The following is a 65,861-nucleotide window of genomic DNA, read 5'->3' as shown; positions in this document are numbered from 1 at the left end:
TGTTACCAACTTATTAGTTTATATAAATTTTTTATATACATACACACATAAGTTAATATTTTGAAATCCTTAAAGTTATATTTTTAATAGAATTAAATTTATCTCTCACCATTTTCTATAGTGAAATCCTTAAAATTTTATTTTCAATATAAGTTACCAAATTTTTTATTATTGTAAGTAGAAAAATTTCAATTGAATTAATGACGTTTTCAAAGGCATAAATGATCCAAAACTTTAATAGATACAATAATACATTTTACAATTAAAAAGAAATGAATTTGAGAAACAATAAATTCGCTATAACTACTAGACCAAATGGACAATTTTTTAAGAACATTGTTAGACTAACTCAAATATTTGAAGGAGCAAGGGCCATTTTTGGGGTCTAATTATTAAAATATTAAATATTTCTATATACTATAATGATATTTTCAAAAATTTTCGAGGGGCCATGGCCCCCCACCCTAACATGTAGCTCCACCCCTGCATCTAAATTAGAAAACGATTTTGAGGTGGTGATCGAGCTCATTGAACTAAGATGTAACATTAACTGAGATATTCTAGTCTTAATCCACACCATAAAAGGTACCATATGGAGTTTCACATTTTCAAAATATCTAATGAGCAGGGAATCAAATAGTCTAGACAAAGGGTGACACATCATTTCAAAATTTTTTTATGTATATAATTTAGAAAAGGGTGCTGTTAACGGGTGCTGTACAGCACCCGTTAATGTGATAAAATTTAAAATAAACTATTCACGTTTTTTTAGGGATGTGGAAAAAACTGAATATATATTAAATGTATGTCAGTTTAGATAGAGAAAGTCAAATCATTTTGTGATAAACTATAGTTGAAAAGTAAAACTTTGCCAATTTCTTATGCAATGGGATTTGTGATAGATCATAAATGAACCACAGCAGGGTGCTGGTTGGCACCTGTTAACAAAGTCCTTTAGAAGAATAAGTCCAAAAAATATAAATCAAGGTAATTCAATATTCTATTAAACCTCTTATCAAAATTATAAAAAATAAAAAAAAAATCTATTAAACCATATTTTTATATTTTTTTTCTTTAAAAATAGAAAATTTTAAACCATGTATAAACATGAAAAGTACATATAACAATGATAAATTTATTCGAATAAGCCAATAAATTTTGAACAAGTGTTTTTTTTTTTCATTCAAAATGTATAATTTAGTTGTGTAAATTATTATTATTATTTTTAGTATACATTAAAACTCTCATTAACAAAACCCAAAAAATATTGATCCTATTGTCCAAATTTATTTTTTATTTTTTTCTTTCAAAATGTATAATTTAGTTGTGTAAATTATTATTATTATTTTTAGTATACATTAAAACTCTCATTAACAAAACCCAAATAATATTGATTGAAAAGTAAAACTTTGCCAATTTCTTATGCAATGGAATTTGTGATAGATCATAAATGAACCACAGCTGGGTGCTAGCTGGCACCTGTTAACAAAGTCCTTTAGAAGAATAAGTCCAAAAAATATAAATCAAGGTAATTCAATATTCTATTAAACCTCCTATCAAAATTTTTTTTTAAAAAAAATCTATTAAACCATATTTTTATATTTTTTTCTTTAAAAAAAGAAAATTTTAAACCACGTATAAACATGAAAAGTACATATAACAATGATAAATTTATTCGAATAAGCCAATAAATTTTGAACAAGTGTTTTTTTTTTCTTTCAAAATGTATAATTTAGTTGTGTAAATTATTATTATTATTTTTAGTATACATTAAAACTCTCATTAACAAAACCCAAAAAATATTGATCCTATTGTCCAAATTTATTTTTTATTTTTTTTCTTTCAAAATGTATAATTTAGTTGTGTAAATTATTATTATTATTTTTAGTATACATTAAAACTCTCATTAACAAAACCCAAATAATATTGATCCTATTGTCCAAATTTAAAGGTCAATTATCAATTTATCATTAACTTATTGACTTTCCAATATATCCCTACAATTATCTTGTTCAGGTCAAAATTATTGAAAGTTTGTAAGGATAATTTTAAAAAATTCTACTATATTTTTTGAGAGACAAAATATTAAATATTAAGTAATTTCACTTAGAAGGATTTTTTAAACTGAACAAACAAAAAAGGTAGAGAGAGAGAGAGAGAGAGAGAGAGAGAATATAACCTATCTGCATGGTCTGTTGGACTGACCATTGATGCATAAATGTTAACGCAAACGGAATGATTTGATTCGCCTAATGGGCAATAACGCCTAATATTAGTTACTTGAGCAACTCAAAATGATGACTACTATAACTATCATTACTCATCGTTCTATGAAACAATAAACAATTAAGTTCGATAACTAACATCATGGTTTGATTTCTCTTCGTGATCGGAAATTTCATTTTTCAATAAATGCTTGTTTAATATTGAGAATATGATTTATATACCACTTAGATGATTGGCCTTTGGCCCTATTAGTATTAATTTGATAGATAATGTAATTTATAATCCAAGAGTATTTGGTGTGGACTTATAAAGTGGATGATTACGAGTATTGAATAAAATATTGTTCAATTTTCCACATTTGATTTTATTTATTATGTGATTTTTGTATGCTTTATTCATTAAATGAAACTTTCCAGAAGATTTATATCCTACCAGTTTGGCAGTGATGACATAAGGTGACAGTTTACATGTCGCTAGATTAAACTATAAGGAATATTATTTTATAGGAATTTTGTAAACATAGCCCATATCCTTTGACATTAAGGTTGATTTGACTATTGAACTTTTGGTTATAAGTTAGAAAATTAACCTCTGGATATTATAGGTCAATATAAAATCAAACATTTTGTTAATATTTCTTGTTAAAGTCAAGCAAATCTATTAATTAAGTGATGTACACATCATATCTATTGGACTATCAATAATTTTGAAATGTTATTATTACCATGTATACATCATGTGATTAAATCCATTAGAATTTAGCTTAAACAAACAGAAAAAAAAAAAATTATATATATATATATATATATATATATTTGTCATATCCAATATCTAGAAGTTAATTATTCAAATTGAAGGTACAAAAACTAATTTGACACTTGTATGAAAGTTCAAAGATAATAGTTATAAAAACCTATTTTTAATTTTGACAGGTTAAGATTTTACATTAAAAAAATTTATAGAAAAACTTATAATTTCTAGCATAACAAAGAAAGAAAATTGCAATAGACCAATGACCATTAGCCAATTGTCATTGGTCTATTATGAATAATCTTAGGAAGCTATGAATAATTTGAAAATTATTCATATTTTCTAATTTTCCAATCCCATGTTTTATAATTATTCATAACTTCCTAAGATTATGAAAATTGTATGGGTAACTTCCTAAGATTATTCATAATTTCAAAAAATTTCATATTTAACTTGGAAAAGCTAGATCAAGGTACCAATATAAATGAAAATAGATTCTCAGAAAAAATATATAACTGAAAATAAAACATGGGATTGGAAAATTTGAAATTATGAATAATCTTAGAAAGTTACCCATACAATTTTAATATTTAGCCTTATATATACATCTAAAGAGAAGGAATATGTGTTGCTTCAAAAAAAGAAGAGAAGGAATGTGAAAATTTTGGATTAAATACATAGGCTAAGATTAAAATAGAGGTAAATTTGTAAGAGAAGAATCGCATTAAAGACCTCAACTGAATAGATTAATGGAATGAGTGAAAATTCACCTGGTAAGATCTTGCAAGGATGAACTAACCTACTTCTTAAACTTTGAACCAAATAATAGGATTAGTCTGTTCATAGAAATTAGTGTATATATATATATATATATATATATATATATATATATATTGTGAGTGAAATTAGTATCCAATTTCTTATAAAGAGTGAAAGCTCCTAACAATGCATCATCCCCCTAAGTCAGCTATAGGGATATGCTCCTAAGGGGCCCACCTAATGCTGTAGAGCAATGACTTGTATTATTACATTAAATGCAAAATGGGGGCATTTGCTAAGAGTAATTAATATTGACATAATGAGATAAGTGACTTTTCTCAAGCATTTTTTAAGGGGGGGGGGGGGGGGGGTGGGGTTTGCTCGATTATAGAGCTCTGGCATCCTCCACCAAGGTCTGGAGCTTTGCCCCTCTAGGTGTTAAGCCCTTTGCATCATGTGGTCCTTGTTTGAGAGTACTTTACACAAATACTAATAAGTGGATGGAGAATGTTGCACGATAGGGTGTTGTGGGGTTGCTACGTAGACATGATTTCATATTTAACCCAATTGGGTTAAACCTTTAACTCGAAAGCTTGTTTAGAAACCCATTACGCTTGGGCCTTAAAGGGTTCCTCTTCTTAAATCAAGCTAATTAGAAGCAAGTAATCATACATAATATATTAAAGTCGAAACACAATTAGAATCCAAATAATCTTTTAATTGTAGTCTAATTTTATGTCAAGTATCTATTTTAATTTTGATGCCAAGTTACTAATTTGTAATACTTAAACTTAAATCATCAACACTATTAAATGTTTACGCAATATACATGAGTTATAACCTAGTTAGCATATAAAATTAAAGCCATTAACGGTGGACAGATGGAGCAACATAGAGAGAAATTTAAAAACAAGAAAAATTTAAAACTAATTAGTACATCCAAAATGGACCAATCCTTAGAGTGGTCCAAGGACCAACAATTTAAAATTTTCCATAAGTAATTGCCAACTTGTAGATAGTTAATTGAATGATCAACTAGTACCTACTTTATTCATAGAAATTTCGTTATTGAAATTCTATTAATAGATAAACATTACACATTGAATGATCAACAAGAAGTAGACAAATACTGCGTGCGAGAACAAACTAGAGGGAAAGGAAGAGAATGACATTCAAAATGAGCGAAAACACCCGCGCTACGTAACATAACCAATTAACTATATCCTATTGCCTATTGGGTGAAAATAAATTCTGGTGGGCCCTCCTTCGCTCGTGTGATCTGATCATTTGAGATCAGTCATCAGTCTTATGATTAAACAATCAATTTCCATAAATAAATAAAATAGGTTGCATCTCAAAATAAAAAATAATGAAGAAAGGAAAAAAAAATCACTTTTATGATCCAGTACACTCAGTCAGAACTATATTACTTACACTTACTGTGGCCCCACATCGTCGGATGATTCAGATCTAACCTCCTACCTTTATTTTTAGAAAAGATCTAACCTCATACCTAATTGTTCTTTGATACTTTTTTTTTTTTTTTGGAAATCCGTAAACTCCATTCCAACTTTTTTTTTTTTTTTTTTTTTGTGGGAAAAACTTTACCTTTAGGGTTTGTTTGGGAACAATATATTTAATTAAAATTGAAAACTTTTTACTAAAAGTACTCTAGATAAAACTACAAGTTAGCTAAAATCATAAATAGTACCAAAAAATACAATAAGACTCATAAATAGTAGCAAAAAGAAGTTAAATAGTAAAAGAAGTTGCCTAATATAAACTATCTCAAACACAATCCTTAATGTATATTCCATAAATATAATTTTCATAATTTTACATTCAATATTAATATTTTAATTAGTATATATCAACATTTAAAATATGAAATAAATCTATTGAAAAAAAGAAAAGAAAGTAAAATAGGTGTCAAGTGATGTGTACGTTTAAGAATCAATTGTCAACAGTTTTGTAACTTAATTGGTAACTTCTTACGAGGAAAATGATTTGAACTATGAATTAGAAACTATTAAAAAAGAAATTCTAAAATTGATTTTGTATTATTTTTATAATATATTTGATCTAAAATTTTAGCTCCCACGTCCACTGCAGGTGGGGTCCCATGGCCCATTTTTTAATTTTCAACACAGATCTTGCGTCAAAAACTAAATTACATTAATTTTTTGTTTATTTTAAGGAAAAGCTAAATTACGTTAATTAAAGCTAACAACTAATGATAATAAAAATAAAATTGATGATAAGAAATGTTATAAAAGCATAATCAGAAAGCGATTCAAGGAAGCTAAAAATAGAACTGAGTGTAGTGTAAACATTCCATCCCCCCTATCTCTTTCTCTTCTGGTGTCCGAGCTTGAAAAGCAAACCAACTTGACTGTTAAAGCCAAACCCAACTTTCATAATCGCTCAAACTCTAATGCACCGCTTTTATTTATTTCTATTTTGTATGTAACTATATATATGTCTCACATGACTGCAATAACCGGCAACAAAACGACGAGGTGGTCGGAAAGCGACAACTTTTGAGTTTGAATAATAATAAAAAAAAAATGCCGCAAAATGGTCTGGCCGGAGAAGCCCAGGCTTTGGGCGAGTCCGGTGGCCGGACGGTGGTGGTGGGGGTGAAGCTAGACTCACCTAGCAGAGAACTGCTGACATGGGCTCTGGTCAAGGTGGCTCAGCCTGGTGACCTTGTTGTTGCTCTTCACGTTCTTGGACATGATGGTAATGGAAAAAAAAAACATGAACAGAAGTCTATGATATAAAGTTTTGTACTTGGTTTTTGTTTTTTGATTATTTTTTAATTTTATTTCTGTGTTTTGATGGGGTTTGTTGTTTTTGTTGTGAAATGGATAAATATGTGTAGAAATTGTGGATCGAGATGGGAAGTCATCTCTGCTTTCGCTTGTCAAAGCATTTGACTCTGTTTTTGACGTCTATGAAGGTTTCTGCAACCTCAAACAGGTTCGGTTTCCTGCAAAATTTAAGCTTAAGTTGCAAAATTATTTCTGGGTTTTGTGCTATTTATTCATGGAATTTTCTAGTATATAATTGCTTTCCTTTTGGTTGGTTTGAAAGCAGAAAACTAAGTTAAACAGAGTAAAACTTGAGTTGCATGTGTATTTCTTTTTGTTATTTGTATCAAGAATCAAAATTTGTACTTTCAGCGTTTTTGTTTTAGCTAACAAAATTTTGAAGAGTAGAGGATTTGGTTGAAATGTTGCAGGTGGATCTCAAGCTTAAGATTTGCAGAGGTACATCAATTAAAAAAATTTTAGTTCGGGAAGCACAATCTTATTCTGCTGCTACTGTTATTGTCGGAACTGCTCGTAACCACCATAAATTGCGGCCATCGACATCGCTGGCTAAGTACTGTGCTAAAAAATTGCCCAAGGATTGTTGGGTTCTTGCTGTTAATAATGGGAAAGTTGTGTTCAAGAGAGAAGGGTCTCCAACAAGTGCAAGCTACTCCAAAGGTTTTGGATTTTTTTATAATTGATTTGTTGTTTTTTGGAATGAATTATAGTACAGTTTTCTTATTTTATGTACTTAATACAGGAACTGAAGATCATCATCGAAATGGGTTGCTTAGAATGATTCAGGGGACACTGAAGAAGAACACGAAAGTACCGAACGAAGGCAATGCCAGTGTGAGTTTAAAGGAGAGATTTGATAATGGTACCTACCAAGAATTGGAGGAGGGCTTAGCTAAAGCTGCTCTGGATAGTAGAGAGAGTGCTATGACGGAGAAATGCTCAATTTGTGAGTCGAACTCTGATTTGCCAGATAATTGTGGTGAGCAATCTGCAGAAGACTCTTCCAATGATGGCGTTGAAGACAAGTCTTTGGCTATAGTGCCAGTACAGAAGGAAGAAGCAGCGTCTAGTTCAATTTCTGTTTTGAAAAAAGAATTACCAGAATCAAAACCCGGCTGGCCATTACTTCGTCGTTCTATTCTGCCAGATAAAAAAGAATCTGAGAGGTCTTTGGTGCGGCAGATCTCTGTGGTTCAATGGGCATTGCGGTTGCCTAGTAGAAAGTATTTGTATATTACTAATTCAGATCACAAACAAAATAGTTGTGATCAGTGTGAAGATCAGTCCTCAACTTTAGATAGTGAGAGTGGCGCTATTGTTCCAGTGGATACCAAGACATCGACTGCTCCACCTTCACCTGAACGCAATTCCAGCAGCCCACCAAAAGAATTGGAGGGTCTTCATGAGAAACACTCATCAAGTTGCAGATTGTTCAAGTACCGAGAACTCCTTTCAGCAACATCGAATTTTTCGCCAGGTTTGTTCTGATCCACGTTTTATATTCGAATTAACTTACTTATAGTCCATTGTATGTAAATGTGGTTTTACTTTAACAAGTATTTTGCTCTGTAATTCCAGAAAACTTGATTGGGAAAGGAGGCAGCAGTCAAGTTTATAGAGGCTTCCTTCCTGACGGGAGGGAACTCGCTGTGAAGATCTTAAAGCCATCTGAAGATGCTTTGAGGGAGTTTGTCTTGGAAATAGAAATTATTACTACCTTACATCACAAGAACATTATTTCCCTTGTGGGGTTCTGCTTTGAGGATGGCAATCTTCTCTTGGTTTATGATTTCTTATCAAGAGGAAGCCTTGAAGAGAACCTTCATGGTATAAAATTACATATAATTATTGTGAACACTATGAAAAGTGAAGATTGTTATGCTACACAGGCTCCAAGTAGTTTCTAATTAATGTTATGTTTTTCTGGTTCTTGCTAACTTAGGGAATAAGAAAGATCCTCTTGCATTTGGTTGGAGTGAGAGATGTAAAGTGGCTGTGGGTGTAGCTGAGGCCTTGGAATATCTGCACAGTGGCAGTGCTCAACCTGTGATTCACAGAGATGTTAAATCATCAAATATACTATTATCTGATGATTTTGAGCCACAGGTGATGTAAAGCTTATGTCTTAATTTAGTGATTTTTTTTTTCTCCTTGTTGCGCTGTTGATGCTGATGTTATGATACTTGGTTTCTTCAGCTCTCTGATTTTGGACTTGCAGTATGGGCATCAACCTCCTCATCACACATAACCTGCACCGATGTTGCAGGCACCTTTGGGTTTGTAACTTCAACTCCCATAGTTTTAGCATCCATAGCTTATCTGCATGCTCAGCATTCCTTTCAAAGAGAAAATGATGGTTTCATTTTTGAATTGTTTCCTGAATAACGGTGAAATTTATGTTTAACCGTTGAATATTATTACATTTTGCTGCAGTTACTTGGCTCCTGAATACTTCATGTATGGTAAGGTAAATGACAGGATAGACGTCTATGCATTTGGTGTTGTACTTCTTGAGCTTCTTTCAGGAAGAAAGCCTATAAGCAGTGAATATCCAAAAGGCCAAGAAAGCCTAGTCATGTGGGTATGTCTTCTTTTACTCATGGGGCTATCAGTACTGAACTCACCTCTCAATGTTATATCTTAAAGAAGGATTAAATGATTCAAATTTGCTGTCCAGGCCAAGCCAATTCTAAATGATGGAAAGGTGTCCCAATTATTAGATCCAAGCTTAGGCGATAACTATGATCAAGACCAGATAGAGAGGATGATATTAGCTGCCACACTTTGTATTAGGCGTGCCCCACGAGCTCGGCCTCAAATAAGCATTGTAAGTCATCTCTAGTTCTTCTTCATAGCTTCCCTTCGATTATACTTAAGGACTTGCCTACACTGCCCCCATGTCATATTCTAAATGTTATTGGAATTGCTGTTCCCCCCACCAAACACTGTCCTTTTTTTTTTTTTTTTTTTTTCGGTGAGTGAAGATGTTGTTTTCTGGACCCGAATCTCACTTTTTATAACTTGCATATCCCTCATCATGTGGTCCCTCAATTATAATAGCTCAACTCCTGAAGTAGATTCTTTAAGATTATACTCTTGTCTAAATAACATTTTTTCTCCTTTCTATGATTATTTGTCTAAATTTATATCTGTTCTCATTGGCCACAGGTTTTGAAGCTCCTTCAAGGTGATATTGAGGTTACCAAGTGGGCAAGGCTACAAGTTAATGCTTCAGAAGAATCCGACATGCTGGATGGCGAAGCTTGTCCACGTTCTAATCTACAGTCACATCTTAACCTTGCATTGCTTGATGTGGGGGATGATTCACTCTCCATGAGCAGCATTGAGCAGAGTGTGTCACTAGAGGACTACTTGCAAGGCAGGTGGAGCCGCTCATCAAGCTTCGACTAAGCACAGTACTGGCTAATTGCGAGTAAAAATTGGTGTCTCCATTGTGTGATTCTTTTGTACATTCTTTTGTTTTTCCCTGCCATTTCATTGGCTTTTGTGTCTTCACTCGGTTTCATATAGATGGGTTTTGGATGAGAGGTTGTTTGTGGGTGTGCCCTCCTCCTTCCCCAATTAGTTGAGAATCTAGTCCCAATTTGTTGGGGCTAGCTTCTTCTGAGAGAGAAAAGGATGGTTAAAAAAATAAAATAAGAGAACAAGTGTCAGTTTTATTCCCAAAAATCTCAATCAAAATGAGAGTGGAATATGTTGTAATTTTAAGAGATTAATACTATTGTGATCACAACTAAACATTGCTCATATCCAGAACAAGATGGTTAGTAAGAGCTATGCTGCATTTTGTGCTTGATTTATCCATCTTTTGATTACATATTTACATCTGTTTACTAACCATTTGATGCAATAGCATTTGTTATTTGCAACTTTATGACTCACAAAGTGCCCTTCATATGAGGACTATACAAGTCTTTATCATCCTCAACTTGCTACAATTATTGTTGAGCTACGTTCTGTTTGCTTTTTCCCTCCAAACCCACTTTTGTTATAGATTCCTCCCCACTCACCATCAACATCTGCTATTGATTCCTCACATTTTTGACCCCGACGCTCTTGTATCCTCTCGTGGATTTATAAAGTCATCAATGTCTCCAACCCCACGAAAGCTACAAGTGCTACTCTACTCTAGAAATATGTACTATTTTACTTTGTAGTGGTGCTCTAGGCATTAGTAATGGCAAGTCAAACAGGTCTCATGCACCCAAATAATAATCGCCACCGACACTCCATGTTCTGATGTTCATCACCCACACGTACACGCTGACATCACTCTATAGTCTATATCTTGTACCGAAGTGCTTTGTTTCACTGTATGTGTACAACACTTTTCTAGGTATCATGGGGTTTAAAATGACTGCAAGTACTTTTAACTCGTCAAACACTGCCTCATTCCCCTTCTCTCCTTCCAATTTCTGATCTCTACGTACTTTTAACTTGTCAAGGTATCATGGGATCAAAAATCACTACTAGAACTTTTAACAGAGGACTACAGGAATAATATCTGTCAAAATTTTGTGCAGCACATGCTGACACTTCTAAACTAATCTTCATCGAGGAATACCTTGTGTATACACAATTACTATTTTAGCAGGCCAAACAAGTAACAATTATGACAGATATGCTTGACATGACACTCTAATATGTTCCATTCTAACACAATCACTACTTGCTCCTCCTACACGCGTAGCAGAAAATTAGCTTCTACCCAAAGTATTGGCTAAAAATACTTGTTCCACATGCCGGACTTTGAGCAAATATTACATGAACTGAGAATAGCCTCGCACAGGTGTTTGATGCAGGACAAGGTGGAAAAATAAGGAAATAAAGAAGAACAAGATAAATCCTAGGCTTCACCATCTAGAATCGATCTGAAAACCTTAGGCTTCATCGCCTATGGTTGTTTGGAATCACTACCAAGCCTAGAGATATATGAAATCTCTCTAATCAGAAAATTGTTATTCAAATTGCAGTACTTAAAGCTATTCCCTAGCTTCAATTTAATAGGTTAGGGATACATCAAGCCACATTATATTCCATAATTCAAAGTGAAATCTAGAAAAATCTGAAATTCAAATTTCAAAAAGTGAAATCTAGGATTTCAAATAAGGAACAAAAAATCTGAAATATTGTGGTTTTTATTTTTATAAACAAATATTGTGGTTGAATCTGATCAAAATATGGCTATTAATGAGGTTTTCAGCATAGTTTTGAGGAGTATCCCTGTTGGAACCATGTGATGGCATATGCCAGATCGCCAAGATCTCCTTGATTAGAGTTTGGAACCTAAAATGAAGCATAATCTTCTGCAAAGAAACTTCTGCATGGACTAATGCTAGCTGTAACTCTGTATGACTAAGGGTTGCGCTATGGATAATGCTAACTTTGTAGTAGTAGTAGTAGTAGTGCTAAGAGCATTCTCATCAGTTCTCTTATAAAAAATGTCATTTTGACACACCAAAAATCTACTTTATTATTTTAGCACATCATTTTACAACATACCATTTATCAGATGTTCTATACTATAATTCTATACATTAAAATAATATTTACTACACATTAAAATAATATTTATTACAAATTAAAATAATATATTAAAATAATAGAGAGAGACATCTGATAGGAGGAGAGAGAAAAAACAAATTAAATAAGCCAAATAGTGTTTGGCATGACTGTCCGTACTGTCTCATATTTGAGACGGTACTGTAACTATGTCTCAAATTTTTTGAGATTTGGAAGAACTGATGGGGGATAGTTTTTGGTGTTTGGTGTGCCAAATGCCAAATATTTGGCATTTGGCACACCTGATGAGAGTGCTCTAAGAGCATTCCCATCAGTTCTCTCATAAAAAATGTCATTTTGACACACCAAAAATCTACTTTATTATTTTAGCACATCATTTTACAATATACCATTTATCAGATGTTCTATACTATAATTCTATACATTAAAATAATATTTACTACACATTAAAATAATATTTACTACACATTAAAATAATATATTAAAATAATAGAGAGAGACATCTGATAGGAGGAGAGAGAAAAAACAAATTAAATAAGCCAAATAGTGTTTGGCATGGCTATCTGTACTGTCTCATATTTGAGACGGTACTGTAGCTATGTCTTAAATTTTTTGAGATTTGGAAGAGCTGATGGGGGATAGTTTTTGGTGTTTGGTGTGCCAAATGCCAAATATTTGGCATTTGGCACACCTGATGAGAGTGCTCTAGAGCATCCACAGCCGGAATTCTCATCTCATCCTATTTTACCATCCTAAAAAGTCACTTTATCAATTATACAATACAATTTTACAATACTCCCAACATCCCAACTTTTATTTTCCTATTCTACTCGTTAAAATAATATTTCTACACAATAAAATAATATATCCTAAAACCCAAATAAAAACAAAAACCCAAAATCCAAACAACTCTGCAACCACCACCACCGCGAAGAACATACCCAAACGTTTGTTTTCTTGAAACCCCAGAAACCCAAGCCACAAACTCATGGCCATTGAAACCCAGAAACCCATAGAGAAAACAAAATCAAATCAAACCAATAGCAATAACAACCCCCAACTCCGGCAACCACAGCAAACCACAAATTACAATTTCAATTACAATTACAAATACAAAAATAAAGAGATCGAAATCAAGATCAAAATGTACAGAAGGTCAACAATCACCGTCAATCTCCACCATCACAACGTTCCTTCTCAATTTCTTGCCTTTGTTTCTCTGCGAGCTTTTCGAGAGCCGATTCCACAGCATCTTGACCACCAAGAAGCAACCAGGTCACGATTTCTGGGTCGGTCTCGAACCAGGCAGCATCGAACTCCTTCTGGGCGTTTACTCTCAGTATGTCTCGCCACAGGATGCCTCGCGAATCGGTCCACGTGAAGAACTGGGAAGCCCTGAGGATGTCCCTGTAGAGACTCAGTGCCTCGCGCCGAGTGCTTGTGAGTCAGCGACGATTTAGCAGCTCAGCCTCATCGTCGTTAAGGGTAGGTTTTTGTTCCTTCGCCAAGTGATGGTCCAAGAGCTCTTCATGGGTGTCAGATTCGTTGTGCAAGAGCCAACGGATACAGATGACGTCGCAGTGAGCTATGAGGTTGTTCAAAGGAATCATCGATCGATATGGTAGGCGAGAGAGAGAGGGGATGAGAAAGAGAGAAGGAAGAGAGAGAAAAGAAAGAGAAAAAATGAGACAGGAGAGAGAAATTGCCGGGTAAAAAGCATTAAAATTTTTTTTTTTTTTACCATTCAGCTACAGTACCATCTTACATTTGAGATGGTACTGTAGCTAAATCTCAAAAAAAATTTGGCTTTTACCATATGGCCTTCCGGTTGTGGATCAATTTTTGGGCCTGTATGCCAAATGTTCTTTACATTTGGCATATAACAAGCCCGTTGTTGATGCTCAATAATGGTAGTCTCAGTTTTGCAATTTCAGAACGTGATAATCTGACTTTTTCATACCTACAATATGTGTAGAATACACCGATGTCTGACATTTGTGTCAAGAAACTTGAATTTTCTGGTTTTACCATCTACCCTTTTCTTTTTCATAGAAACAATGTGAATATGAATTGCTTTTCAGACAAACAATATGATTGTGAACTAACAAAGATACAGTAATGTTATGGTGTCCTGACTTTAACTATTGCCTCTGACAATTTCTTTTTTTACAAAAGCTAGAAACTGACAGTTTTAATGTTGTAACATCACTTTTGTATTACAAATCTACATATTATTATATCCTTTATTTTTTATGCTTTGTTCATTTCACTTCATAGGATCCTGATCTTCATTAAATACATTTTGAATCACATTCTCCACTTTCTTTAATCTTAACATCAGTTCCTTATTCTCTCTTTTTGTTTCAACATAAGTCCAACTTACTATGATGAAAATAGACTGATTGGTAATGTTTATCTAAGACACAGTAGACTTTTTTTTACTCCACTGACAAATTTAGTGATTCTAGGTGACATTTACCTTGCATGTTGCTTGTCTTCGTTTAAATTATTTCGTTGGGAAAGTGATTTATATATATTTAATTGAATCCCGATTGAATGTCACATTCATACATGATGTTATGTCAATCTACTTATGAGACTACTCTTGCATTAGACATTAGATCATCATGTTCCACTGGAGTAATCTTAACAAGCTTGACCAATTTCGCCATTATGTAATAGCTGATGGAATAAACATTTCTTCCAATTTTATGGCAAACCATATTTTTGCTAATTCATAAAATGAGTTGAGTTCATGATGGTGGAAGTAGATATTAGAATGTTATAGGATTTTTTTTTTAGAAAGAATGTTATAGGACTTTGAGGAGTTAGTAATTTAGTGAGGACAAAAGAAGGAACGTAAAAATAATGTTATTGAGCGTATTTATCCTATCAATCTTATCAAATCTAAAGCATTTTTTTTCTTTCTGAATATTCAAGCACATATTGAAGGCTAATGCATGGTTTCACCAAAGCCAATGAAAGAAAAAAAAAATTGTTATAGGGCCAAAAATTCAAGTTGGAAATCGCAATTTTAAGTTATAAGTTCAGTGTAAAAAAAAGTGAGTACATGTATTTTATATGCAATATTGTGTGTAAAATAAACATCACTCTAAAAATAAATATAGGAATGATATAAGACTGACTTTTTAGAAATAGAAAAAAAAATGAAAATATGATTTATTGATCTTGCAAAAATATGTTAGGACTTAACAAGTCCTCTCTCTCTTTTCCTTAATTAGGATTTATCCATAGTTTTCTTTTTTTGCGACCAAAAATCTCAACTTTTTTAAGTACATGACATCAAACCATATGATCATCTAATCTTTGTCTCAATAGTACTAAAATCATCAAGAGCCATGTAATAATTATTGAATTAAATAAAAAATTAGGCTAAAATACAAAACTCACCCTCTAAGTTTCTTCAAATATTATTTCAATCCTCTAACTTTACTTTTATTCATTTTAATCCTCTAAGTTTTAGATTTATTCAATTAAGGCCTTTCTGTCAACTTTTGTTAAAACATTTTTTTTTTTAATCTTGAAAATACTTTTCAATCATTAATTGAATTTTTTTAATTTAAAATTTTGAAGAAAAATTTAAAATATTAGAAAATTAACCACAACATATAACAAAATTTTATTAAAAAAAAAAACCTTAATTAAATAAACTTAAAAGTTAGAGGGCTGGATTAAACAAAAACAAAATTAGAGGATTAAAATGAATTTGGGTGAAACATAAAAGGAAAGTTTTACATTTTAGCCAAAAAAATTATATATATATATATAGTACTTAAAATCCCTCTTTAAAGCTTCAGCAGGAACAAAAAATTTCTGGATTTTGAGATTTAACGACTTGTCACAAGGGGGTTTGAATTTGGATAAGTAATAGGGTAGTTAGCTTGGAGAATGTGACCCAATCCACAAAAAGCCCATATACTGTGGACTCTTGGAGGCAGGAGGCTCATGGCCTTGTGAGGCCTATTTTTGAGAAAAATCAATAAAGCCCAATTGCTTTCAAACGAAGTGCCAAGGCAGTGTTTGTTAGTAAGAATGATATGACTTCCAAACGTAGATAATAGAGCAATGAGCATGATTTTGTTATTGGTGGTGAATGCTAACTGCACGTGCAAGTTATATTTTGGAGTTATCTCATAAAAATCTCTAAAACCTTAAAAGTACATTTAGACATCATCCTTGTCAAAAATTGTGTCTTTGTGTTTGTAAAAAAATGAAGAACATGAGAGTAAAGTTGCAAGAGAAATATACATAGGTTTTTTTAACATGGAAACACTCTATGTTGGGAGAAGGAGAATACCATGGGTACAAGCTAGTCGAATATTTCACTATTTTTCTGAAAAATAGTTACAATGGAGAAAGAGAGAATGAAACAATGGAGATAATAGAGAAAAGAATAGGTGGGAAGAAGACTTCCACCATAGTGTTAAATTGTGTCTATATGTCCTCTTCATTGAGTGCTTTATTCTTTTATAATTGTTGAAATGAGCATATGTCACTTTCCTAATGGATAAGGTGTCGCCTTACTATTGGAGAAGGACGAAGTAAAGTCTTGACAAAATGAGACCACATGCTTGGTGCTCCTTTGACAAATGCGTTTGGTGCTTGTACTACATGCAATAATGCTTCCTCAATAAGTTGGCCCTCTACCACCGCACACCCTTAGTGCGATGGTTACTTTACAAAAATATAAGTACTTGTGGGGTGTAGGGGGTAAAGACTAGGGTTCAAGTCTCTAGAAAAGAGCTTCACACACATATACACTTAAATTAGGCTAGAGCATAGTTATCAGTATCGTACGATACGAGATACGTATCGTATCATGTGGAAAAAGTTATGTATCGTATCGGCATATCGTAAGTGTTAATAAATTGTACAATATAATGTGTGTATTGTATGAATCGTATCGTATCATAAAATCATACATATCGTATGATACATAGACAGATGTTTTAAAATGAGATTTTTTTTTTTTAAATTTGTACTTTTATTTGAATCTAACAAGTTGTTAGACTTGTTTTTAGCAAAAAATTATTAGTTTACTTAATTTAGCCTACTCAAATAACATATTCACAAGTTTTTTTCCCCTCTTCTACAATTGGACTACACAGTACACACTTACCTTTCACTTTAATATTTTAAAATTTATTTATTTTTATCGCTATTGTTATAAGTCCAAGAAACTAGAATGCCAAAAAAGAAAAATTATAGAAAAATTATTAAAATAAAAAGAACAAGAAGAGATAGTAAATGTTAATGACAAATAACGATGAAGAAAATTTTAATGAAGAAATAAATTTACAAAATTATAAACATGATGATAGCGTTGACGTAGATGGGGTTGATTAGGCAATTTGATGAATATGATGAAAATAAAATTTTTTTTTTGGTCATTTGTAATATATTATCACTTTTAAATTTAAGTAATTTAAATGTGTATGTTATGAATATATGCTAGTTTGATTTATTTAGTTACCTTGTTAAATATTATTACATAAATGATGAATAAATTAGTCATTAGTTAAATATATTCAAAATTTATATGATTATACCCTTATATATGTATATTTATAATTTTTTTTATAAATTTTATTAAGTGTTTGTGTATTTTACGATGTACGATACGATACGATACACGATACAGAAAAATTAAAAATTGATTCATGATATGATTCACATTTTGACAATTATGAACTAGAGTAGAATTTCTATTTTGTGTGTGTATATATATATATATATATATATATATATATAACAAAAACAAAAACAAAACAAAACAAAAGAAAAACAAGTTGACCCTCTACTGTAATATTCCTAAAACCTATAGCATGCGGTTGTAATTTGTTCCTGCAGTTGTAATGGTCTATGATTGATCTTGCTATCACTTTCATACACTATCTTGGACACATAGACCACAACTAATGGTTACATGCTTGCTATACCTTGGACACGTGGTGATGACAGATTGGTTCATTATAAAGCAAATCCAATATGCCCCACTTTTGGGGTTGGTGACCGCACACAATGCAGCCTGATTGTTTACAATGAGGCTTTTGATTTTTGTGTTAGGTTTTTAGCTATATTCTCAGACCAGTGAACAAAACGTTATGTTTGTGTGTTGTAAGTATGTGTGCTTAGAATGCCTAATATTTAAAAACAAGAAAGTTGTCAAGTTCTGTAATTCACTATCTCAAATTTGTGGCTTCAACACTTTTTCGACAATTTCTGATCCATAAAAAATGTTAGTTAGATCAATCGAAGTGTGGCAGACCTAATTCGTGTTCCGACCCATTCTGCCCATTAAATCACTAGGGTTTTGGTTCCTTGAGTCTCTAGCATATAAAGAAAACCCTAGGGAACATTAAAAGGACTTTTGGAGCCTAAGATAGTATGGATCTAAAAGTTTTGTGTGGTCACTTACAAAAGTTTCTACTAATGTTCTAAAGTGTTGTGAAGCATTCATATGCTAGACTAGTTTAGAGGCTATGATATTATAGAAGGTTTTTACAGTAAGTTTATTTATTGAGATTTTAGAATATAAGGACAAAAAGTTTGTACCAGATCTATAGATTTCTCTTTATTATAGTAGAGTGCTTTTTGGTAGGGTTTCCTCTGGTGGATTTTACTTTAGAACAAGTTGTTTTATTGGTTTTCTATAGGTTATCATATTGTGTTATGTCATTTCTACTGCATTTTCTACTAATTTCATATTATTGGAATTGTTTGCCTAATCATGGACATTGCATAATTGGACTTAAAAATTACTTAGCCTAAAATTTGGTTGACCGATTCTTTTCGGGGTCTAAAAGACCCAACATTTTGAGTTGTCATGGACTTAGAAACTCACACCCAGTTTGTGAGCTTCAGAGGTTAGTGAAACTAGAAGTCCCCCAAGTCCTATTTGAAAATGAAACATGATTTGAAGATCGAAAGGTGGTAATGTTGAAGTTCCCCATGGTTACAAAATTTTCTAAATAGTATTTACAAATTGTTGTCACCAATCCTATGAAATAATTTCGATGTTTATTTATTATTTTATAATTCTCTATCATATAAGTTTGCATGCCATTTATAATAAAACTGATAATAGTATTATTATATTTTATAACATATTAATATTAAAAATATTTAGAATAATAATATTGCAAAATACTATGATGTTAGATCCATTCAAGTTTATTTTTAGGATTTGTATTTTCTTCCGTATGATTTGGAGGAGTTTTTTTCTTGTAAAATCTATTTAGTTTATTTTCGATTGTATTTTATAGATAGAGTAAGGATAAAAGTATAGTGGATTTGACACTTGAAAAAAAAGAAAAAAGAAATGGCATACCTCTGATGCAAAATGTCCTTTTCCAATAAATTATTAGTACATATAAATAGGCATAGAAATTAGAAAGGATGGAGAAAAATATTAGAAAAATAAAAAGATAGACATTAATCCAGGCCAGCCCAAATGATTCGAAGCCCTGAGGTGAAATCTTTAAATTTGGCATTTATATTATCATTTAAATAATATTTAACTAACATTTTATATAATAATTTCTTTTTAAAAATTCATTCTTTTTACTTTTTAATATGATTTTCTTTTTTAAGAAAATGCTAAAGTTATAACATATTTTACTATAAACTAATATTGCAATGAATGTGATTAGTGACATGAGGCTTACAAAGGTGTTAGAGATATTATAAAATTTACAATATGAGGATTACAAAAATATATCACTAATCAAAAAATTTTATTAAAAAATGTATTTAATAATTGATTGAAGTCCACCTATCATATTTGTGGGGTCAGAGAATTTGTGACACCAGAGAATTTGTGACCCTGACCCACTCTACATTAAGGCCCAAGGCCTGAGCCGAGGAGAACTATTGCCAAGGACGCATAGTGAAAGTCCAAAAAAGGCCCAAGGGCATGGCCGAGGACGATCTTATGCTCGGCACCCCGTAGAGCCCTTAAAGGAAAGGACGAGCTCAGTGCAAGAGCAGACCAAGTGAAAAAGCTGACAATATTGCAGTAAAGAACTCTGCGTCTGACAAGTCCATACTCTTCACCATGCTATTCAATTTTTACAACCATTCTAGGTAGGGGCTGATAGGACAAGTCTCAACCCCAGAAAGTGGAGCTTACACATGGACACTGGAAGGAGGGTAAATGTTAGTATAAAAGGGAAAAAGAGCCAATGGAAAAGGGGGTCGTCTCCCAGACCAAAAAGTCTAAAAGAAGGAGAATAATAAGCACACTAAGCTCCTCGGACGAGGCCTAAGGACCGGAGCCACTCAGGTCGCACCAGAAGAAGACCTTACTAGACACGCCAGGTCCACCCTCCTGTAAATTTCCATAGAAACCATGACTAACTGCTGTCCGATGACCAAGGCCTAGCCTTTCAAGCCCACGCTCTACAAATTATATTGTTTGGACCTTTAAACGTACGAACCCAATATCATTTTTGGGGTCGTTACAAATTGTGTCTCTACAATTGGCGCTGTCTGTGGGGAAGGCTTGTGCGTTGGCACAAACGGTGGGTCGAACTCCTATCAGCCCAGGGCATGCGAAAGCCCCTCCATTACTTCCAGCAGCCTAGTGTTATTTCCCTAATATAAAGTCCTACTAGGGGCTATGCTTCGAAGCACTAGCGACAAGGGCCGTTCTAGGGGATTCCACCATCGGTTCGACGCCCCATGCCTTGGCTGAGGGGCTGATCCTCGGTACTTAAAAGAAAAATTATGAGTTTTAGACAGAACCAAGGCATTGTATGGTCCTCGAACTCAAGCCTATAGGGAAACCAATTACTTAAAAGAAAGATTATGAGTTTTGGACAGAACCAAGGTATGGTCCTCGGACTCAAGCCTATGGGGAAACCAACTACTTAAAAGAAAGATTATGAGTTTTGGACAGAACCAAGGCATTGTATGGTCCTCGAACTCAAGCCTATGGGGAAACCAACTACTAAAAAGAAAAAAGATTGAGTTTTGGACAGAACTAAGGAATTGTATGGTCCTCGAACTCAAGCCTATGGGGAAACCAACTACTTAAAAGAAAGATTATGAGTTTTGGACAGAACCAATGCATTGTATGGTCCTCGGACTCAAGCCTATGGGGAAACCAACTACTTAAAAGAAAGATTATGAGTTTTGGACAGAACCAGGGCATTGTATGGTCCTCAGACTCAAGCCTATGGGGGAACCAACTACTTAAAATAAAGATTATGAGTTTTGGACAGAACCAAGACATTGTATAGTCCTCGGACTCAAGCCTATGGGGAAACCAACTACTTAAAAGAAAGATTATGAGTTTTGGACAGAACCAAGGCATTGTATAGTCCTCGGACTCAAGCCTATGGGGAAACCAACTACTTAAAAGAAAGATTATGAGTTTTGGACAGAATCAAGGCATTATATGGTCCTTGAACTCAAACTTATGGGGAAACCAACTACTAAAAAGAAAAAAGATTGAGTTTTGGACAGAACTAAGGCATTGTATGGTCCTCGGACTCAAGCCTATGGGGAAGCCAACTACTTAAAAGAAAGATTGTGTTTTGGACAGAACCAAGGCATTGTATGGTCTTCGGACTCAAGCCTATGGGGAAACCAACTGCCAAAAAAAAAAAAAAGAGAGATTTTTATTATTATTGATTAATTATTATTATAACTTCTGGACAGAATCAGGGTATTGTATGGTCCTCGGACTCTGACCCATTGAGAGATTACCCATTAAAAATTGGGTTAAGTCCTGTACCGAATGGAAGTCCCGGTCTATCCTCGGATCTTCAATTTTAAGGAAACTAATGCAAACGAGTGTTTAGGCCCGGTATAGCCATACCTCGGTCCTTGGACCAGATGCCAAAAATGATTAAGGCCATGTGTTACCAAGAACGCGGCCAAGCCCCCTAGTACTTGGCAACCCTCTCGGATGGTTTATTTTGGGGTTACTCATTCTCGGATGACTGCTTCACGCGCAATATAGGGCATTCAGCTGCTATCACGGTTAGTCTCGTATGTTTATTCTACTGTAGGTTGGTATTATTATGCTTGACAGTCTCAATAAGTTTGAAATAATAGCTTTTTGTTACAAGGGTCTCTGCCCTAAGTATTGTTCAAAAAAAAAATATAATACACATATGAAATACATCCATTCACAAAGTAATTACTGCAGAAAGGAAAGAATATGTAGAATAAAACAGAATCATTTTTTATTAAGACAAAAAAATAGTACAGCGTACAACGAGGGGCTTAAATAAGCCTATACCAAAAGCTAACTACAGAAGCAAAAAGAAAAAGATACAAGGAAGAGAAATCCTTCAAAACTCTACTTTGGTAGAAATCGTGCATGACAGGGTGGCCCAGCTGATGGAAGAGAAGAAGAGGTAGAAGAAGTAGAGACACCAGGGTAGCTCCGGTGATGGGAAAGAAGAAGAAGCAGAGGCGGAAAGAGGCACCAGTGAAGGAAGAGAGGAAGAAGCAGGGATGCTTAATCCCGCATCAGCTCTGACTCCTAACACGCAGGTGTCATATTAGCAGCGCTCGAGAGAGAGCAGATGGTACTGACGACGAGAAACCCCACTGCTGTCGCACCAAAAATCTGACGCGACCAGCACCTGCTTCGGATTTTGACTAAAAGAGGTGGAGGCATCGCTCCCACCTTGTAAAAGCAGAGAACTGTCTTGAGTCTCTGTCTCCTCTATCCTGACAGCGCCATCTTGAGTCTCGGAAGGACCTAATGCCTTTGGAGCGGGTGTGGTTCCTTCACCCCCACTCGTGCCTTAAACATATCACTCTCTAAGGTTTAATTGCACTGGCGATGAAAACTTTGAGCACAGTTGAAGGATTAGGAATTTGAAAGGATTGAAGGATCTGTAGGTAAAGGAAGTGACCACCTACTCTGCTTCTTATATGGAGTGCAAGTTGGCGGCATTTAATTTACGCAGATTTCCAAGAAGTGCTCCAGACGAGACAGTTTCTACTTAACTCCCAACACCGTCTACAACCATAGGATTTGGGTGGCCTCGTGAAGGGGACATATTAAAGACGCGCCTCGAACACTGAAACAGCGAGGACGCCGCGTGAGAAAATCTAAAGGAATGTCTCATAATCCGGCGCACCTTCCAAGCAAATGAAGAGACACCGACATTAATGAAGGGCAGAGTTGGGCAAGCCATGATGTAGGCTCAACATCACCAAAACCCTCCTCCCCAACCAAGAGGTCGGGTAGCAAGATTTTGAAGGGCTATTGTGGGGCCAGAGAATTTGTGACCCTGACCCACTCTACATTAGGGCTTAAGACCTGAGCCGAGGAGAACTATTACCGAGGACGCATAGCCAAGGACGATCTTCTACTCGGCACCCCATAGAGCCCCTAAAGGAAAGGACGAGTTCAGTGCAAGAGCCGGCCAAGTGAAAAAGCTGCCAATATTGCAGTAAAGAACTCTGCGTCTGACAGGTCCATGCTCTTCACCATGCTATTCAGTTTTTACAACCACCCCCAACCACTCTAGGTAGAGGCTGATAGGATAAGTCTCAATCCTAGAAAATGGAGCTTACACGTGGACACTAGAAGGAGGGTAAATGTTAGTATAAAAGAGAAAAAGAGCCAATGGAAAAGGGGGTCGTCTCCTAGACCAAAAATTCTAAAAGAAGGAGAATAATAAGCACACTAAGCTCCTCGGACGAGGCCTAAGGATCGAAGCCACTCAAGTCGCACTGAAAGAAGACCTTGCTAGACATGCCAGGTCCACCCTCCTGTAAATTTCCATAGAAACCATGACTAACTGCTGTCTGATGACCAAGACCTAACCTTTCAAGCCCACGCTCTACAAATTATATTGTTTGGACCTTTAAACGTACGAACCCAATATCATTTTTGGGGTCGTTACAAATTGTGTCCCTACAATATTCATTGTCACCTCAAATTATAAAAATTATGTAGTAAAATTTATAGCATTTTTAACATTTTTTTTTATTTAAATTACTTGTAATTAGTGACATGTCTATTTATAAAACTTATTTATTTAATTTTTTCTCACTTCTATTTCTAGCATTACTTATCTCTTTCTAATTTTTTATTTTAAATCTCCCAACCATATATATATATATATATATATATATATATATTTAAATCAAATTTTGCCCCCCAAATTTGGGGCCTTTCCTAGGTAATGGCCTAAGTGGCCAGGCCTATGGTCGGGCTTGACATTATTATTATTATTTTGATGTGGCCCTGACATTAATAATAGTAGTAATTATTCTTTTTAATTCTTCCTTCAATCAAATTTATTAACTCTCCATTAATTACTTTTTAGTATCCAAATTAAGAGCATTCACATCAGCTTTCTAAAAAAAAATGCTATTTTAACATACCAAAAACCCACTTTATCATTTTAGCACATCATTTTACAACATACCATTTATCAGGTATTTTATACTTCAATTCTATATATTAAAATAATATTTCCTACACATTAAAATAATATATTTACCCAAAACACAGCAAATATACAAATGCACAGCCCAGTCGCCACCGGGTCTAACAACCACCGCTACAACCACCACCACAACAACAACCACCGCCACAAACTATAACCACAATCACCGGATCCTCCAACAAATTCCAAATCCAAAAACCTCAACCAAAAAAAAAAAAAAAAACTCAAAATCTTCAACAAAACCCCAACCCAACAGATCAATCAATGACCAAACTCAACCAACCATCGGCAATGAGATCGGCGGCGAGAGCTGTGGAGGACGACGAGCAAAGATCGGTGACTACCCCTGGGTGAGCAGAGCTTCAGATCGGCGAGCAGAGGTTTAGATTAGCGTGCTTCAATCGACGAGCTTTGCTTCAGATAGGAATCGCCTTCTCAAGAAAAAAAAAAAAAGAAGAGAGAGAAAGAGGCGCAGAAACAGAGAGTTAGAGAGAAAAAAAATGAAACTGAGAAAGAAATAGGGAGCAACGGAGAGATGGAGACCGGAGACGGGAGAGAGAGAGAGAGAGAGAGATGTGTTGAGAAGAGAGAGAAAAGTGAATAAAATAAGAAAAAAATTATAGCATTGATGTCCGTACCGTCTCATATTTGAGACGGTACTGTAGCGGTGTGCCAAATTTTTTGGCATTTGGCACACCTCATGAGGGTCTATTTTTGATGTTTGGTGTGCCAAATGCCAACTATTTGGCACACCTGATGATATTGCTCTAAAGGTTTGATTTTTTTTTTGGTCATAAAAGTTTGATTCATATTTTCTAAAAACAACAAAAATCAAAACAACCAAAAGGACTGGACACCAAAAGAAGAAAACAACTTATAAATTCAAAATCTATTAGAGCATCACCAGCACTTTATCTAAAATTTGTATTGTTTAGTGACATGTCTATTTATAAAACTTATTTATTTAATTTTTTCTTACTTCTATTTCTAGCATTACTTATCTCTTTCTAATTTTTTATTTTAAATCTCCCAACCATATATATATATATATATATATATATATTTAAATCAAATTTTGCCCCCCAAATTTAGGGCCTTTCCTAGGTAATGGCCTAAGTGGTCGGCCTGACATTATTATTATTTTTTTGATGTGGCCCTGACATTAATAATAGTAGTAATTATTCTTTTTAATTCTTCCTTCAAACAAATTTATTAACTCTCCATTAATTACTTTTTAGTATCCAAATTAAAGGTTTGATTTTTTTTTTTTTTTTTTTATAAAAGTTTGATTCATATTTTCTAAAAATCAAAACAACCAAAAGGACCGGACACCAAAAGAAGAAAACAACTTATAAATTCAAAATCTATTAGAGAATCACCGGCAGTTTATTTAAATTTTTGTACTGTTTAGTGACATGTCTATTTATAAAACTTATTTATTTAATTTTTTTTTTACTTCTATTTCTAGCATTACTTATCTCTTTCTAATTTTTTATTTTAAATCTCCCAACCATATATATATATATAAATCAAATTTTGCCCCCCAAATTTGGGGCCTTTCCTGGGTAATGGCCTAAGTGGGCCTGACATTATTATTATTATTTTGATGTGGCCCTGACATTAATAATAATAGTAATTATTCTTTTTAATTCTTCCTTCAAACAAATTTATTAACTCTCCATTAATTACTTTTTAGTATCCAAATTAAAGGTTTGATTTTTTTTTTTTTTTTTGGTCATAAAAGTTTGATTCATATTTTCTAAAAACAACAAAAATCAAAACAACCAAAAGGACCGAACACCAAAAGAAGAAAACAACTTATAAATTCAAAATCTATTAGAGCATTACCAGCAGTTTATCTAAATTTTTGTATTGTTTAGATAGTGAACAGTGATATTTAGTTTTTACCTATCTATTTTTTCAAATACATTTTCTAACAAATTCTCTATCATTTTCTTTATCTCATTTAAATATTATTTCTTAGTTAATTCTTTATTTATTATTTATTTTTTTTTTAACAACTACACATTTTTTGATATTTTTTTATTCAATAACTGATTATTATTATAAAGAAAAATATTTGAAATGTAAACAGTAAATACAATTGTATTCTCTACTTGTAAAGAAGTACTATAACAATTTTACTCTTAACATATGGAGATAAAGATGCCGTTGAAGTTAGTTTTTAAGATATTTTTTCTCTAAAATTGGCTTAAAAAAAGCCATTGAAGATGCATCTCAATCCATCTCCCAACATGTGACGTTTACTATGTTAGGCCGGCACCGTTTAACAAGTCATGACACGACACGAGGATCATATGATAATTATCCAGATCAAGCAAGTCAAATAAGCGTGTGACCCTACACGCACCAATGACACCCCTTCTTTTTATAAAGCAACCACTACCACTCACAAGACACGTAACACAACAACACAACTACACAAAAAGAAAGAAAAACGCGGAACGCAACTACATTACCACACAAAAAATATCACAACATCATCAACAACAACAACAACAGCCGCCGCCGCATCCGCATCCGCAGCCAGCAGATCTGACCTTCCGCCACCATGGACCTCCATCGCTTCCTCCAACAACAACAACACCACCACCACCACCACCAACAACAACAACATCCTTCTTCAAGGTACGCTCCTATCGCTTCTCCTCGTCCTCACTTCCCCGAAACCCCTACTTTTTCTCATCATCACCACAACAACAACAACCAAAGCCACCACTTTCCTCAGCCTCATCCACCACCACCACCGCACCCTCGCCCTCTTCCTCCTATATATCACCAACAACCCCTCCGTCCACCACCACCACCACCACCACCCCCACAACAGCAACGCCATCCCTTCACTCCAACCCAATCCCAATCTTTCTCCTTCTCCTCTCCCACAACTCCTCCTTTTTTCTCCCACAACCAGATCGACGATCGCACTCGCTACCGATTACCCGAACCCGACCACTCCCGACCCGAATTCTTCAACCAGCATCCTAGGGTTTTGCCCGATTCCCGACCTTACCAGCACCTGGATCTCGATCGAAACAGCGCGCATCATCATCATCATAATGAGCGCACGTTCGATAAGTTCAGGCTTGAATCTGAGGGTAATTCTAGTTCTAGGTTTGTTAGACCCGAAACCATTGGTTATACCTTTGGTTCCGATCCAAACCATAGAGATAGAGAAAGGAATGAATTGGTTTGGGGCGGCGATCATCGCCGTCTCAATACATCTTCTCGGGATTTAGGGTTTGTGTCTAATCAGAATCAAACTTTAAGGAAAATTGAGTCGAATTCTAGTGGTTATGATCTCCGATTTGGTTCAGTGCGCGAGAATGAGGGATTTAGGGGTGGTAGAATTGATGCAAGTCATGATAGACAAACCTCTAGAGATGGTGTAGGTGATTCTTTGTATGAGATTGGTGATGGTCTTGGTGATGGTGATGGTGATAGGGCTCGGATTGGTTCCGGGAAACGAGAGTATTTTGGTTTGGAATCGGGGAGATATAACAGTGGTAGGGGAAATAGAGAGGGTAGTTCTGAATACAATCGCACTCCGAGGAAACAAATACAGAAGAAGAGTGCTCTTTTGAGAATTCAGGTGGTGAAAACTAACCATAGGAATAGAGAGAGTGAGCGTGAACCGTCACATTATTCTGGTTACTTTGATAAAACCAACTCTGGTTCTTTTAGAGGTAAAGATCAATTTGGGTATTTGAGTCATGGGATGGAAGAAGAAGAAGAAGAAGAAGAAGAAGAAGTAGAACATGAGAGTGAGGGAAGCCCGGTAGAGCTTGATGTTTCATTCAAATCTAATTCGCTGGTAGCCAAGGCAATTGTGACACCTCCTAGTTCAACAGTTGTTTCGGATACGGATTTGACTCCTAAGAGTGAGAAAATTAGGAAAATGTCTGATGGGGATCGTTCGAATTCAAAAAAGAGAAAACTCAATGAGGGTACTGTAAAATTGGATAGTTCAACTCATGTTACTAGTAAGGCATCCCCTTCTGGAAAGGACTTGAAACATTCAGGAGAGAAAGCAATGACTTATAATGTTGGGAATGTTTGTGATGGTAGTTCGCAGCCTAGTTCAAGTCGGGCCAGTTTATCACTAGTAAAGAGTAAAGTGGAAAGGTGTAGTAAGGATACTGTTTCAGATAAAGATGGTACTAATGTTGGTTCTGGCAAAAATACTGCTCCCAAGGTTGTAAAGAGGAAAAAAATAGTGAAGAAAATAGTGAGAAGAGTTGTAAATCCTCAATCTCGTTTGTCAAGTTCAGAGCAAATGAAAAAGTGTGACCAACCTGTGAAATCAGATGGCTCCACTCATGGTCCACCTGCTGCATCGGGGTCTGATAAGGGTGTGACACCTTCAGAAAAGATAATCACTTCTGATGGTATGGCTTCGAGGCAAGATGTTGTTTTGCAGCCTTCTACAGATGAGGTAAACTTGTTGCCTAAAAATGACATAGTATCAAATGAATGTGGAATTAATGTTGATTGTAATAGAGCATGTGTACCTAAGATAAGGAGAAATTGGAAAGGCTCAACTTCTCCTTTTGGTTCTCCAAGTTGTGAAGAAAATAAAATTGGTAAGAGTCCTGTAAATGCTGATAATTCAACTCATATCTTGGATAGCATTTCAAATACTGACAATGATGTAACTAAACCGGTAAAGGAAATTACTTTTTCTGACATTGATATTGTGGAAGATGTCAGCAAGCAGATTTGTCATAATGGAGTCTCTTTATCACATAGAAATGGTGCAGAAAAAGATTCCACTGAGGCCATGCTTTCTTTAGAAAATAATTTTAATTCTGGTTTGTTAAGTTCAGAGGAAATCAAAACTCAAGAGGATATTACTAATACATACTCTTCACACGATGGTACGGATAAAAATTTGGGTTTTGAAAATGGCATGGTCAAATCACAAGAGAATATTACAGTTTGTGATGTTGGCATCATGGATGCCAATAGAAAACAGCCTTGTACAAATCAGTTTACCATATCACTTGAGAATAGTATTGCAGAAGAAATTCCTGGGACACGGGTAGGAAGCAGTGCAATTGTTGGTTTGTCAAGTTCAGAGGAAACCAAAATTCACGGGGGTCTGGTCCATGGACAATGCTCCAAACATGGTAGTGATATTACATGGGATTCTGACAATAGTTTAACTAGTTTGGAAGAGAAAATTACTGTTTTAAATGGCAGGACCATGAATAATACTGGCAAGTACCCATCTCCAGTTAAGGTCATGTCACTTGAGAATTGTGCAATTAAAAGATCTACAAGTGGCGTTTCAGTCAGAGCTAGTGAGGGTAATACACAGAAGATTAAGAAGAGGAGAAAAACAAGGACTCAGTTAGACTTCTCAAATTCAACTGACATACATGTAGAGCCTGTAAATGATTTAGTTAGCACTGCAAATGCTGCGGATTCAAACTTATGTTTATCTGTAAAGGGTCCAAGTCCTGCAGAAGTCACATTTTCTGGGGTTGGAAGTTCAAATGTTGGTTTACTACCTGGTCAAGATGGTATGAGTGGGATCCACGCAAAAAGTTTGACAGATGGGCTTTCTGAGGTTAAGTTTACAAATAATGTTGATGTTAATGGTTATCTGTATGGGACTTCACTTAGATGTGAAAACAAGAGAGAAGTTTCTGCCTCTGATTTGGCGTTTAGGCCAACGGCATATGTGACCAATGAGGGACCCACAGGCACCTCCACATCTCGTGCAGAAGTGCCCTTATCTAATAATGATGATATAACACAACCAGACAAGGAAGTTGCAGTGTCTAGCATAAATAATCTGTGTACAAGTGGTTTGATACCTTGTCCAAATGGGCTCACAGCGTTGCCTAAGGATACTTTGGACAAAGGTTCTTCGAAAGCTGTGAGGGCAAGCAGGGATGTCTTGACAGAAGATGGTTTGAAACTTCTGCATCATGGTGTTGAATCTTGTATAATTGCTGAGGACAAGGCTATTCCAAAGGCAGAGTCCCCTTGTATATCAGGGTTGGGAAGTGAGCCAAAAGAAATGAGTGCACCTATGGCCTGTAATATTAATCAAAATGACATTATGGATATAGAGAGAAGTGGTAATGAAAAAATGGATGCACAGGCCGCAGAAGATCGAGTTCTAACTCATGGTGAGAGTCGGTGCAAAATTAAATCAGAACCTCAGTCTGCAGACTTTGATCAAAGATTTTCCAGTACAGGTAAGGAATATGATTATCCACTTGTAAAGGAGGATCTGCCTTCTGTTTCAAACAAGCCATCTTTATTTGCTGATGGTCGTAGAATTTTTTCTTCCAACACTAGTGATGAAGTTATGGAGTCTATGTCTGGAACACATCCGACTTTGGTTTCTCCAGATACCTTGTCTGAAGTCCAGAACATACACACGTTGAATGGCAGGACATCACTCAGCCAAATTTCCAATGAGAAAGTTTGTGGGGATGACCAAAAACTGGATCAGAAGTCCATTGTAGAAGGTGGTTCCAATTTGTCTACTCATACATCATTTCCCCAGTATATCAAGCCGGTTCCTGTGACTGAAATTAACCACTCAACCATGGGGAAGACAGTACTGTTGCCGTCACAAGATTCCAAAATTACATCTCACAGTCTGAGTGTCAAGACTACTGAATTAATGGGGAGGAAGACACAACTGGGTCATGCCATTCCTAGGACATATCCAGGTCATTCATCTTTTGTTTCGACCAATTCAAAGAACACAGCCTCTTCTACCCAAATTGCAAAGCCCCGAACTTGGCATCGAACTGGTAATTCTTCTGCTCCTTTACCAGGAAATAAGCCTTTCTCACAAAGTGTTCCTCCTCAAAGGCAGTTGGTCAAAAATAATTCGAAGTCTCAGAATACTTCTTACATTCGTAAAGGCAACAGTCTTGTAAGAAAAACTGCCCCAGTTCCTGCTCAACGCCAGGGCTCTCATGGTTTGAGTTCATCTGTTTATCGGGCAAACTCTTCAGGCATAGACGAATTGAAGAAGAGCACAGGGTCTGACATTAGGGTTGATGTTATTGATGCACAGGATCTTTTAAAAACAGGAATGAATACTCCTCTTGAGAAGCCCGGGACACCCCCATTACCCAATGACACCAAATTATTTGCTCAAGCTACTGTCTCTTCTGGGGATAATACACCTTCCCCATTGGCAGAGCGTTCAGTAAGTGATTGCTTTGAAAGTATATCAGATCCCATGAAATTTACAGAAACTAAAAATGCGCCAAAGACTTCTGAAGATGCTTTGAAGATTTCTGAAATTTCTGAAAACTTAATTGGTTCATCAAACAATTTGGAAAGCCAGGCTGAACTAAATGGTGCCAATGTGGCATCTTCTAACATGAAGAGGATAGTATATGTAAAGCGCAAATCAAATCAGCTGGTCGCAACTTCAAACCCTAGTGACCTGTCTGGACACAATGGAAATAAGAATCAAGCTGCTTCTGATGGCTACTACAAGAGGAGAAAAAATCAGCTTATTAGGGCTTCATTGGAAAATCAAAGTAAGCAGTCAGTTGCCATACCTGATGACCTTTTCAACTCAGAGGGGCAACGGGCTACTACCATTGTTTCCAGCAGAAAATACAGTAAGAAACGACTGCATAAGGGTATGTATGAAGAACTTATTCATCTGATGTTGTCTATTTTATCCTTCATAAGGAACAATCTTCCGACCCATAGCAGTTAGTCTGTATGCATTCACACACAAACAACATATTTGAAGTTAATGTTTCTGTGGTAAAGGATCCGTTCATATAAATTATGGCTGTGCTGAATGAGATTATCACGTATATTCTGTAATTTATTTTGTAAATGAGGCTTAGTTTTAAATCCTATATTACAACTCATGTTTTTCTAACTCTATGTTTTCCTACATTCATATTTTCTTCCTCCTCCCTTGGTTATTGCATATAGTTGCTTACAGCAATGTCTGATGAAAAAAAAAAAAAACAAAAAATTTCTTTTCTCCCTAATCCTCTAACTATATGATGCTAGGAGGTAGGATTTTAATTGGTACTAGCCATCTTTTCTAATTGACTGTTAATTCTGGTAATCAACATGCTCTTAATGAAGTGTTGAGCTACTCTTTGGTGAAGTTCATTGTTTTAGATGAAGAGATGAATATGCAGGTTGATACCATAGATTTTCACAATAGAAGTTGTATGACGTCATGTAATTTGATGTCAAGATAGAAATTATTGTAGTTGGAAGTTTATTTTTCATGTCATATACAAAATATCTTATCATAATTTTCTATTATAATGGGCATATTTTTGTTCTGGAATGCCGTGTAGTATTTGGACAATTGTGCAAACGTTTTCCATTTTACATCATCTAATTCCTTCTCTTTTTCGTGGCATTCGGTTTGTTGATATGTTTTTGATAATGTGTTCTGGAATAGCTATGTTTCCAGATTTGATGGGTGAATTATGTTTTTTAACTAAAAATCATAATGTAGATGATTTTATATTCGAAACTATAGTTATGTATGATGATGGTCAGTTGACAAAGTTCACTGTATGTATCTCATGGCCACCATTCCTAAGTGTTTTAAACTTTGAACTTACTATCAATGGAGAAATTTGGAGATATTGGTGTAGTAACGTGGATTAGTTTGTTTTTGCATGATCGGTAATTACTAAGAAGCTAAAGTTCGATTTTTATTTGCAGTTGTAGCAAAGACACGTGAACCTATGAAATCATCTTTGGTATGGACATTACGTGATACACAGTCCTCAAAAACTGATCAGAAGGTCTTGCCTCAGCTCTTTCCATGGAAAAGAGCAACATACTGTAGAAATTTCATGCAAAATACCGCTTCTATTTCCAATAATAGTTCCTTATCTATGATCAGGTACCTTAGCATGTGAATATATGTTAATTAATTCAACAAAAAACAAAAAGTGAACATGCATTATATGTCTTCTTTCAGTAGGAAATTGCTACTGTTGAGAAGAAGGGACACTGTTTATACAAGGTCGAGCAATGGATTTTCACTTCGAAAATTCAAGGTTTTAAGTGTTGGTGGTTCCAGTCTAAAATGGTCAAAGTCCATTGAAAAGCACTCGAAGAAGGCTAATGAGGTTAGTTTGGCTGCAGCCCACAGATACTTGTTTCTTCCCTTCAAAGTTAGCTAAAGTAAAGTAATGGTTGGTTTCAAGAAATAGACCATTTTTATCATTTTCTAAATAATTTATTATCATCTTTTCTTTAGGAAGCTACACTAGCAGTTGCTGCAGTTGAGAAGAAGAAGAGAGAACAGTATCGTGCTGCATGCAGTAGTTCTCGGACAAAGAATAGAAATAATTCTTCCAGTAAGTCCTTTCATAGTATAGAGTTAGATCCACAGGCCATTTGTTAATCCTGTTGTGCTGAATCTGCTGATGCATTCACAGTTCTTGCACTCTATGATATGTCTGTTGTATTGGATATATGATCAGTATGTTGTCTTAGAATGGACACTTCAATAATTATTTCATTTTAGTGTAATAAATTGATATTTATTGTATCCAATGATTTTATAGGAGAGCGTATATTCCGCGTTGGTTCAGTTCGCTACAAGATGGATTCTACGAAACGGACACTACAGAGGATTTCAGGTGGCCCATTCTTGATGTCTTTGCTGAATGATGACCTTTAAGTTTTCTATTTTCTCTCTTTTATTTCATATTGTATAATATGTTATGTTATTTAATCACTAAATTGCGTTTATGAGTTTTCGCTTATGTTTTGTATAGATGAGGGATCAACATGCTCTACTGCTCCGCAATCAGAAAAGGATATCAAGAAATCTTACATTCCTAAGAGATTAGTGATTGGCAATGATGAGTATGTTTCCTTCTGTTTGCCTTAAACTGTAGATTACTGCAGTTAATGCAAGTAAATGTTAACGTTTATAACTGATGTCCTAGGCACCCCCAAAAAAAAAGTGAACTTTAGTGTGTTACTTATTTTGAATGCATTAGTGATTTGGATAAATGTGTTCCAAATTTCCAATGTTGACAGATATGTTCGGATTGGCAATGGTAACCAGCTTATCAGAGATCCAAAGAAACGAGCACGTATATTGGCAAGTGAGAAAGTTAGATGGAGTTTGCATACTGCCAGGCTTCGGTTGGCAAGAAAGCGGAAGTACTGTCAGTTTTTTACAAGATTTGGGAAATGCAATAAAGATGATGGAAAATGTCCCTATATCCATGACCCCTCCAAGATTGCTGTCTGCACAAAGTTTCTGAAAGGTTTATGTTCCAATCCCAACTGCAAATTGACTCATAAGGTTTGTCATGTATTCAGTTAGTGAACTTGATGTTGTAGATCACAATGTATCTGAAAGTGTTTGTTGACTGTGTATATTGATGCATTTCTCATGCACAGGTCATTCCAGAAAGAATGCCGGATTGCTCTTACTTTTTGCAAGGTGATTTTGTACTACATTGTGCTCTTGTTTAAGGTATTGAAAGGACAGTTCTTACATATTTGATATTTCCTGGCAGGTTTATGCACCAATAGAAATTGTCCTTACAGACACGTAAATGTGAACCCAAAGGCCTCTACTTGTGAAGGATTTCTTAGGGGCTATTGTGCTGATGGGGACGAGGTATTACCTTATCATAACTCTTCTATTGTTTTGGTTATATTCAGTGATATGTTCTTTTGGCATTAATGTTTTACAATATGAATGTTGAACTGGTTTCCTTTGCTACTTATACACTGGTAAGTCTGGGTGGGTGAGTGTGCATTTGCAAATGCTTGTTTGTTTTACAGGGTCATGAGTATTCATTTTGACATACCATATGATAACAGCCTTTTCAAACCATAGTTTTTGTTTCTGCCCAAGATCAGGGAGTAAATCTCTTCCATTTAATGATTGGGTAGATTTATGCTGGTCATCATTCTGTATCTGGTCCAACCTGACTGAAGCCAATTGACCTCTTAGGGATGAGCCGTAAATTTTTCTCTCACCTTGCTCAAAGTTTTCCTTTCTGCCCCCACTCCACAGCTGCAGCTTCCCCTCGATTTTTATTCTGGGATGCTTTGTAGTGCTTGAACTTTGAGTCTTGGATTTTTGTTGGATGCTTGATAACTCTCTCTCTCTCTCTCTCACGCACACAATTGCACACTAACTTCAAAAAAGTGAAATGGAATATATCTCTCTGCTCTCACAGTGTCGGAAGAAGCACAGCTATGTCTGCCCCCTTTTTGAAGCGACTGGAACATGTCCTCAAGGGTCCAAATGCAAGCTTCATCACCCAAAGAACCGAAGTAAGGGAAGTAAGGGAAAGAAAAGGAAACGAGTGGGACAGCAGAGGAAGGCTCAAGGGCGTTACTTTGGTTCTACACATGTCAATGTTTCTGAGCCCAGATCAGCAGTGAATGAAAAGCACTCTACACAAAACAATGATGACATTTTCATTGAGGGGAAATATGCTGATTACATTAGCCTTGATTTTAGTGATGAAGAAGTTGGTGAAACTAATGATCCAACAAGTGAGCGAATGTTTTATGATAGTGATTCATCGGATCTACAATTAGATAACCTTGATGAGCTAATAAAACCAGTTCGAATAATGAATAGGAATACAGCTTAATTTTCTTAAGACTGACAGTTGAAGTTGAAACTCATGAGTAGTAATACAACTTAATTTTCACAAGACAGTGACAGCTGAAGTTGAAAAGCATGCTTCGAATGCCATGAAGGAATTGTATATGTAGGAAATGAGGTATAGCATTTTTATTTCTTTTCTTTTTCTTATGAGGGAATAGTCAAGTACTCAAGAGTTCTAGACATCCTCAATTTCTAAAAAAATAGAAAGATGTATTCTGCCTTTGTTTCTTTTTTCTTTTTTAATCTTCTTTTCTAGGAATGTTTTAATTCTTTTTCATTTTTTTTGTATTCTACATTGTACATGAACCCATGAATTAGGAAATTAAATGATTTTCAGAGATCTTATTGAATGGTCACGCTCTTCTATGATTCTAATATTCTATTCTGCCAAAGTTGCTTAATTGACATGCCAGATGATCTAGTGTTTCTGTGAAAGCTGTCATCAATCATATAAAAGTCATGCACTCCTCGGCCAAAACAGGAGAGAGAGATAGGGGAGATGATTTGAAATGATATCCCAAGCTGTCTTCTACGTATTCCCTTCTGATAATTAAAAGCCCTGACTAAGTTGCAAAGGTTTTAACAAGTTACGGTTCAGTTGAAGGTCATTTAACACAAAAACCCAGTGATGTAGTAAAAGGTTAAAAGTCTTATTCAGAGGTCGGGCTACTTCTTAGTAATTCATAATAATTGAGCCGAACAGAAATCGAAAGAAACGTGCTCATGTGCCTCGGATTCGAAGGGACTGCCATTAGTAAAGCTACCAAGTCAAATTATTTAAATTTACATGAATTAATGTACCTTGTACAAAGATTAATGATTATAAAAAATGGTGTAGCATGCCAAAATCTTGTTTTGAAAACATGATTTTAGTTAAAGTTGTAAAATCATGTTTCATAAACATGATTTTACAAACTATGCGTACAGCTGTGTATAACTAAATGCTTGCAACAAAAATTAATCTTGCACAAAAATCAACGGCGAAGATTATTGAGATAAACACATGGAATATACAAGGCCAACAATTAAGTAGTGATTTGATAGCTGCCAAAATTCCTTGGACCTTCACCACAAACTCGCTTCCACTCCAATAAAGACGATAACTTATCCACAAAATATATGGATCCAAACGTATTGGCACTATTACAATTTCTCAAATTTGGAGCAATAACCAAACAAAACTACAAAGAAAAAGTTTGATAGACTTCTACACCAGAAGGTATTATACAACATTCAGACATGGCAGCAATTTCCTCTTACATGGCTTGCACAAAAGTCCCCATGTTGGGTAGGATTGGAGGGAAAAGAGAAATGAGAAAGAGAAGCACATTTACCATTTCAGCTCAACAGCAGCAGCAAGCTGAAGTAGAAGAACCACAAGAAGTGAAGGTACAAGAAGAACAAGAACTACAGCAAGAGAAAACGAAACAACAAGGAACTACACCATTAAGGCCAGTGGAAGCACAAGTGAACGTAAAGAGCAAGAATATGGGCAGAGAGTATGGAGGGCAGTGGCTCAGCAGTGCCACGCGGCATGTTAGGATTTATGCAGCCTACATTGATCCTGAAACCTGTGCATTTGATCAAACCCAGATGGACAAGCTTACGCTTATTCTTGATCCAACAGATGAGTTTGTTTGGAATCCTGAGACTTGCAATAAGGTTTACTCTTACTTCCAGGAGCTTGTGGATCACTACGAGGTAATTATTTCTGGAACACTGTTGAGCAGCCATCAATTTCTTTGTTATAAATCATGCCTCGTAGTTGAAAGTTGCAACTAATAATCATTGCTTAGCTAGAGTTCACATTTACCTGTGCCATATATTTCGAAACCATTAATTCTAACATCATAGTTGAGGCGACTTAAAAATCTTCAGTTAGCAAATCCTTATTAGGAATTGGCGAATTGCGAGACAATGAATTTAGTTGATTGAAATAGAGTATATAACTGGTTGCCCCAAAGGAGATAAGCAAAATCAAACACCGCACTTCCAACACATCAATGATCCTCATGGTTGTCTAGTAAATGGCGGGACATATGGGAAAATTATTGTATACTCCCGGAGTACCATAAATGCGTACTCCCTCCTCTCACATGAATGGTGGGTCCCACTAATTAAATTCATGGTGGGACCCATCATTCATGTGAGAGGAGGGAGTACGCATTTATGGTACTCCTGGAGTACCTAATAATTTTCCGGACATATGGAACCATAATTTCTCATCAATGAGGATCCATCTTTAATGCTTTTGGACAAAATGTGAAGACTTCATATTAGTACACACTACACACTAATAGAGAAGAAAAAGAATTCTACACCATAATACTCTAATATCGTTACCACTATATACATTCCGAACATTCTATCCATCAATAATGAAGGGTTGTGCAACTATTTTCTACAACCCTTCATTATTGATGAATTATACCACTAAAAGACTTAAGTTAACTTGGTAGCGTAAATATAAATGTTCCCTTATTTACCAAGCTTGTAAAATTTGTACGGGTTTGAGGGTTACTCAATGATTCCAACAATTTTTGTGATGCCTAAGCATTGGGTTAGAACCCCCATCAACCCCATCCCCCTATTTACCTAGCATAAGGACAAATAACTAAAGAATTGTAAATTTGTACTTTTTTTTAGGGTCATAATTCTATTATAAAAGAAAAGAAATTCGTTCAAGATTGTACAATCCAACTCAATAGTGTGAATGCAAATTTTGAACATTAAATCTATTAGCAATTACATGTTTAGGCCTATTTTACTTTTAAATCTAATATCGTTACCACTATATACATTCCGAACATTCTATCCATCAATAATGAAGGGTTGTGCAACTATTTTCTACAACCCTTCATTATTGATGAATTATACCACTAAAAGACTTAAGTTAACTTGGTAGCGTAAATATAAATGTTCCCTTATTTACCAAGCTTGTAAAATTTGTACGGGATTGAGGGTTACTCAATGATTCCAACAATTTTTGTGATGCCTAAGCATTGGGTTAGAACCCCCATCAACCCCATCCCCCTATTTACCTAGCATAAGGACAAATAACTAAAGAATTGTAAATTTGTACTTTTTTTTAGGGTCATAATTCTATTATAAAAGAAAAGAAATTCGTTCAAGATTGTACAATCCAACTCAATAGTGTGAATGCAAATTTTGAACATTAAATCTATTAGCAATTACATGTTTAGGCCCATTTTACTTTTATTTTTTAAGAAGGTAGGCCCACTACACTTAATAGAAAATTTCATAGAATGCATATTTTGAACCATAAATTTATAAGCAATTACACATTTAGACCCACTTTACTTTTATTTTTTGAGAAGTTAGGCCCGCTGCACTTAATAGAAATTTACCTAAATTGTGATCACAATCTTTCCTTCCACTTTATAGTACATACTTTTTTTTTTAATGTACCATACTTATCCAATCTTAACAGTTAACATAAGATATTAGCTTATTTAACAATCTATCTATTTTTTCTATTAAACAGTTAAGATACTTGGTCATCTATCCATTTTATAATAACAGACAAAAAGTTAATAACTAAGTCTTTTCTTATGGTATGCCAACATGCACGTTTCAATTTTTGACAAGGTTTGTGACTTTGTTCCACTATATTCTTTTAAGACAATTTTGCCTGGTTGAGACCCTAACATTTCATGTGGAATCAGGGTTCCCCTCTGACTGAATACACGCTTCGTCTGATTGGTTCAGACATTGAACACTACATAAGGAAGCTGCTGTTTGATGGGGAAATCAAATACAACATGAACGCACAGGTTCTCAATTTCAGCATGGGAAAGCCACGAGTTCAATTCAACCACGACGGCCAACCTCAAGATGTACAACCACAATGATTTGATTTTGTCAAAATGGCTGGGAAAGTAACTGGAGCCAGTGTCTTATAGGTTGTGGTGACAAGCTATAAGAAAAGTTAACCTTCTTCACACACCATTACGTAAATTACACCAAGTCCAAGATAATTGTCAATGTAATAAGACAAAATTTATTGAACAGCTCTATTTCATGTAGGGAAGAATAGTTAAAAATTTTGTATAAATTATTAACCTACTTCATACTAATAGAGGTAAAGAGATGAGACCATTATATCAGCAGTTTAAATTATCCTCTACCACTCAGACATACGGATTATTGGCTTACTATAGAATTTCAAATGGACTTTCACGGTTGAAATCTAAAATTGTTAAAACCCGTCTTTGTATTGTTGCTAGTTTATCTCAGCTAGATGACAACCCCTATGAGCTGTTTTGCTTCAGTAAAGAAGAGAATATTTGGCAAAAATTGAGGAGGCTTTAATATTAATGAGATGGAGATGAAATAAAAAGGGAGGGATAATCATAGGAGTGCTAAAAAAAAATAGAGAAAACAAGTGTTCTAGGGGATGGTAATAGAATATGTACAACAAAAAATTACAAAAAAGATTAGATTATATATATAAATAATTGAAATATATTAAAATATATATATAGTTATATACACACATTCACATTCAAACTTGGACCCTGTTAATCAGTCATTTGACATTACGTTACTGTTATTGTAACAGGCTTGAAACAAAATCATTTTCAGGGTAATTTCAAAACATGACAAGATTGATAGACAGGCAGAGATACAAACCTTATGTTTAGATGAGAAGAGAGGAGAGAAGGGAAGGGAAGGTAAGGTGACTAAAATGTAAAAAATAGTACATTTTGGTCACCTTCTCTTCTACTCTCCGCCTTTCATATCACTCCATTCCAAAAATACCCTACATCATAGGCAGCTTCCAAATAGACAACACTGTATCTGCCACAATATTTTCACACTAGGTCTTATACTATACAAAACATGGAGACTTGTTAGCTACAAGTGCCCTCTGTCATGCACTTGCGATCTTGAGAGACTACCATCTGAATCAGAGGAAAATTCCTGGTTTACTTTTGGGGCAAAACACCCAAACAAGGTTTGTCCTTCCAAGGCTGAAATGCTCCTTCATGAGACAAATTCTGACAAAATATGACAATCATCAATGCCACAACATGTGATTTGCAATAACCAGTAGTAATATATATGTTAAGGCACGCACTCCCCACACACACATGCATGCACACAGTTTGCCACAAAGTACGTTCATAGTTGAAACAAACAGATAAGAGTTAGTGATGAAGTGCATTTAGAGCCTGTATTGAAACAAATTTCAGTTTCTGTTTAAAGGAAGTAACAAGTTATTTATTAAAGTGCATATCGAAACAAATTGAAATTTCTGTCCAAAATTAGTCTGACAAACACATACAATTATACAAATTGGATTCTCCATAGAAGGTTTCCTAACCCAAGAGGGGCAATAAGAGCACGTACTGTATGTAACAAATCACAATTTATGTTCAAAAGTAATTATTATTTTTTTTATTAGTTAATTTAAATATCATGGCAGGTGTAGAACATACACCCAACACAATGAGTGCTTTACTTATGGTTAGTTACATTAATTATTTTCCAGCAGCCTACTTTTTCCAGGATAATTTTTTGAGTAAAATGCACAAGCCATCATATATTTTCTAAGACTCTAAAACCACAATTATTCTGGCCTCCATCATCCTTTTGCTGATCCCTATATCACTCCTTGATGGAGTGAATAGTTTTCACTGCACATTTGTGCTACCTCTAACTTTTGGTTTATTCATCCATTCCTTATTTATTCAATTCATGTCTTTCTACTCATCCACAACATTCCATTTCAGCAATTTTCTTTACATGAAAACTATGCATTCTAACTCTCTATCATTCTATGAAAAAATTTTTGTTTAATATATATATATATATATATATATATATGACGAGGAGAAATCAGAAAAAGATCGTATTCATACAGAACTTGAAAAAACCAATCTGTTGGAGATAAGCTGGAGACAGAAGTCTAGAGTTCTTTGGCTAAGGGAGGGGCAAGAAATATAAATAAAAAAATTCCAAAGTATTAATTCTCAGAAACGGTATAATACTATAACCAGTTTGCAGGTGGAGGAAGAGGAAGCTTTTGGCGTGATACAGCATTTTAATAGCAATAAGGCACCGGGGCCAGATGGTTATTCCATGGCTTTTTCCAATCTTTGTGGAGTATCATCAAGTCTGACATAATGGAGGTATTTCAGAATCAGAATTTTCATGCCCGTGGTAAGTTTGAAAAAAGCCTTAACACTACTTTCATCTCCCTTATTCCTAAAATACCTAGCCTCTGTGGATGTGAAGGATTTTTGGCCCATCGGTTTAATAGGTGGAGTGTATAAGATTATTGCCAATGTCATGGCCAACAGATTGAGGGTGGTGCTACAGGAAATTATTTCAGATTTTCAAAATGCTTTTGTGAAAGACAGGCAGATTTTGGACTCAGTACTCATTGCGAATGAATGGATAGTAGAATAAAGTTAGGAGTTCCAGGAGTGTTATGTAAACTGGATGTGGAAAAGGCTATGGTCACGTTCATTGGGATTTTCTCATCTATGTGCTTAGGAGATGTGGGTTTTTAGAGAAATGGAGGGAGTGGATACGATATTGTATTTCTGCAGTGTGATTCTCTATTCTGATCAATGGTAGCCCAAGTGGTCTCTTTGAAAGCATTGCAGTTAGAGATTGTCTTGTGAAGAGAGGTATTAACGTTCAGGTTGTTTGCCCTCTTTGCCTAAGGGGTAAAAGACCATCCGCATCCAGGCCAAAACATCACATTATGTTTTATGATTGTTGTCTAAATTAAACAACATATAACAATAATGGAAACCAAACTGTGGTTAATTTATATCTAGTAAATTTTTTTTGAGAAGTAGCTCATACAGGTCATCCATAAAATTATAAGTTGGCCCATGAAAGAAGGTACTCACCTGCAACCAAAAGAAAAATCCACGTAAAAGATTAAAAACTCTATGGCGATCAGATTGGACTGATTTGATCTTTCTTTTAAAGCCTGCAACATTATAAGACAAATCTCTAAAATTTACATTACAATCAGTAAGAATACAGAAGACAATGTATATGAAAATCAAGTCTACAAATCCTTAAACCCAAGAAGAGCTACGCTTCACCAATACTTAAATTGCAGTTTTAAGTATATAAAAGTGTAATACATAAGATTACGCACAAAAGAAAGGTCCTCACAAAAACAAGGCCAAGAACCAGCACACAAACACTAATGAAGTAAATTCCTGAGTTTTAAATTAGATTCATCTGCTTCTCAAAGCTACAAGGGTAGGATCTTTTTCCTTATAACGCCAATCCAGGCTGCCAATGAGCTCTAGCTCAGCTGGTACGTTCTCCCCTAAGTAGATGGAGGATGAGGTCAGGAGTTCAAGACCCATTGGGTGCGTGTAACTTATCAATCAAAAAAAAATCCAGGCCCCACAAAATGAAAAACCAATTTAGCTGTTGTAATAATGATTACCACCATCATCATGGTTGATATTCTGAAATGCATTACCATCAACAAGTCAAGATTATTGTGGGTACCTTGGATGTACTGATTTTTAGCCTTTGGTTTTCACATAGCATCCTCGGAGTCCCACATCAAAGAGAATTATAAGCTCTGAAGCGAAGGAGTAGTGTACCATCAGTTTAATAAGGAGTTTTAATTGTGACTAGTCCTTTTGAGGTATAGCGCAGATGTGACTAGCGTTTTTCCTTGGGTCGTTACATATAGTATCACAGCCATGCCCTAGCCGGAAATGTGGGCCCCACACGCGAGGACGCGTGTGCTCGTAAGGGGGGTGGATTGTAGTTATCCAAAAAGGGGGGAGGGTCTTGCATTCCATGGAATCCCACATCGCCTAGGGAAGCACATGGGAATGTGTTTATAAAGAATGATCTCCCTTCAATGTGTAGAGGCCTTTTCCCCAACACAACCTGGGGAAGAACAAAACCATGAGGGGTATGATACACTACTCCTTTGCTTCAGAGCTTATAAGGCAGAAAGTGGGGGAAGTTCTCTTCGATGTGGGACTCCGAGGATGCTGTGTAAAAGCCAAAGGCTAAAAATCAGTACATCCAAGGTACCCACAATTATAATTATGCATATTCTAAGTGTAGCTTTCTTTTCTTGGTCTACTTCCTTAGATGGGATCCTCACTGCAAACAACCTTTGGAAGAGACGAATTTTAGTAATTGATTGGTGTTATATGTGCAAAAGGTGTGGGAAATCTGTGGATTATTTACTTCTTTGCTGCCCTATAGCATCTGAGCTATAGGTCGATGGTTTTTGGTTTGTTTAGTATTCATTGGGTTATGCGGCATAGAGTCATTGAGATGTTCGATTGCTGGCCGTGTAAGTTCAGTCAACACCGAAATTTCACCCTCTAGAGGTTTTTGCCACATTGTTTGTGTAGGTGTATTTGGCGGGAACAGAATGCTAGATGCTTTGAGGATTGTGAACGGTCTATTCTTGGTATTAAGTCTCTTTTCTTCCTTACTCTCCTTGAGTGGAGTCTAGCTTTGCCCCTTTTTTATTGTATTTCCCTTCCTGTTTTAATTAATTATTGTAATTTGGGCTCTTGAATTTGCCCTTGTAGTACATTCCCAGTGTACTTGGGTGGCCTTTTATTTTAATAAAAGTTTTCTAGTTACTTATCCCACCACCCCCCCCCACAAAAAAAAAAAAAAAAAAAAACCTAATAATAATATACATACTCTGGTCAAAATAGAAGCTGTCAAGCATAGGGAGGAAAATTGATTCAAGAATCATCTAGCACTAGCAAATAAAAAGAATCCTGGATATATTTGAGTTGCTTATAAAGTTTGGGAAATATTAAGGGGTATCAATTACACATCTGTTATATTCGTCTCTTTCTTTGTTTGGACGGCAACTTGGGAGAAGATTCTTACTGGGGACATTCTGCGATGTAGAGGCTTTGATTTTGTTGACTGGTGCATTATATGTCGTTGTAATGGGGAGACGGTGAATCATTTGCTTCTCCATTGTGAAAAAGCTAATAAGTTGTGGAGTTTGGTTTTTAGATCTTTTGGGATTTCTTGGGTTTTGCCAAGATCAGTTGCAGATATGCTTTTCGGCTGGTGGAATTGGTTGGGAAAGCACTCTTCTAGCATTTGGAATCTAGCTCCGCTATGCCTAATGTGGTGTATTTGGAGGGAGCGAAATTGGCGAACTTTTGAGGACAGGGACAAATCCGATGACTAGTTGCTTGCTTATTTTAGTGGCTCTCTCTTTGATTGGTCTAGGGCTTGAGGACTCACCTCTAGTGATTCTCTCCCTTTGTTTCTTTGTTCTCTCCTTTGTAATTAGCTCTTTGCTGTTTTTTGTTTGTTTTGTGTTTCGTTTCTTTTTTCTGTTTGTTTCTTCCTCTGTAATCTTTGCTCTGCCTTGTGTTTTCATGAGGTAGTTCTTGAATATACTTCTTTCTTATTTATCAAAAAAAAAAAAGAATGGTCAAATAACCTTTAAAGTGGACTGACTGACCAGAGATAAATGCGTTACATTATTAAGTGAGACAATCCCATACTACAAAGATGACAAACTGCCCATTACATAAAACTAACATCCAGGCATCAAAGCAGTAAAAATGGAAGGAAGGCATGCCTATCCTCTGATGGCATGAAGATGTTAACAGTCCAACAACCTTAGTAGTGGGCTAGCCAGATAAAAATATACTCCACCAAATGACAGCTCATAACACAGACAAAACTGGTCTATATACAATGTAATGATCTTGAAAGTTTGTTTGCTTGTGTTTCAGGATAAGCTTTCTATTTCATGCAATGCAAAAAATCACAAGTTCATACTATAGTTGTAAACTAGGAATTGTTCTTGACATGAGACTCATCTATCATAAATATAACATTCAAAATATATGAAAACGTGGCATATGTCAGAATGAACTTACCGCTGTACTGATCAAGATATGATTTACCACAAGACTTTGTTGAATATGATTTTGTCCCACTACGCAATTCTCTGTCTCTTTCCTTTGGCCTTCTGTAAGCTACTTCATGCATAAGTTTTTTGTACTCCATTTCATTGTAAGGCCTTCTAAGAATTTCCATAAGGTTTTTCCTAAACTGCGAATGTCTACCACTACCGGGACTTCCAATGCGTGTCCTTCTGTCTATATCAACATTTACCTTTGAATAGTGCACACAAACAAAACAGAATAAATTTCATAACTAAGAAGCATACAATATCAGAAAGACCATTCTAGAAATAAAGAAAACAGGCCAAAGGGGTAGCAGGAAGAAATAGAGATACACATACAATTGCATCCGATCTTGAAGCTACAAAAGGGCTGCAAATTCTATCACTGAATGGATCTTTGTCTGTTGCATATATTTCCAAATCATCTGAACTCTCTACATCCCCCTCATATGTCACTGGTTTACCATGTTCAGGTTTAAATACAAGATTTCCACCGTTACTCTCAAGACAATTCAGAAATATTTTGTAGCATTCATCTATCATATCAGATTCCACTCTATGGTTGCAGTCATGCTTAGCTGGATGAAGAACTTTTGCATTGGCCATACCAGACCGTTTGCTCAAATGTCCATTTGTTCCACCAGAAAAGGGATCTTCATTTTCCTCATTTACATCCATCATCAAATTCTTACTTTTCTTTCTTGTAACACCCCTTAAAGTTTCCAGAGTTTCCATGCTTTCTCTCCTCACAAAATTCATCTTAGTTATTTGCTTCTCAGTCTTTTCAAGACTTGAAACACCAAAGAAAACATTTGGGCTCTCTATCTTTTCTCTCCTTGAAGCATCATTCAAAGTTCTCCCAGTTTCAGCCATGCCACTCCTCTCAACACTCAAAACATTATTTAAATTATTCAGGCTCTCAAACTTCTCTTTCTTCAAAGATCTAGCAGTTTTGGTATTCACTCCCCTTAGACAGCTCTTCAAAGTTTCTGAAGTGTCTAACTTGAGCCCATCACACAACCCCTCTTCTCTTTCATACCTTGAAGCATCATTCAAAGTTCTCACAGCTTCAGTCTTGCCACTCCTCTTAACACCCGAAACATTACCTAAATTATTCAGGCTCTCAATCTTCTCTCTCTTCACAGCTCTTGCTGTTTTGGTATTCACTCCCCTCAGGCAGCTCTTCAAAGTTTCATGAGTGTCCAACTTGAGCCCATCACACAACCCCTCTTCTCTTTCATACCTTACAACCACCGGAATCTCATTGTTTACAACAACTAGTACATAGGATTTTCCATCATGTCTCAAATTTTCCATGAACATCTTATACTGAGGATCCCAAACATCATCATTATCATCCAAACACATCTTATGCTGAAAATCTGCTTCTTGGTCATTGTTCTCCGAAATTTTGACATTGTCATGTCCATCAAGCACATACCTAGCATTAACACCAGTATCATTATCACCATCAAGATCATTATCATCCAAGCACATATTATGCCAAAAACCTGCATCTTGGTCATCATTCTCCAAAATTTTAACCTTGTCATATCCATCAAGCACAGACTTACCATTGAAATCAGTACCATTATCACTATCATAGTCATTCTCGAGAAGATAATTGACATAGTGTACATAATCCTTATCATACAGAGGTGTGGCTTCCAATTTAACACTATTGTTTCTAGTTTTCTTTGCAGAGTTATCACAAACTTTAGCATTGAAACTACCATTGGCAATGCACCTTCTCTTCCACCGCCTCATTAACCTCAAATCACACTCATCATCACCATCTTCCCCTTTAACTCTCACATTTCCCATTCTAGCCCACAATTACAAAACCCTAGCCTTGATATTTTCCCTCCATTTTCTCTGTAACTGAAACTAACCAAACAAAAAAAAAATTTTAATTTTTTGCATGGAGTCAGTAAAATACAAATGATTTTTAAGAAAACACAACAAAAAAAAAAAATTGAAAAGTGAACGAAAATTAGAACATGCATTATGCTTAACTGACTCCATTAGTGTCAGCTAAAGCCTTAAGTTTTGTTTGGTTACCGAGAAAGTGCAGGAAAAAAAAAATCCACTTTAGTAAAATATCAGACCTTTACAAAGCTTAAAATTTTTGATAGACTAGGAAGCAAAAGACAAAAACTTTAACTTTCAGTCACATTTTCGCGGGAAACAAACGGAGAGAGAAGAAGAAGAAGAAGGGGGGGTGGAATTGCGTACCTGAATGTAGGTGACGATTCCGAGAGCGAAAATGTAAGCCCTGGTTGAGAAAAATGAAAACCAAAAGGGTGAAAATGAAGCGCTTTTGAAATCAATGAAATGTGACTGGGAGAGAGAGAGAGAGAGAGAGAGAGAGCGAAAGTCAGAGAGACTTCTTGAGAGTGAGTGGGAAACGAAAACAAAGCACAGGGTACGAGGGAAGGAGAGTAAATGAGTTCAGCCAAAGAGAGAAGAAAGGCTCTTACCTTTTCAACTTCAAAAAAAAATCTAGTACAACTCTCTGTCTAGATGACTATATTTGGTAAAGAAAAAAAAATGGAAATCTATGTGATGGTCACTACACTAATCACAACCTCTCACGTAGAAAAGTTGTGAGAAAAATTATGAGTTCATTTGTGGGAGTAAAACAACTCTTTCAACTTTCATGACTTGTTTTATATAAGTTTTGGGAGGAGATAAGAGAATTAAAAATCCTGTGAGTTTTCTTAAAAAAAAAAAACCTGCTAGTAATATTTGACATGACAGGACATGCAAACAAGAAAGGATCTGATATCATTTTTTGTGGGTTAGTATTTAGCATAAATGGGTTCGTGTTAAAGTGGTTCAGCATGTTTTAATATGAGTATACAAGAGTCAATTTGTGTTGGTTTGCTTAACTCGTAATTAACTCAAAATGATCCAATTCTATATAAATTAATGTGCTTTCTATCTAATATAAATTTAAATTCTATATATATTTGAGTAAATAAAAAAAAAATTAATGTTTATATTGATAAATTATTCATTGAAATTTAAAAATCCTCAACCTTTTTAATTGTAACAAAGAAAGAAAGGGAAAAAAAAAACTTTAAACTTTCTTTTCACTTTATTTTTTAAAATTATCTATTAAATAAGTTGTCAAGTCAATCTACTTGATAAACGAGTTGTGTTAAGGTTGAGAGATTTGAACGCAATTATAAAATAGGTCAAGTTAGGTTGAGCTATGTGTTCTATTACCTTTACATCGACACAACACGAACACGACCACTAATATGAATAGCCACCACTAACCTTGCAATAACTCTCAATGGCTGAGATTAAAAGTTAAAATATTAAATTTCAATCTAAACATTTTGGATAGTAGGCTAGGATTTATTTTTTCTTTTTAAAATTTTTACCTTTATAACTCTTTTGATTTAAGGGTTGAAATTGAAATTGAAATTTAATTTTGTAACTCTCAATCTTAGCCATTGAAATGATGTGAACACACCAATTTACAACCTATATTTAACCTCACCTAGAGGGCAAAAGGGTAATTTTACACTCCTAAAGTAGCATCTTAATTCTAATTGTTGGATCCTCAACCACTTGTCATAAAACATATCTTGATATCATAACAATCAAAAAGATTTATCATGGGCTTCAACTGGACCATCAGATTATAATAATTGAAAATTCAACTTTCAACAATAAAGGTACACCCACATTATTGAGCATAATCACATGTGATTATGAATAATTGATTTTGATTAGTTCCATTTAGGATCAATTTAAAATCAATGATGTGTCATGGTTCTAGGCTAACACTAATGGTAAGCATGCACACACATAATTAATCCTCTCATCATTCATTAATAAACCCTTAGTTTTTATCTAAATTAGTTCTTAATTTGAATTAATTTAACAATAATTAAGGCTCCATAATGTCTAGCTATGGTTTTTTTTTTTTTTTTTTGAGATAGAATTTTACTTTAACATAATCTAAATATATGTGTGCGAAACTCCTTCTTAGATATTTGAACCTCGACTCTTGCGTCTCACATCTCACAAATATTTATATTTATGGAATGACCATCACACTGAAGGTGCGTGGTGGTAATGTCTAACCATGATTGATTAAGTGGAAAAACATATAAAAAAAAAAGATAAAAAAAAAAGAGAGAATTGATTGCCAATTGAAGCTTAAAAAAGGAAGCTGATGGGCTATCACTAGCTAGGTCTAAGTGTTGATTGGCACCGGAGGAAGCTGACACCCCAAAAACCTTCCAATTCAGTTTTTTTCTACCAACGCCAACTTTAATGTTCTCAAGTCTCAACCATCCAGGATTTTCATCTTCCGCTATAAGTAAAGGATAGTGATTCAAGGCTTTTGTTTACAAACATGATTAGTCTTAGAATTCCTTTTTAATAATACTATAGTTATAACAAGGGGGAATTTGAATGCTGGTTCTATTGTTAAAAGAGAATAGATAATGCCACTAGAAGGTTTATTAGATATTCATATATCCCAAAAATAAATAAATAAATTTAAAGAGTTGAAAGCCAATACTATAATGGACTACATTAGTCTAGAGCTTTACCATATGTCTATATGTACTTTGTAGGATTCCAGGAAAGAATTTCCCGGATGTTCATGAATTTGGATTTCATTAGCATTCTCTGATTGGAGGATCAGAAACCTAAATACACACAAGTACATCATTTTTTCACAAATAGCATGAGAAAGATCATCGAGCTAGAGGGGCTATATATTCAATTAAGTAGGGTCTCACCGCCATAGCAGCTATTAGTATATATAATTTGCCATATGTATTTATCCTTGATTTTAGCCCAAATCAAGGATTCTTACCTATGTAAGATGCCAACTCTAGAGATCTATATACGGAAACTAGAGTATAAATATACAATATACAGTGAATATACATTAGTTCATACATTGTTTGTCATTTTCTTTCTTGTAACTATCTTCAACAGCAGCAACAGGAGTATAAATATAGCAAACACAAAGTGATCCAAGGGTGCCTCAGCTTACAATTATACACTATCAGGTGCTCAGCAATCCCATATGTCAATTGGAACAAAAATTTCATCCAAATAATCTGGCCGACCGTTGCTCCACTCCAATGCTTCCCACCAACTCCTCTCACCCTTTATCTTCTTCAAATCATGACTAGATACTTCATTGATTAATGGATTCGAAAGACTTGGGCAATTATAAAAACTCAACCATTCTAACTTCGGAGCAATGTGTAAACCACTAGAGATGCTAACTAATCCAAGCATGTAATGAAGTGAAATCTTCTTCAAATTTGGGAGAAAATAAGGCGTTCTATGCTCAGCAGGAATTTTGCAGCTTACCATGCTTTTGACGGAGGGACAGTCTTCAACTTTAAGCTCTTCTAAGCTGCATAAGTTATCAAGCAACTCTTGTGTGAAAATAGTGGTCAACTGGGGACATGTGCGCAATGTCAAGGACTTAAGAAGATATAAAGAATTTTGCGGTACTGGTCCCTCCCATATGCTCCTTAAACTCTTCATATAATATATATACAGGTATTCAAGTGATCCAAGGACAATTCTTTCAGCATCATGTGATTCAGATACTATTTCACTGATACCATCTTCTCCATAAGCATCTGCTGTATCTATAATCATTTGAACCTCATTACATTCCCCCACAACACAGCATTTTATTTGCTTCATATTTCTAGTCCCAAAATCAGACAGCTTCTTAACAGTTGCATGCCTGTCCAAGAAAAATGCAGTTGCATGTTGGAGTACATTCTTAATATCTCTAGGGACACCCACACCATTTATATATTTCAAGCATCTCTCCCATCGTTCCACCTCAAACTCAACATCAAGAGGGACTCGGGACATAATGCGCTTGACATGGTGCCCAACAGTAAATCTGAAATGAGATAGCGATAGGATATTCCACTGAAAGTGCCTCAAAAGTTCTACCCTTGGAAAATAGAATTTGAAAGTTTCTAACCTCTTTAAGTTACATACTAACAATATCTTCCACACGTGTATCCCACCGCTCATCATCTGGATTCACATCAATATTCAACTCCTCCAACTGAGACAATGAACAAATTACCCCACAAGGAACCACTGCATTTGATTGCATAGATCTCCTACCATTACCCGTATATCCATAAAATGAAACTTCCAAGCATATCAGATTAGTTAATTTCTTAATCTCCTTAGGTAAATTTATAATCTTTGCCCCTTCAAGATCAAGAACCTCAAGCTTCTCAAGATCTCCAACTTTTGGAGACAACATCATAAGACGATGGCAATCATTTAGAAAAAGTCTTTCGAGGCTTACCAATTGGAAAAGGGAATCAGGCAAAGACTTGATACCGGTCCTGGATAAGTTTAGGATTTGAAGGGTTGGCATGTAATCAAAAAATGATGGAGGAATCACTCTCAATTTGTAGTTTCTAGGAAGGAACAAAGCTGACAGATTGAGGCACCTTGGATTTTCAGGCAAAACAGACAAGTCATTGTCCATCAAGTAAATCTCTTTGGCGTGCTTCCAATCCTCATCCTTTGTTGGCTTAGTAAATACTAAACCACCCTGCGTGATAAATAATCCATGTTGCTCACTTGCTTCAGGTTCCACATCATTGTCTTCAATCTGAAATTCCATCTGCCCACTAGGTTTAAGGATCTTAACGGCTTCATCATCAAACACCACTCCTTGAGGTTTCAGAGTACTTAATACTTGCGGTTGCATTTCCTCAACCTGTATAACCTCTGGTTGTCTTGTATGTGAAGCGACATTCCCAATTTCTTCAATTTCAGATTTGTTTCGTTCAGCTGAATCGGTTCTCTTAACTGTTTCGACATCAAACACCATACCACGAGGCTCTGACACTATTTGTTTTTCACTTTTTTCAGAACCCTGCGTGATAAATAATCCATGTTGCTCACTTGCTTCAGGTTCCATATCATCGTCTTCAATCTGAAATTCCATCTGCTCACTAGGTTTAAGGATCTTAACTGCTTCAACATCAAACACCACTCCTTGAAGTTTCAAAGTACTCAATGCTTGCGGTTGCATTTCCTCAACCTGTATAACCTCTGGTTGTCTTGTATGTGAAGCAACATTCCCAATTTCTTCAATTTCAGATCTGTTTTGTTCACCTGAATCATTCATCTTAACTTCTTCGACATCAAACATCATTCCATGAGGCTCTGACACTATTTGTTTTTCACTTTTTTCTTCTGAAAAAGAAATGAGAAAAAAAGGTTTCAAGTAAATTTATACTTTTCCTGTGCAAAAATGACTCCCTTCCCACCCACCCCCAAAAAAAAAAAACCTACAATGTGTTATGGCCAACAAAAAAAAAAAAAAAAAAAAAAAAAAAAAAAAATATCATTATTAATTTTTTAAAGAACCATATTAACACTCCCAATGTTGGAAATTGCCTCCAAAAAAAAAGTTTGCCTTTTAAGCTAATATCAAACGCACACTTAGTTGAAATTGAAAATTTTTTGCTGAAAGTATTATAGATAAAATTAAAAGGTAACTGGAATAGTACAGTGAAATCTATATGAATAGTACTAAAAAGTGTAATAGAATCCATGAATAGTAGCAAAAATAAACTAAATAATAAAAAAAGTTGGTTTTTTAAACCAATGCCAAACGCAACCTAATACTAAAACCCAGCTAAATATTTGTGATTGTGATGGAGTGCGGTGCAGTTGAGATGAGTGGTAGTGTATTTTGGAGTTAAAAATGTGAATAAGAAAAATAATATATAATTGAAATAGTGATGTAATATTAAAGTTGATTTATGATTATAAAAAATATAGATAGTGTGGGGCCAGGGAACTTATGGTCCGACCCACGCCCTATTAGGGCTCGAGGCCCGTGCGGAGGAGGGTATGTGTCGAGGACGAATCGGGAAAGTCTGAAATGTCGAGGGGAATAGCCGAGGACGACCCTGTCCTCGGCACTCCAGGACCTCAAGGGGAAGAGCAACGTCTTGATGAAGGATGCCCCCAAAAAGCCCCCTGAAAGAGATGTGAGTAGAATGGGACCCACATGGGGGTACGGTGCAAAACTGATTCAGGGTAAACATGTCCCCTCCGCATTAAATGCACCAACCAGCGTCCTGACCATGTTAATGAGAAAAGACGCCTGGGCAGGGCGACTTCGATCATTGCAACTAACAGAAAGTAAGGAGGGACAGCTGATGGGACGGGTACAGAAGTAGGCACCTGCCTGACCAACAAGTGGAGGGAAAAGATCAACCAAGAAGGGTTATATAATGTAAAGGTTAATGCACCAAGAAAGGGGTTAGGAAAAATGGCCAAAAACCAGAGCCTCCCAGCCCGCCTCCAGGAGAAAGACTCCTATGGCGATCACGATTTAATTATGTACGAACACCACGGAAAACCACCGTCTTGTGACTGAGGTCTAGCCTTTCATACACACGCTCTATAAATGATATTGTTTGAGCATTTTTACGTGCGAACCCAATATTATTATGGGTCGTTACAAATCGTGTCCTTACAGATAAATAGGAAAAGTAGAGTCCTTTGAGTTAGATTAACTAAAAATTTAAAGAGATCGATATGAATGCTCTAGGACTACACAAAATTATGTAAAAAGATATAGTTGCCATAATAACAGTATAGTTTATTTTCTATTTATCCTGATTCTTGAGGATAAAAGAAAAGATGGATGATGATGGTGTATGTAAAACAAAAAAAAAAAACAACAACAATAATAATTAAGAAAAATTCAAATTTTTTGATATTGTAATAAAATATAGTGTAAATGAATGTGGATTTTTTTCGAAAAATGGTTCTATAAAACAGAATGCAGGATTTTATGCCACAATCAAATGCGCACGAATAACCAATACCTGGAAACAAGCTTCTACTTGGTTGTTGTTCCGCAGGGTCGTCGCCGTTTTTTAAGAGCTCCTTGGAGATCTCGGTTTTGGCATTCAAATCATAGAAATGGTTGAAGAGGTCCATGCTAGAAGGAGATGGAGAGATCAAAGGAGCTGAGAACAAACTAGAAGGACTGGCCATGAACGCGTTGTAACAAATTGGGCTCAGCTCATGCTTCAGCAAATAACTCTGCGGCTCTATCACCGCCAAGGAAAACACGTCTGGGATCGGCGGCAAAGTCGACGGCGATGGCGATAATATCCCCGGATGATTACTTGCCTGACTTAATATTTCTGCTACTTCTATTTCTTCTTCCAACATAGCAGTAGTTGTGTAATTAGTACTGCTGGGTCTGTCTCTGTCTTTTTTTGATGGGCTGGCCTTTACTATAGCGGCCAGCCTCGCCGCTGGCGAAAAAAACCCATCTGGGATCGGCGGCAAAGCCGACGTCGCCGGCGAGAATTTCCCCGGGTGAGTACTTGCCTGACGTAATATTTCAAGTACTACTTTTTCTTCTTCCAACATAGCAGTAGTTGTGTTAGTACTACTGTTGGCACTGTTTCTATCTCTTTTTGATGGGCTAGTCTTTACCATAGAGGCCAGCCCCGCCACTGGTAAGGGATCTCCGGCGCCGGAATATGATGCTAATGAAGAGTCTGTGAGGCGTTGGACTATGGACATGAAGTCACTGGCTGAGCGTGCATGGATGGTCCTGGGTGAGCATGAATAGATGATTGTGGGTTGGTTAGCATAAATAGATGAATTTTTTTTTTGCTGAATATGAATAGATGGATTTGGTGGAGCCTTTTTGATCTTGTGGGAGATTTTACTGACTCTGAGAGGAGGAGGCCTAGGACCTCGGATTTGGTTGAGTTTCGGTGGTAATAATCTTAATCCCAGTGGATTTGGATTCTGTTTTTCTGCAATTGTGTTCATTTGATGGGAGAGGAGGAGGCCGAGGATCTTGGATTTGGTGGATTGTCGGTGGTGATAATTTTTTTGACATCGGTGGTGATAATTTTAATTCCAGTGTATTTGGATCCATTTTTTTTGCAATTTTTTGTGCCATTGTGAGTTTATTTGATGGAAACGAAAGGGCGGGTGAGGTGCTTTTGGAGATGGGGAGGATGGAGAGAAAGCAAGAAAGAGTGCTTTGTTTTTGAGTTGGGTAATGGGCAATGATAAGCTCAGTTCTCAAAATTCAATTCTCATCACTCAAAACTCTAACTCATATCCCATATCTTATTCTCTATTTTTATCTTTACTTATACAAGAGTGTGTTTGACTTAAATATTTTCTTTAGTTTTCATCTTAAAAACTAAACTCTAACTCAAAATAGTGTAGCCCACACATCTGGTTTGGTTCGAACAGTCCACACTCAATACTTGCGTGGAAATTCCTCTCCAGTTGAGACAAAAAACCCAGCCACCCCACCTCTACCACCACCGACAACCCGCCATCCCGCTTCCTACCACCACAGCCGTTTTTTCTACCCACCACCACACAAATCACAAAAAATCAAACTCATCCACCATAGCAGATCCACTAACACTACTACCACCACCTTCAACACCATAACAAATTACCCCATAAAACTGTAATACCCGAAAAAAAAAAAAAAAAAAGATTTAAAAGGAGGGATATTCAAGTAAATTTATTGTGGGCCCAATTTTATAATTTCTAATTATAAGGGAATTTTTAGAAAATAAGGTTGAAACCCTAGCTATATATAAGCTTATTAAATCAACGTATAGGGAGGGATATTTTGAGAGAGGAGATTACCCAAAGGACTGAAGTAAAGAAGAATTGACTGCACCCTTGAGGTAAGAGCTTAAGAAATCTTGTTCTTTTGTCAAATTTAGACTTTATGTGGTATTAGAATATTTTCTTATATGGGTATTTTGACCAGTAGTGAAACTATTTAAATATTCAAAAGTTTTAAGGATGCAAATGAAGAAAAACTTAGATTTATATTTTTGTAAACTAGATAGTGTACTTGCAGATTTTTCTAGGTTTAGTGATAAGTGTGTATTGAAGTTGTAGATTTAAGCGGGTGAGGGGTCAACTTTCTGCACAGTGTTTGTGTTAGGAAATTGTACCAAATTGATGGATTTGGAGAAAAACAAAGGCCTAGTGAGTATAGGTTTAGGTTTGAGGTCTGACAAGTCATTAAAAAAAAGAGAGAGAGAGAGAGAGAGAGAGAGAGAGAGAAAGAGAGCTGTAATGTAAGTGCTGTACTTGAAGGATGGCAAAATAAATAAATAAATAAATATATATATATATATATATATATATATGTGTGTGTGTGTGGGGGGGGGGGCAGTTAGACAGGAGGTACTATTGAGGCTGTAGGAATTGGGCCTATGGCCCAATCCGAGAACATTAGCTAATCCGAGGATGGCCAAATGAGGTTATAAGGGGAATGATATAAAGAGAAAAGTAAAGATAGTACGAGATAAGTCCAACGAACATCCAAGGAGAAAGGCCATCTCGGGAATGAGAGTCCGAGGTCAGTAAGAGTGCCATATCCTCCTAAACTTTCTTCAAAGTTATATCATAACTAAGAGTTGAACGTTGGATAAAGGGTAAGAAAAGGGGGGCAACAAATATCTCCAAAAAGCTGCCACCTCCACATTAAATGCCTCCCAACTAATTCTCTGGCCGCATTAATGTGAAGGTGATAGCTGAACAGTAGTCAAGCAGCCTTACAACTACTAGTTGATAGTTCTGAGAGGTGTTGGATGGGACAAGAAGGAGTTCCCAGAGTCTAATCTACACGTGTATGGTAGGGATGATACCAATGTTGTAGTATATAGCATGGGAAGATGGACTAAAGAAAGGGATCAGAGAATATTAAGCAATTTTTGTAATAAGACTGTGAACTCTTGTAACTTTGTTCATCGATAAGACATTATAATATAAGTTCACTGACCTGATGGTGGACTACCAGAAACTTGTTATAGATCTTGTGCAACAGCAGAAACTTGTTATAGATCTTGTGCAACAGCAGAAACTTGTTATAGATCTTGTTAACATGTATAATACAATTTTTATTTTTTAAATTATCAATTTATAATAATTTTTTTTTGTTTTATTTTTATTGATTGAAAGGAGCGAAAATGGATAAAATTGTCAATTTATAAAAATGTAACTTTTTTCCATACATGGAATGTGGATACCCTGATGAGGGTCCTCAATTTAGTAGTTTGGATTATTGGATGTAGGCAGTGGTCACCTCAACTCTAGCAATGGTCCTCAGTTTAGTAGTTTGGATCATTGGATGTGGGCAGTGGTCATCTCAACTCTAGCACCAGCTTAGAGTTAGTATTAGGCTTGGTTTGGTCTAAGAGAGTTTTTTTTTTTAGAGAGTTTTAACCTATGGCGTCCACTCCTGATGATAGCTATTTATCATCAAACCATGACACCAATCAATTTTTGTTATAGGCAAAGATCGAATCCCAAATCGTTTATTCAACTATTAGAGATTTTATTAGTTGAACTAATTGGAACTCACAGTTTGGTCTAAGAGAGTTGGTAGTGCTTTCATTATCCATTTCGGTCAACATTCCAAGTTCTAACTTTACCTTCTTGGTCTCTCTTTGGAGCTGTGACTCCAACTCATTGATCTTGATCTTCAATTCATTGATGTAGTACATTGCTTTGATTGTCCACCCTTGACACCACGTCAGAGTTGAAGACGCACTCAGATCTGCACTTCTCAGATAGGGTTTAAAAAAAAAAAATTATTTCCCAAAATTTTCTTCTAAAAAGTAAATTTTAATAATTAATTGCATATTTTTAATTTGAAAATTTAAAGAGAATAAAATTTGGGACATTTAACGATAACATCTAACAGAAGCTAAGGGAGGACTTAATTGAATAAACTTGAAATTTAGAGAATTTGATTGAATGAAAGTGAAATTAAAAAAATTGAATTAAATTTTGGTCAAATTTAGAGGATGCAACTTGTAATTTAGCCACACAAAAAATCTTAAATATAACTAGGTATTTACGTGGAGTAGGTTTAAAGTAGGGGTGTTCGTGGTGTGGTGCAGTGCAGTTTTAGGCAATTTTTAGCACCACACTTTGCAGTGGTTTAGCCAAAACCAAAACTGCACCGCACCTTATTTTTGCGGTCATATGTACGGTGCGGTGTATAATTTATCCTAGGGCTGTCTAGTGACTTGGACCAACTGATCCACCTGCCTAAACCAAAGGTCCACAGGCGGCTTTGAATTCAGTCTATGGTTGGTCACGGGTTGGCAATAAAAATGACCAAATAATTCAATTCAGATTCAAGTTTAAAAATATTTCACTCGAATAACTTGAACTGATCGAATTATTTATACAAAGAAAATATGATTTGACATGCCAGTAGACTATCAGCCCACGCATTTCGGTATCTGAGAGAGGGAAACGTGTATGAGTGTATCATCTCCTAAGTAAACAAAAGTTAAATTTTTCTACACAAATTCCCAATATACAAATCAGCTATGTAAGTCAAACCGAAATTCAAAATCAACAGTGTTGATGAGAGTGGAAGCTGAGCACTCAGTGATTTCAGTGGCACAATTACCAATTCTAAATCAACGGTTATAATCCAAAATCAAAGCCCAATCTAACAGTGACAATTACATATCAAAAATCTGATATCTCTCATTATCTCTAATGAGTCTCTTCAGTTTTCACTTCAGAGTTCAGATTGTAGAGTTCGTGGGTCATGGCTTCACGCTTCCTCACCTCTTCACTTCTTCAGTTTAAAGCTTTCAGCTTCGGTCAATCTCAAAGTCTCAAAGTCTTAGTTCTTTATTTGGCTCTCTTAAACTTTCACTTCTCTATTTGGTTGGCTCTTCAACTCTCTCTAAACCGGTTCTCCAAATCCAAACCCTAGCCGCCTCCAATGCCATAGCCCACTCCTTTCTCTGCCATCGATCAATATGGATTGAACTGTTGAAGAGATTCAAAGCCTAGCCACTGTCGCCACTATCCACTCAACTCTCCCTCCAAAGCATAGCTACCATCAGTGTTTAGTTCTCACCCCGCCACTATCTCCTCTTCACTGAGTCAGTTCTTACTCCAAACACTTAGGTAATTGTTCTCTGTTTCTCACCTTTCTTTTTTGGTAGTCTTGTTGGTTTCATTTGTTATGGAAATCAAATATTGAAATCAAATAAACCCAAAGATTTATAATATGAAACCTTAACTAAAAAAAACCTTGAAACCCTAACTATTTCACTTTTGTTCTTTGTTCTTTTGTTTAGTCAATTTTGATCTTGTTTTAATTTTATACAAGATTGAAAGCTGACTCCAAGTAGGATTTTCTGCCTTCAAGTTCGAAACTCCAACACCCACGGTAAGGTATGGTTTTTGCTTTCCTTTGTGTTTATTGTTTAAGTTGAGATTTTTTTTTCTTTTTTTGTTTGAGTTGCTGCTTGATAAGGATAATAGACCAATCTTGTGTAATCTTTTATGTAAATCATATATTCTGTGTTTAGTTTTTAAATCATATATAATGTGTTAGTGTTTAGTGATTAATCTGCTATGTAAATCATATATTATGTTAGTGTTTAGTGTTTAATCTGCTATGTAAATCATGTATTATGTTTGTGTTTAGTGTTTAATCTGCTATATATATCATATATTATGTTAGTGTTTAGTGTTTAATCTGCTATATAAATCATATATTATGTTAGTGTTTAGTGTTTAAGTTGAGATTTTTTTTTGGTTTGAGTTGCTACTTGATAAGGATAATAGACCAATCTGGTGTAATCTTTTATGTAAATTATATATTATGTTTGGTTGTAATATCAACTGTAAATCATATATTTTGTGTTTAGTTTTAAAATCATATATAATGTGTTAGTGTTTAGTGATTACTCTGCTATGTAAATCATGTATTATGTAAGTGTTTAGTGTTTAATCTGCTATGTAAATCATGTATTATGCTAGTGTTTAGCGTTTAATCTGCTATGTAAATCATGTATTATGTTTGTGTTTAGTATTTAATCTGCCATATAAATCATATATTATGTTAGTGTTTAATATGCTATGTAAATCATGTATTATGTTTCTATTTAGTGTTTAATCTGCTATATAAATCATATATTATGTTAGTGTTTAGTGTTTAATCTGCTATGTAAATCATGTATTATGTTTCTGTTTAGTGTTTAAGTTGAGATTTTTTTTTTCTTTTTCTGTTTGAGTTGATGCTTGACAAGGATAATAGACCAATACGGTGTAATCTGCTATATAAATCATATATTATGTTTGTGTTCAGTGTATGTTGTTATTGACATTTGTTTTGGCTTTTATTATTAAATAAAATTTCAAGCTTATGCTATTTGTACTTGGGCTTTTTTTTTTTTGTGTTTTTATTTTTTGCATAAGTAAGATACTGTTTTTCCTTTTTGGTTTGTGTGGTTATTACTATTATTATTAAAAATATTAATTATACTTGTTATTCTAGTTTGCTAATACGTATCTTCGATTTTTTTAGGTCATGGAAACATCCACTAATGCACCCTTTGTCCAAACACCAGTTGCTACACAAGCTGATGGTGCTATTCCGACCCAAGTTGAAGCTTCTGCTGCTACCCAAGCTAAAGCAGCTGCTACTGCTGAGTTGCCCCCAATTCCACCATGCAAAGTGAGTATGACAGTTCCTGTTAATGGTACTTGTAGTGGTAGGAATAAGTCAGTTGTTTGGGGCCATTTTGAAAAAATAAAGATGGGAGAGGGTGATACTAGTAAAACTAAGGCTATTTGTAATTATTATCGAAAATCATATAATGCTGATAGTAAGAGTTGTGGTACTAGTAATTTGTTAGCTCATGTGACAAATTGTCCCAAGAACCCTAATAGAGAAGATCTAGTTAAAGGGCAACAAATATTAGCTTTTGAACCCAAAAAGGATGGAGAAGATGAGTTCCAGCTTGTGTTAACAACCTTTTCTGTCAAGGCTTCCGAAAGGCATTGGCCGAAATGATTATAATTGATAAGTTGCCTTTTAGGTGTGTCGAGGGGTATGGGTTTAAGAAATATGTAACTACCTTACAACCTAAGCTTCGTTTAAAGGATATCCCATATTGTCAAACTGTGGCTAGAGATGTGATTGGTATTTATAATAGTGAGAGAAAAAAGTTAAGGAAATCCTTGAAGGGTTGTAGGGTGTGTCTCACTGTGGACACATGGACTTCAACTCAAAATTTAAATTATATGGATCTCACGTGTCACTTTATTGATGATGCTTGGAAATTGCATAAGAGAATTTTAATTTTTTGTTAAGTTGAAGACCACAAGGGGGAGACTATAGGTAAAAAGATTAGACGTCTTTGCATGAGTGGGGTATTGATGGGATATTCATTTTGACAGTGGATAATGCTAGCTCAAATTTAACAACAATTAAATTTTTGCAAAGGGTGACTAAAGATTGGAATGTGACAGCTTTAGGAAATGAGTTCATGCATATGAGGTGTTGTGTCCATATCCTAAATCTCATTGTTGGGGAGGGTTTGAAAGAGATTGATGCATTTGTTGCTAAGGTGCGTGAAGCTGTGAGGTATGTGAAGTCCTCACCCAATAGAAATCAAACTTTTAGGAGTTTTATGGAGAGGTTAGGTATGGAGTCCAAGAGTTTTTTTGTCTAGATGTACCTACTAGGTCGAACTCAACCTACCTCATGTTAGAAACTGCTAAAAATTTTGAGAAAGTGTTCCTTTGAATGGATTTTGAAGATGATGGTTATTCGTCATACTTTAGGACTAGGGAAGATAGTGGTGGTTTGGGATCTCCTTGTATGAGTGATTTCCAAAATTGTAGGGCATTTGTGACTTTCGTAAGGTTTTTTTATAATGCAACAAAAAAGTTCTACGATTCTTTGTATGTTACTTCAAATGTCTTCTATGATGAGATCTTTGTTATTTAGGATAATATTTCTAATTTAGTTAAATCCCATTACACTCTCTTGAAAAATACAGCCACAAACATGCAAACTAAATTTGAGAAGTATTCGGGGGAATGGGAGAAAATTAATCCTCTTTTGTATGTGGCTGTGGTTCTTGATCCACGAAAAAAAATTGAGATTCTTGAAGTTTTCATTTTCTGAAATTTATGGGAATGCATTGGCAAAAGTGATGGTTGATAAGGTGAAAGATCTTTTGTATAAGTAGTGTAATTTTTACTTTTCTATTCATTCACCAAATGTGCAACAACAAAGTAGGAGTGAGAGGACAGAAATGGAAAGTGATACTAGTGATCCATATGTGATGGTTCACTCGCGATATGAACGTTTCTTGCAAGTTGAGCAATTTGTAGGTTGTAGTAATGAGCTTGAAAAGTATTTGGCTAAAAACTGTGATGGTAGAAAGGATGTGAATTTTGAGATATTGGGGTGGTGGAGGGACAATTGTAGTAGATACCAAGTGTTGTCTAAAGTGGCTAAGGATGTGCTAGCTGTACCAATTTCCATTATTATATCTGAGTCTGGATCCATGCTGTGACTTAAATAATGCTCCCAAGTGCGTGAAGTAATAACTGGTAAGTCCAAGGTCGAATCTACAGGGAAAAGGGAATTGATTAGGAAACCACAAGAGAATAAAACTAAAATAATAATGTTTAATTGAAGAGACTTTTGATGGTTTAGTAAAGGTAATTTAAATTGAGAGAAAATAACAATATATTAAGATGCTAAGGTTTAAGGATCCACATACAATACATCTGTGGGGCCAGAGAACTTGGCGACCCTGGCCCACTTTGTGCTAGGCCAAGGCTCGTGCCGAGGAGAGAAATGTCCGAGGACATACGATGAAAATCCAAATGGCCTAGAGATGTCGCCGAGGACGATTTTGTCCTCGGCATCCCAGACTCCAGTAGGAAAGAACGGCATGCCATCAGAGGCAGCCTCCCAGAGCGTTCCCCGAAGAAAGGACGAGTACAGTAGGACACACACGGGGGTATGGTGTAGGAGCAGTTCAAGGAAAAGCTGTCACCTCCGCATTTAATGCGCCCAACTGACGTCTTGGCCGCATTAATGATGAAAGGACCCCTGAACAGTATGGCCTTGGTTGCTGGAACTCACAGAGGGTTTGGGAAGGTGGCTGATGGAACGAGCACTCGAGTGATGGCCTGCACAATCAACAGATGGAGGGTCAAGATCGACCGGAAAGAAATATATAATGGGAGAGACCCCCAAGGATGGGGGATCGCGAAAAAGGGATAGGAAGAGAGAAAAAGAAGAGAAATGCAGCAGTCTGTATGGTCTTGAAGAACCACAGGAACCTAGTACTGAAAGTAGAAGAAGAAGAATATCAAGCTCTTCGGATGAAACACCCAGGGATAACATTTCAGACTTGAACCCATTTCCTCATTGGTCCGCCCACACCCAACTATGTATAGTGATTGTGGTTTAGACTAACACCTAGTTCTTAGGCCCACTCTCTAAAAATTCATTGTATTGAGCCAGTTGGGCTTGAGACCTTTCATCCAATAGGAAGAGCGCCCAAAACCAACACCCTACAACATCTATTGGAAGTCTTAAAAATATTTATTTTATAACTTAACTAAAATTCATACGAAGGATGATCTTAGTTAGATGATTTAACAATAAAAACTCAAGAATTAATTGTCTAAGGTAGTTTTATAAAATTGATTGATTTTAGGCAAAACAAAACTAGTGAATTAGTTCATAGAGAATACTAAGAATTTAACATGCCCAAAGTCTACAATAAATCAAAAGGATTATACAGAACTAAACACTTTTCCAGATGAGTAAAACAATCAAAAACATAAAAATATAAGCATTAAGACCAATAAATAATTGTTAAGAACATATCAATAAACAGTTGGATTTCATCCCTTACCTTAGCAAGACTTTTAGGAAGTCATAACACAAATAAAACTCTAAAAACTGTAAAGAAATTTTAAGAAAACCTAGATTATGTTCTACGGCAGCTCTCTCCTGAATTTTTCCCTAAAGAGCCTTTAAATAGGTTAAGGAATCCTATTACAACTTGAATTTTTGTTTGGAGAAAATCCCAGGTTTTTAGGTTTCACTTAACCGACATTTTTGGCCCATTTAAATCCAGATTTAGGACTTTTGGTAAACTACAAAGTTGTAGCCCTTTAAGTTAACTTTCCAGCCCAAGTTGAATCATCTCGATTGGATATCTGAGCTGAAAGTTATACTCCAAATACTAACTGATGCGTAGATTGGAATCCTAATCCGAATTGGACTTGGATTTGGAGCAAATTTCCTTTAATTCCTTACTTCAATTGGACTCGAATTTAATTGGGTTGACATTCTCTGACTTCATCATGGTCCTTGTAAAAGTAAAGTCCATTAGCTTTCTTCTTTGCACGAATCTACTTATTTAATTTCATTATCCTACAAAAAACAAATTCACGCATTAAAATTCAATTAAACGCAAAGTTGATTATTCAGCATTATTCTAAAATCAACTATAAAATGCATGAATTAACTCAAAATAAGTATGATAATACTTTCTAATAATGATATAAATATGCAAAATTAAACTATTATCAATCCATTTCGAAGTTCACTCTCTCCTCTTATGGTTTAAAACCTTGTATGTTCATAAAATTAGCTTCAAGCCACAGTTCCAATTTCTCATCGCCCGTCATGGCATTGGAGGAGAAGTTACTTGACTTAGGTAATATGTTTAAATTCTAAAACTTATTATCTATTAATTGTATTGAATGTCTCATGTATTCAAGCAAAATTTAATCTATTGTGTTTATTTCCTATTCTTTTCTAATTTTAAATCAACAACCAACAACAAGTACAACAACAAATACCAGCTCAAGCAAGGGCTCCA

At 35.4% G+C, this 65,861-nt stretch overlaps 4 protein-coding genes and 1 pseudogene across 8 annotated transcripts; 3 read left to right on the top strand and 2 right to left on the bottom strand.

Annotated features, from left to right (window-relative positions):
• Positions 1 to 6,034: 6,034 nt before the first annotated feature.
• Positions 6,035 to 10,374, top strand: LOC115960292 (annotated as a pseudogene). The gene is made up of 10 exons (XR_004085140.1): positions 6,035 to 6,477; positions 6,620 to 6,717; positions 6,980 to 7,229; positions 7,312 to 8,046; positions 8,148 to 8,396; positions 8,512 to 8,675; positions 8,766 to 8,845; positions 9,003 to 9,150; positions 9,247 to 9,396; positions 9,738 to 10,374. The product of XR_004085140.1 is annotated as a probable receptor-like serine/threonine-protein kinase At5g57670 (transcript).
• A 16,618-nt stretch (positions 10,375 to 26,992) lies between these two features.
• On the top strand, positions 26,993 to 36,547 carry LOC115959491 (uncharacterized protein At1g21580). 2 transcript variants are annotated; one of them, XM_031077907.1, is made up of 10 exons: positions 26,993 to 32,199; positions 33,263 to 33,446; positions 33,528 to 33,675; positions 33,807 to 33,906; positions 34,117 to 34,191; positions 34,330 to 34,420; positions 34,598 to 34,868; positions 34,967 to 35,009; positions 35,086 to 35,189; positions 35,758 to 36,547. In XM_031077907.1, exons 1-10 carry the CDS (start codon positions 27,129 to 27,131, stop codon positions 36,178 to 36,180), a joined length of 6,510 nt encoding a protein of 2,169 aa, XP_030933767.1. In that variant the 5' UTR covers positions 26,993 to 27,128; the 3' UTR covers positions 36,181 to 36,547. The 2 variants fall into 2 exon arrangements, with proteins under 2 accessions (XP_030933767.1, XP_030933766.1); XM_031077906.1 differs by having other exon boundaries at positions 33,525 to 33,675.
• Positions 36,548 to 37,324: 777 nt separating this feature from the next.
• LOC115959494 (NAD(P)H-quinone oxidoreductase subunit M, chloroplastic) lies at positions 37,325 to 40,334 on the top strand. Its single transcript, XM_031077911.1, has 2 exons — positions 37,325 to 37,898; positions 39,884 to 40,334. Exons 1-2 carry the CDS (start codon positions 37,437 to 37,439, stop codon positions 40,067 to 40,069), a joined length of 648 nt encoding a protein of 215 aa, XP_030933771.1. The 5' UTR covers positions 37,325 to 37,436; the 3' UTR covers positions 40,070 to 40,334.
• A 381-nt stretch (positions 40,335 to 40,715) lies between these two features.
• On the bottom strand, positions 40,716 to 48,683 carry LOC115959492. Of its 3 annotated transcripts, XM_031077908.1 has the most exons (6): positions 48,600 to 48,683; positions 48,355 to 48,394; positions 46,459 to 48,006; positions 46,091 to 46,328; positions 43,085 to 43,167; positions 40,716 to 41,218 (listed from the first exon to the last, which is right to left on the bottom strand). In XM_031077908.1, the coding sequence occupies exons 3-6, from the start codon at positions 47,941 to 47,943 to the stop codon at positions 41,147 to 41,149; spliced, it is 1,878 nt and encodes a 625-aa protein (XP_030933768.1). In that variant the 5' UTR covers positions 47,944 to 48,006; positions 48,355 to 48,394; positions 48,600 to 48,683; the 3' UTR covers positions 40,716 to 41,146. The 3 variants fall into 3 exon arrangements, with proteins under 3 accessions (XP_030933768.1, XP_030933769.1, XP_030933770.1); XM_031077909.1 differs by lacking the exon at positions 48,600 to 48,683 and having other exon boundaries at positions 46,459 to 48,000; positions 48,355 to 48,593; XM_031077910.1 differs by lacking the exons at positions 43,085 to 43,167; positions 48,600 to 48,683 and having other exon boundaries at positions 48,355 to 48,593.
• A 3,418-nt stretch (positions 48,684 to 52,101) lies between these two features.
• Positions 52,102 to 56,251, bottom strand: LOC115959225. Its single transcript, XM_031077557.1, has 2 exons — positions 54,999 to 56,251; positions 52,102 to 53,349 (listed from the first exon to the last, which is right to left on the bottom strand). The coding sequence occupies exons 1-2, from the start codon at positions 55,963 to 55,965 to the stop codon at positions 52,118 to 52,120; spliced, it is 2,199 nt and encodes a 732-aa protein (XP_030933417.1). The 5' UTR covers positions 55,966 to 56,251; the 3' UTR covers positions 52,102 to 52,117.
• Positions 56,252 to 65,861: the final 9,610 nt, after the last annotated feature.

The sequence above is a fragment of the Quercus lobata genome, chromosome 9 (assembly GCF_001633185.2).
Source record: "Quercus lobata isolate SW786 chromosome 9, ValleyOak3.0 Primary Assembly, whole genome shotgun sequence".
NCBI lineage: Eukaryota > Viridiplantae > Streptophyta > Magnoliopsida > Fagales > Fagaceae > Quercus > Quercus lobata.
Note: the sequence above shows the minus strand (reverse complement) of the source record. Positions and strands in the feature narration are given on the sequence as shown.

Bases quoted from the DNA above. Each gene is read 5' to 3' on its own strand.
- LOC115959491 (XM_031077906.1), top strand. From the start codon at position 27,129: ATGGACCTCCATCGCTTCCTCCAACAACAACAACACCACCACCACCAC. The intron at 32,200-33,262 runs GTATGTATGAAG...TTTTATTTGCAG, and splicing joins TAAGAAACGACTGCATAAGG to TTGTAGCAAAGACACGTGAA. The intron at 34,192-34,329 runs GTGGCCCATTCT...TGTTTTGTATAG, and splicing joins GACACTACAGAGGATTTCAG to ATGAGGGATCAACATGCTCT.
- LOC115959494 (XM_031077911.1), top strand. From the start codon at position 37,437: ATGGCAGCAATTTCCTCTTACATGGCTTGCACAAAAGTCCCCATGTTG. The intron at 37,899-39,883 runs GTAATTATTTCT...ATGTGGAATCAG, and splicing joins AGCTTGTGGATCACTACGAG to GGTTCCCCTCTGACTGAATA.
- LOC115959492 (XM_031077908.1), bottom strand. From the start codon at position 47,943: ATGGGAAATGTGAGAGTTAAAGGGGAAGATGGTGATGATGAGTGTGAT. The intron at 43,168-46,090 runs GTAAGTTCATTC...ATAATGTTGCAG, and splicing joins ATATCTTGATCAGTACAGCG to GCTTTAAAAGAAAGATCAAA. The intron at 41,219-43,084 runs GTGAGTACCTTC...ATATTTTGTCAG, and splicing joins GATTTTTCTTTTGGTTGCAG to AATTTGTCTCATGAAGGAGC.
- LOC115959225 (XM_031077557.1), bottom strand. From the start codon at position 55,965: ATGAACACAATTGCAGAAAAACAGAATCCAAATCCACTGGGATTAAGA. The intron at 53,350-54,998 runs GTATTGGTTATT...TTTCTTTTTCAG, and splicing joins AAGTAGAAGCTTGTTTCCAG to AAGAAAAAAGTGAAAAACAA.